Genomic DNA, 72,089 nt, shown 5'->3' with positions numbered 1-72,089 from the left:
CTTCCAAGACTCATGAACCTGAATTCAAATCTCGACATCCGTGCTTCCCAGTTTGTGAACTTGGAGAGCTATCTTCCTCTCTCTAAGCCTCAGAGTTGTGTTTATAAAATGAGGAGTTTAGAGTGGCTTCTACTATGGAAGGCTGGGAAGATTCCATGAGGATAAGGCCTGGAGAGCACTTATCACCAAGCTAGGCACGGGAACCTGGGAAGTTTTTAGTAAATCCCATGTTTTGTTGATAACGATAAACAACAGCAGCAGCAAGAGAGGCTGCTAAGCTCCCTGGGATGCCTAACATGTTCTGGGCACTAAGCCAAGGGCCTTGGCTGCACCGGCTCATTTCACCCACACGGCAAACCTAGGATAACAGGGTGATCACCGTCACCCATTCACAGATGAGGCCACTGGGATACAAAGGAATGATGCAGCTGGCCCAAGGTCACCAGCAAGCCTCCACCACAGGAGCCTGGGCTCATCTTCTGATGATAACGTGGGTCATGGAACTGACAAAAAGGCAAACCACAAAAGGGACTATTTGTCCCACATCCCTTCCTGTGGCCTCCCAGAAGTACCCCACAGCACCAGGCTACTCTCTGGGTGGCTACTGCGGTTCTTCCTTTGTGTCTGGGAAAGAAGAGTGTTCGATGGGATCCAGCTGCCAGCTCATTGCATCCTTACTTGTGTATATCCAGCGTGGCTCCTGGGCCTAGGACAATGGACCGCCTATTATATTCCTTGTTCTGAGCATAGTCACAAACATCTAAGAAAAAGCCGTGATGGAAAACCGAGCAAACCTTTAGAATGTGCACAATTAAAAGGCCCTGTTGGGACACATGGATGCATAGCATGCTTCACCTTACAAAGTTAACACTCTTGGACACCAGCCCCTGTTTCCCAGCATAAGTTCTATTTTAGAAACAAATATACAATGCACAAATATATTCCCACTGTAAAAGAAAAAAAAACCCTCAAACAATAAATAAGTATGATGAATAAAAAGAGAAACTTGCTCATTATGCCCCACCTCCACCCTGAACCCACATCTCTTTTCAGTGGTAACCACCATGGATGGATTGGATTTGTCTCCTCCCAAGCTTTTCCCTTTGTATTTGGATGCATGTCTATGTGCATATAACCACGTTTCCTTTTGGAAAAATATTTTGTTTCTACACAAATGGTGTCACATTTGTTTGCAAAATAGCTTTGTTTGCTTTATTCCCTTAACAATAGGTTTGGGAACTCTCTCAAGTCTGTGCATACACATAGCGACATCGTTCCTATTAACTGCTGAAGAGTTTCCCATGGTGTGGCACTACCAAGAATTATTAAACCTTGTCTTTCTTGTTGGACATTTGGGTCATCACGGTGGGCAGACTCTGAGATGGTCCCCAGTGATCTGGTATTTATGCTCCTGTGAAATTGTCTTGCCTTGACTGTGGGCTGGCCCAGCGATTTACTTCTAATCAAAAGAAGAAAAGATGTCACTTCTGTGATTAGCTTAGAAGAGATTGTAACTTGACTCTTGCTAGCAAACTTTCTTTTACTGGCTTATAGAGAGGCCTGCATGGCAAGGAACTAAGGGCAGCCTCTGGCCACCAGCCCACGAGTAACAGAATCCTGCCAACAACCATGTGAGTTTGGAAACGGACCCTTCCTTATTGGAGTCTCAGATAAGTCTCCAGTCCTGGCCAATACCTTAATTGCAGCCTGGGAGAGACCCCTGAGCAGAGGGCCAGCTTAGCTGTGCCTAGATTCCAGGTCCACAGAAACTGAGATCTAAATGTATGTTGTTTCCAGCCACTAAATCTTGTATCCAGCAACAGATAATTGGTACAGTTGCTAATTGCCTTCTATCACAAACAACACTAGGACAAATGTTCTTCTGCGCATAATTAGTGGAGTACTCTAGGATCAAGTCCTAGACCTGCGGTTGCTCCAAGGGTAAGGATATTTAGCATAGAAAAATAGCATTAAATTAGGTTCTAAAAAGACTTACCAAGTTACACTCATGCAAACAGAATGCAAACCTCCACTTCTCTGAATGACCTTGTCAAAACATTGATCATTTAAATAATAGCAGTCTGAGAAAATCAATACTGCATTGCTGTGATTGCATTTTCCTGATTATTAGTCAAGGTGAGCATCTTTTAAAATAAATTTGTTGGCTACTGTTTTCCCCTTCATCTGAGACTTACATCTTGATATCCTTTGCTTTAATTTTATTTCAATTCAACAACTAAAACGATGGATATCAACATTAAGTCTCGAGACCCACAATCACATCTTGCCTCATTGCAATGCTCATGTTAATCATGCAAAGGGTTATTCACACTTCCTACTTTGTCTCTCATAAGCAATTCATGGGAAGATTCTTTGAGGTCATTTGAATATCCTGCTCCTAATCAAAATATCCCTGTGGGGATCCCTGGGTGGCACAGCCTGCCTTTGGCCCAGGGCGCGATCCTGGAGACCCGGGATCGAATCCCACGTGGGGCTCCTGGTGCATGGAGCCTGCTTCTCCCTCTGCCTGTGTCTCTGCCTCTCTCTCTCTCTGTGACTATCATAAATAAATAAAAATTTTAAAAAAATATCCCTGTGGACTTAGTAGTGTCATTTGATGATTCTTGAATGAAGAAAACCTCATTACAGTGGATGCAAAGTAATGATTTCCCAGCAACCAGCACCCCCTCCACAAATACCAGCCCACATTGAGCCTTCTTTTGTAGATAAGATCTCCTCTCCTCCCCCATTTATTTATTTATTAGTAGTACGGACCCACAGTTTCCTGTTTTTCTCAATCGTTTATAATTCATTACTGTCCTTAATTATTTTGGTGCCCAAATTTTCCCAGATTTGGCTAATGGAACCCCTTTAAGTTGGCTATGATTCCCTTGTAATATGCCCACCTTTTTTTTTTCCTTAAGTCATTTCTTTACTTTTTGGCACTACACAATGTTCCAGGCTCATCTTGTACATACCTGCTCCAGTCCCAGAAGTAGCCATGTCTTTGAAGAACCCTGGTTCCTTTGAGTAGGCAAAGGTATTAGAGGCCAAGTTCTGGGCACAAAAAAATGCTTATTAAAGTAGATCCATTTTAAGTGGAGTTTGGTGAGATGTGATGAATGTATGAACTTTTGCAACTACCACCAAACTCCAGATCTAGTTTTCTTTACCCTTCAAAGCCCCCTATCTGGCTTGCATTTACACAATTTCCTCTGTCTCAAATGTCCCATTTTCTATCCCTCACCCATTCTGCAAAACCCAGATCAAATGTTCTTTCCTTCTTAGAGTTCTGTTCAGCTTCCCCAGCCAAGGTTCCTGTTTCCTTCCTCTTTGTTCTCAGAGAACAGAGATAGAGTGCTCCCTCAGCAGCCAAAGGGCTCCAGTGACGATGAATTCTCTTAGTAGCTCTTGTCCTTGGGAGAGTTAACCAACGTCTCTGTCCATTGTTTTCCCATCTGTAAAATGGGTCACCTTGGAGTTATTCCCATGCAATCCTGTCAGTTTGACCTGACCTTCAAAGTATCTCTCAGATCTTTGCCCTTCTGTACATCTCTACAGCCAGGATTCTAGTATCTCGTCCCAATAGCATCTAGATTAGTATCTGATAATTGCAATAGATTAGTATCTAATCTCCCATTATAATCCATTCTGGGCCCATTATAATGCATTCACTGCAATGTAGCCAAAGTGGTCTTTTAAAACTCCAATAGGCATTGTGACCCTCCATGTGCTACACATTCCAATCACTTCTCAATGCAATGGTGAGGACCACACCCCTCCCCACATGGCTTGCAGGGGCCTTCTGGGGTTGACCTCTCCTTGCTGATATCACATTTATTCTCCTGACTTGCTTTCAGTCAGTGCTCATCCAGTTCTCTGCACACCATCCTGCTCCCTTTTGCTAGAATACTTTGCTCATCTCACCTGCTTAATTCTCTTCATCCTTCAGATGGTTACATCGTCAGAGAAGACTCCTCCGACTTCTCCATGGGGTCAAATACCCCCACTCTGGGTGTACTCTCCTGGTTCTGTGTCACTTTTTGGTACCACTTAGCATAGCTGTCCCATCTCATTGATACTTTGTGATATTTTTGATGAATGTCTGTATCCCTGCTAGAATCAATTCTCGGGCACTATGCCTCTCCTAGGATTGACAGTGAGTATCAGTTGAAAGAACACATACCTCGTTGGGTTGATGTCAGAGTAAAGGAAATAATACGTGGCGTGGCCGAAGCACAGCACCACATATACAAAAGTACTCAGTGCTAGCGGTGCATGAAGCCATTGCTGTGTGAGGGAGAGAAGTTTATACATAGTTTTATTACTCTCTTACCATTTTCTAGTGTGAGCTCTTATTTAGATTGCTGTTCTTCTTTACCATTCCAAAAATGCCTTGAAGGTGGGGACTAAGTCATGGTCCTCTTGTGCCTCCAGCACCTGGTTCAGGGTCTGTGCTTAGAAAGGACTCCACAAGTGTGTGGTGAGTGTGTGAAAGGTTAAATAGACAAACGAAGTTGTTTAACCTCCAGATGCTTCTATTTACCCATGTGGAAAGATGAAAATGTGAACGCCTCACTCATGGGCTAGTCCTGAGGATTTAGCTGGATTGATATTTGCAAAGTACTTGAAACAGTATTTGGCAAATTGTTACATTCTCTGCTTGTTAATTGGATATATGCAAATATGCAGGGCAGTAGCCAAATGTGAAGAATTTGAGTTATCAGACCCATCCAGAAAAGTTGTGTGGAAGGGAGAGGGGAGTTTGAGGAGGGGTCACTTCTCCCTACACACACAAAAGACAGCATATGTCTCTGTTTAAGAAAACCCTAAAGAGCTCATCTCTGACCTCTTTTCTTAAATTCACATCACATTTTCCTAACCACCTCTTACACATTTTTAAAGCCAATTATTAACTGTGGGCTAGAACGGATTTTTCCTTAAATTGTTCTCCACTGTTCTATAAAGCCATTGCCATTCACTCCTGTTCATTTAATCAAACCTAAATTGGACTGTGAAACATTCAAAGCAAATCAAATCTGAAAAATGTTCCATTTGGACTCCCCCCTCCAGTTATTTATGATTATTAGTTTCAACCACATATGTGGGTTTTTGTTTTTTTTTTACCTTCTCACAAAAGAACTCTACAGTTCTAAGTACAGCCCCTTTTGAAACCTTGATTTACATGAAAACAAAACTCTATCAATACTCTGACTTCTAATAAATATCTGATAAACTCCATGTCTCACCAACAAACCCAGTGGCTGGCAGTTGAATGATTTTGTCACATTGGCCATCTAGCACCATGACAGCCAGTGCCTGAGTCACTTATGTCCCTTGAAAGTACAGTGCTCTTTAGTGGGTCAAATATAAGGCAATGAGAGCCCATTAATGACTATCTGCTTAGGGGTGATCCTTCTAGTTCTGAATGAGAAATTCAAAGATGGCAGCTGTCTCTTTAGTATTCAGTTCATAGTTGTGAAGCTATCAGCATTTTCCATTTAAACTTTATTGGTGTGAATCTCCTCTTGGAAATTAAATCATGCTTTCAGTTCCTTACATCCCAGAACATAATCCTTTTCCTTCAGAAGTAAATAGGGCAGTATCTTGGGCTTTTTCTGAACGGCTTGTCAAAGCAAAAAATCCTTTTTTTTAGGGCCAGCATTCATCAGTTGTGCTTGTCTTTTACTCTGACTGAAAAAGAAAATGGCCCAGTCTTCCAACTGGCTATTCTCTGGTTGCCTTAATTCATGGGACGCCAAGAAGGGAAAAATTGGTAGGTTCAACAGTGTTGGACAAGGATAAACAGAATCATATCACATTAACTGTAATTTAGAGCATTTCAACACATCCCTACTTCTGCCAAAGCCAGCAAGATCAGCCCCCGTTGGAAAAAAAAAAAAAAGGAAGAATGGGGTGGGGCTGGAGGTAAAATAGAGAATCTGAATTTCTATTTTCTAAGCTAGAGTTTGAGAATTAGAGACCCATCAGCACTTTCTTGAATGTTTTGCTCATTCATGCTATAAAAATAAATATCACAAAATATTTTCTGGACTCAGCCTCGTCTGTTGCTAAAACCAAAGCCAACATGCTTCCAAACAGACTCACTGAGGCTCATTTCACAAGGACGGACGTTGTCAGGTTGGCAGGCGGCCACTGGAAGAGTCACTGAAATCCAATTCAAAATGATGTACTCTGCATGAAAATGCCCATTTATGAGCATTAAAAAGGATGGAGAATTTCTCAGGAAGATGACAGCAATGACAACTTCTAGGACCGACCAGTGTTGCCTGGAGATGATTACCCCCAAATACACACGCACTCCCAGAGCTTTGCTGGAGAGTCTTCTGAAGGCTGGAACTGTTTGTGTTCAGATGAAATCTCTGTAGATGAAGCTATTTATTACAGGCTGAGTAAACAAATATATGCAATAGGGCCTTGGTGGAATTTGTAGTTAAAATACCCACAGCAGGGTCCACATCATGAATCCCAATGAACTGGCTTAGAATGCCAGAGCCCAGGACTGCAGGGACACCTTTCCTAACATGAGTGCTCCCCAATATGCTCAGGAAAAGAACATCTGGAAGTTATGATCTCTCTAGAGAACCCCAGGAAACACTGATACCATTTTTTCCAGCACATCACCTAGGAACAATCTTTCTAGCTAAAACTATGGCTACGTTGTGGATATGCAATTTAGCAACTCAATCTTAAATATTGTACTTTTTGAAAAATTGTCTTTCTCTCCAAAAAGATTAAAAAGATCTCTACGAGGGCAGGGACTTAATGTCATTCACTGCTGCTTTCCCAGGACCTAAACAAACATCCTCAGAAATACCACATGGTCAAAATATATGTACCTACTGCTTTCAGAGTTCTTTCAGAACTTTCATTTTATTTGCTACTATTGAATCAGTGAGATAGGAAGCACCATAGATTTTAAAAGGAACTTTAGGAGAGGAGAACACTCAGCAACTAAAAAAAGCCTCTTTAGCAATATCATTTCATCCTCTGCATTGGGAGAAGACAACCATTAAAACACTTAGGGGTGATAGTTCTTAGGTATTTCTGAGGTCCACCTCTATTGAACCCCATAGAAGACAAGTTTGAGAATCATCAGCTTAACCTATCCTGACACTGCTGAGAACATGTTTAGAATAGGATTATTTTATCTATCAGGTCAGATTAGGAAACCTGATCCCCAGTTTGACTGATTTATGTCAATTAATGACCGCAGGATAAAAGCATCACATGAAGAGATTCCATATAGTTACGCAATGTCCTGAGCAAGAGATGATCAACTCCCACCCCCATATGGAACTCTGTGTAGCCTTGTGTTTAGAGGGTGGAGGCACCATTCATTCATTTGATAAATTGCCTCTCAGGGCCTTTTTATGTGCCAGCTTCTGTCCTGGGCCCTGGGAAGACAATGGGAATGAGACCAAGTCCCTACCCTGGAAATTATTTCTTTCTTGTGGAAGAGAAAGATAGTTTTTTTAAAGAGTATTATAGAAGGTCAGTTAGCAACAGGAGCTATGAAGAAAAATACAGTAAGATGAGGGGAAGGTGCTGGTGATAGGGAAGGCCTCTCTGAGGAGGGAACATTTGAACAAATTCTGGAATTTAGTAAAAGTATGCACTATGTGATAATAGGGGCCACTGACATCTGACAAGATCCCAAAGGGCTTTTTGGTCTGAGGCAGCATCATACAATGACAATCAGATGAGAACCATCCATTGCACAACCATACTTGAGTGCTGAAAATAATTGGAAACATCTTGTTTCTTCCACTAGGCTGGCAGAAATTTAGTGAGGTACACAGAAAAGGGAAGGGCATAAGGACACATAAGTAAAGAAAATTCTAAAATCTATGCGTGCCTAGATTTTAAAATCTATGCCTGTGCCTAGGTCACAACAAGAAATGATACTTGGTCACAACAAGAAGTGAGACCCAAGTATATATCTGCAGGAAGTCTCTACCCTTAACTCCTAAATATTATTTTGGAGGGTTATTTTTCATACTCAACATAAAAAAAAAAAGAGAGGCAATATGTGTCTCAGCAGAAAGAGCACCAACACTGGGGACAGAGAGATGTTGGGCAAGGTCTTGGTTCTATAACATTCTGGTCATGTTGCCTTGCATCTATTATCTCCTTAAGTCAGTCTGCACACTTGAAAAATGGGAACAGTCATGTTTGGTTTGTAGGGTTGTAGCGATGTTTATAAAGGCCCATCCTGCTGGTAGTGGTGGACAGATAGTGACGTACACAAAATGATACAGAATATCAAAAAGCAAAAATACTTCCCTTAAAAGCCCAAGAATAGCACCTAAGGAAAATTTCCTTTGCCCTCCAAAATTACTATCTTTAAATCCTAATCTAACAGCCCTAATGCCCATCATCCAGTCTACTCATGGTTTAGGGATATATCATACAGCTGAGATATATATATATATTTTTCTCTCTCTCTCTCTCTCTCTGCTTGTGTTTCAGAAATGAAGTTCTGTGAACACAGTCTCTTGAAACTGTAGAGCTTCTGGATTGTCAAAGAAAACCGATTCAAACTAACCGGTGACTAACTCCAACCGGAATTAGTAACATTAAATTCACAGATTACTTTAAGAAGTTTAATCTTTTATAAACCAACTTCCTCATTAGAACCAGAACAACCTCGCGCTACCTGGGGGAGAATGAACTTACTCGGCACATATAAATGGATGTAAAAAGGTATTTTTTTCAGTTAAACATTCATCCTCAATGTGTCCATCTCTGTGGTCATCCAACCAGGAGACACTTACTGAGATTTTGCTCTGTGCCAGGCACTGGCTTACATGGTTGAGTTTCAGTAATAAACCAGACCAAACGGATGCTGACCGCCTGGAATATTCTAGTGCAGAAGACAAACACAATCAAGATATAAATTTCCGGGACACCTGGGTGGCTCAGCGGTTGAGTGGGTGGCTACCTTTGGCTCAGGGCGTGGTCCTGGGATTGAGACCCATAGGAGGCTCCCTGCAGGACTCTCCTTCTGCCTGTGTCTCTACTACCCCTGTCTCTGTGTCTCTCATGAATAAACAAAATCTTTAAGAAAAAGAAAAAGAAGGAAAGAAATTTCCAAGTAGTTTGAGATATTCCCAAATGTTATGAAGAAATTTTACTTAGGGAAGTGGAGAACAAAGGGAAGCCCAGTAGAGGTAGGTTGGGTATTAAATAGGATGGTGACCTATTTTGGTCAAGACACAGGGGAGATGAAAGAATGAATTGTGTCAAGATCTGGAGGAAGTTCGTTCTGGGCAGAGGGACTAGCAAGGGTCAAGGATCCAAGACAAGAATGAACTAGACATTTTCCAAGCACGACAGAGCCATTGATCCTAGAGCCCTGGGAAGGGGAAAGGATGGGAAATGATATTCAAGATGGAGGTTGAGCCATGTCACCAGAGGGCCTCCTCATAGATCAAGGTAAGGTCTCATAATTGATTCTGAGTGTCAGGGGAAGCCTTTGAATTTTGTTTATCTGTTTCGTTGTTATCTAGTAACGGAATGATTTGATCTGATTTCCTTTTTGAAAATACCTCTAAATGTTATAGGAGAAACAGAGTCTATGTGTTCTGCTGCAGGAGGTGGCAGGGTCTGGAGGAGGAGAAGGGAGAAGAGAAAAAATACTCAGAGCGACCCATGAGGAAGTTACTACTCTGGTACCTTTGATAGAAATGTCAGGGACTTAGAGCTGAGATGTAGTAGAGGGTCGTGAGGAGCAATATCATTAGCGATTTAAAATCCCTATTTTAAAGCAGAGGGAACAGAACCTTCTGGTAAAGATACAAGGGTATGAGAAAAAGAGAAGCCAGAGACAACTTCTATTTTTTCCAGCCTGAGCACCTGCATACACTTACTGAGATGGAGAGCCAGGAAAAAGAGCAGATCTGAAGAGGAAATTAAGGGTTTAGAGCATATTAATTTGAAGTTCTCCTTATCTCCTTATTCTCCTTATCTCCATCAAGACAGTGACATTGAGCAGTCCTTTGGAGGGGAGACAAATATCCATGATTTGTTACTGGTGGGTTTAATGTTAAAATTCCAGGAATAAAAATTCAGTAAATATGGCTTTCTGACCCCTTAACCTTTGGAAAATTAACTTCATTTTTTTCCCTCAAGAAGTAGTTTCTTATCAACTTGACTAATTGAATATATCTAGAGCTCTTACACTCCATAACTACTGAATACAGATTCTTTTGTAAGTATATACAGAACATTCACCAAAATAGACCAAGTGCTGGAGTGAAAAGCAAATCTCCACAAATTCCAAAGGACTATGTTTTCCACCTTGGTGAAGTCAAAGTAGAAATCAATCATGGAAAGATATCTAGAAAATCTCCAAATGCTTGGAAATTAAGCAACCTAATTCTGTACAATCTCAGACTTGAAGAAGCAATTAAAATGAAAACTAGAGAATATTTTGAACTGAATAATGAAATATGACATATCAAAAATGTGTGGGATATAGCTCAAGATGTGTTTAGAGGCAAATTTGTAGCCTTAAGTATATCTATTAGAAAAGAACACTGAAAATAAATTGTCTAAGCTTCTAAGCTTCACTCAATAAACAGATTAACAACTCAAAGAAAGTAAAAGAAAGGAAACAGTACAGGTAAGCATAGAACAGAAACAAAGATACACGGTAGGGGAGACTAACAAAGCCAAAGTTATCCTTTGAAAAGGTAAATTGATAAATAAACTTTTGTTCAATTAGTAAAACTGATCAAGAAAAAAAGGAGAGAATACACATTACCAATATCAAGATTTTTTTTTAATTTATTTTTTATTGGTGTTCAATTTACCAACATACAGAATAACCCCCAGTGCCCGTCACCCATTCAATATCAAGATTTTAAAAGGCCACGTTGTTGCAGATTATGTAGACATTACAAGATCATGCCAATAAATTAAACAACCTGGATGAAAATGGATAAATCTCTTATAAAACACAACTTATTAAAAATAACATGAGAAGAAATAAAAAAACCTGCTAAAGAAATTAAAGCTTTAACTAAAAACCTTTCTACAAAGAAAACTCCAGGCTCAAGTGGTTTCGTGGGTGAAGTCTTCCAAACATGTAAGAAGAAATAATAGCAATTTTACATAAACTCTTTCAGAGGTACAAGAAAGGGAACATTTTTAAATTCATTTTATGAGGTCAGCATAACCCTGACACTGAAACATGACAAAGCCCTTACAAAAGAAAGCTACAGGCCAATCTCTTTCATAAACAAATAATAATAATAATAATAATAATAATAATAATATTAATAATTTCTTTTAAAAAGCAAATTATTCTTAACACATTTCTTGGCTTCATGTCTTTTTTTGTTAGACTAACTTGTAAGTACATTTGAGACACTTTTGATGGCTCCAGGAAACACTTTAGGAGAGGAGATTTTTCAAACAAGTTCTGCATTAAAAAGTAGGTGCCAAAGTTTGCCTGATATCCTCAAAGATATATTTGTGTCTCTAGGACAAAATTAATCATGATTTCTCTTTCTAGATTAAACCCATCTTTAGAGGCACTTGGGTGGCTCAGTCAGTTAAACATCTGCCTTCAGCTCAGGTCATGGTCCCAGGGTTCTGGGATTGAGTCCCACATGGGGCTCCCTGCTCAACGAGGAGTTAGCTTCTCCCTCTCCCTCTGCCCTTCCCTCTACTCATGTTTTCTCTCTTTCTTTCAAATAAATAAAATCTTTTAAAAAAAATCACTCCTCCCCCAAAGCCCCACCTTTTGGTCCCTTTAATGAAAATTCTTCAAATTAAGAGAGTAAAATGACCTCAGCTCCACTCACCAAAGCTCATTTGCATGACAAATACCTGCTAACATAAAGGATGGTAACAGTCATCTCACTCCCTTATTGTAGCTTGTGATGAGTCGCAGGAATCACATACTGGGAAGGATGTATGTGAATGACTTTTGTAACCACTTAGCATCAATTATAGTGATTTTTGTTAGAAAACATATAGCAATACACTACCTCAAGTTATTTTTGTATAATGAACCGGTAGATAAAAAGATAATAGCTTAATATTTTCTTGCCTATAAAAATTTCAAATATCTTCAGATGCCATTTTATTAATCTCAGGACCCTGGAAATATGCTCACCTTGATTTGGCCATTTTGGAACACAAACAAGTTAGAGTAAACTATCAATAATGTCCCTAAATAATAAACTGGTGGATTTAGTTTATTGAATTGATCAGCTGTTTCATATGTGCTTACAAACCAATTAGCTGCAGCTACCATAGGGCAATTCCCCCCACCCCTACCCCATGAGCAACAGGAGCATCACCTGGGAGCTCATTAACATGCAAATTTTCTAACTCAGCTCAGATCCATTAAATCAGAAATCAGGGGCACCTGGATGGCTCAGTGGTTGAGCGTCTGCCTTTGGCTCAGGTCCTGATCCTGGGGTCCCAGGATGGAGTCCTGCATTGAGCCACCCACGGGGAGCCTGCTTCTCCTGCTGCCTATGTCTCTGCCTCTCTCTGTGTGTCTCTCATTAATAAATTTTTTAAAAATCAGAAACCAAATCAGAAACAGCAATCTGGGCTTTAAAAAGCTTCTGACACCCCTTCAAGTCTGAGGATCACTAACAGAACCACTGAGGACCCAAGAGTTATCAATTTTGTTAAGTACTCCTCTCCATCCCTCCCTTCTTCCCTCCCTCCCTTCTGCCTTTCCCTTCCATTCATATACAACGCTTTCCCTAAGACACAGTTTTCAAAGAAACAAAAGGAAAAAGTTATGGGAAGATGAAAGAGTACAATAACTTGAAGTCTCTAACTATTGATAGGAAATCAGTAATTGTGGCATTTTAGTGATGGCATAAATAAAACTCTGTATAGATTTAGGCATGATCTCCCTGGCTTTAATTCCATTCCTCTCTCACTCAAGAACACTTAGAATTGCAAGGTGGTGTGAGGGACAGCGCCATCCACCATTATGATTTGCATAAGGGAAGAACAGGAGGTGGTTAAAAGACTAGGTGGGCTCTAGGGTTTGGGTTTGAAGTTCACCCCCTCCTATGAATTAGAGACCTTAGGCAAGCCTCTTAACCTTTCTGTGCCTCCATGTCCTTATCCATAAAACATAGATAATAATTGTTTCCATCACATGGGGTTATGAGGATTAAATAAATGAGAGAATCTGTATATGTAACATTCTTAGGATAGGGCTTGGCACATAGCAAGTCCTCAGTAAATGTTAGCAGTTATTGTTAGCACTGATACTATTAGATCAAACAAAAGAAATCCTTTCATAAATTTCATTTTGGGGGTGCCTGAGTGGCTTAGTCAGTCAAGCATCTGCCTTCAGCTTAGGTCATGATTTCCAGTATCCTGGGATTGAGCCCCATATCAGGCTCCCTGCTCAGTGAGGAGTCTGCTTATCCCTCTGCTCCTCGCCCCTCCCTGCTTGTGCTCTCTCTCTCTCTCTCACTCCCCACATGCTCGCTCTCTCTCAAATAAGTAAACAAAATCTTTAAGAATAAATAATTTCATTTCGATTGATGTATTAGGCAGCTCTTTGGATAGCAGGTGACAGAAACTCAGAACTGGATAAAAAAAAAAAAAGAACTGGATTAGGCAAAAAGAGAGAATATACTGGAATATCATGACTATACTGAATATCGTGGAAACAGTGGCATGAGTTGACTCCAAGGTTGCCTGCAACCAGAGACTCAGATACATCCAGGAAACCTCTCTGTCTCCCTCCTCTCCACTTTCCTATGTGTCACCTTCACTCTCAACACTGGCCTCTTTCACAGGCAGGGACACAGTCACCAAGTGCTTCACAGCTTCACCATTTTGTGACCAGAGAAAATGAGCCAGTAAAAGGATTCCAGGGATGACCATGACCCAACCTGGGTCATCTCCCTCCTCAGAACCAAGGACTCCTTTCCATCCTACCCACCAGATCCAGCAGCAGTACCAACCCATCATGAATTTTGCTGAGGATTTATATCCTTTAAGGTAAGCCATGAGCAGACTTCCTGAGCCATCTGGCTTGACAGAAGTAACCAACCATTTTATTCCTTCTTCCTGTGGTTGCTATCATTCTGACCATTTCACAATCTGGTCTTTGATGAGTGTCCCATCTTTCATGGCTTTTGCTGAGTTTGACCCTAAGCTGAAAATGGGATGTGTGTTTATTTTACCTGACAAAGTACCCATGGCTAAGGCTTGGAGCGCTTGAGTACTGTACTTTCTCCCCCTCCAGATGGGGCTGTAATTATAATTTAACTGTCTGGGTCCAACCTAAGGTGAGGAAAAGATATATTAAGTTTGCACACATGTTATTCCCCTACCCCCACCCACATCCCTTCGGCTCCCCACATTTCATATGTGACCACCTTTTGGAGGAGGTGTGTGTGTGTATGTGTGTGTGTGTGTACACACAGTCGCGTTACAATTCTCATTTTGCAAAGTTTATGCAAAAACCAAACACCTGGGTTCAGAGTTTCCTAAAGGAGTCATCTGAAGTAGGCGCTTTATGCCAAAATGTCACAAAGATTTATGTGCTTTCATTTGTGCATTAAATTGAGGACAGGTGGGAGAATGCTCAAGCCTGAGAAAAACTGATAGCTCACTTCTGCCTTAGAAGAGAGATGGCTGCTATGACTACTGATGGTTTAGATAAAATAGATACAGACCTTGTTAAAAAAAAAAAAAGAAAGAAAAGAAAAGAAAAAAAAGAAAAGAAAAGAAAAAAGGAGGGCTCATGTTTGAAAAGCAGAGCAATATTTCAACAGCCAAATAATTACCTCTGCGATCATGTTTCTCACAAATGGGAACCCTGGACTGGGATCCCAAGTTGAGTCCTGCCCCCAATTCAAACAGAACAGGCAATCCCCTACCCAAACAGCCAGGGAAGTGGTCGGCCTCCATTCGCACTTGCAAAGAAAGGGTCTCTGGAACGGAGGCAAATGGCGGCCTCAACACATTCCATTTTAATGGCTTGCAACAGAGTCGGTTACACATATGTAACCACTCATTTTTTAATTTGATTCTTGTTTCAAACACCTTTTCGGGACCCAATACATCTACAAGATGTCATCACTTGATAGGTCGCTACTCTATGCCTGGCCTTGAAACAAGTGATTCGATGTGCTGAGTATTCGCCTGGATTTGAAATGAGAGTGTGAATTTGCATTTCAGAAAGGGAATACTATTTGGGAAACAGTCGAGCCAGATTTTTCACAAAGAGAAATGAGAGCTGCTCTTGGAAAGCCTGGTGGTCAGCTTCCCCTGGGAGGGGATTCTGCTTGTCCCTGGGATGACCTAGAGGCATTTGGGATAAATCAAAATGATTCTGTTACACTCAGTCCCCTGAGGTTCAAAACTGAGCTTCTGAAGCAAATATTGATCAAGCCATTGACTGATTTCTGAAGCAAGAACTTTCCACTTGGAGATGAGAACTATGTCCACACTGAGGGACAAGGAACATACAGTTAGGCCCTATTTTTGTATGACTTCACTCAATTACATGGCTACAAATGAAATTTGAAACCTCCCAGTGATTTCTGATCTTTTCTCGTATAGGCAATTACTACAATTCTAGTGACCTGTCATTTTAAGACAACCGCTAAATATAATAACCAGATAGTAAAAAACGCTCAATAAGCAACAGGGAAAGCTTTCAGAGAAAATATAACTCCCAGACATTTTTTTAATAAGTTTATTTAGCAGCTCAGCTTGTGATATGTGTGTTTGTGGGGGGGATAGCTATGACTGCCGAAGGGAGATAGATAAAGGAAAACATTTTATAAATTGGAGATAAATGGTGTTAATAGTTCAATAAGATAAATGCTTGTCTTTTAAAGCTGAATTCCAGAAGAAATTGCAACATGGGAACTGACACAACATTTTTTTTTCTATGCCTGAAAAAAAAACACACTATCTTGCAGATTGGAAAGTGGTATATGAGAGCCTCAACAATATTGGGATGATGTTCTATTTAGCTTCTAGAATATTGCATTTCTTTTTGCATCACTTTTTAGCTAAGGTTATGATTAAAATTCCACTGCTTGGTGAGAATAGTCCAAAGTTATTTTATAATTTAAAGACAAGCAAATAAACAATTCTATTCCCTGTCTTCTAAAAAAGTATACTTTAAGAGAGAGTCCTACCTTAAATTTGCATGGTTCTTCATAACAACGAATCCTAAACATTTGAGATATACAACCCAAACATACAAGTAATTGCTTACTGTGTTAGTGAATCTATGGAATATTTTTTAAAATTTATTTTTGAGAGTGTGTGTGAGTTGGAGGTGGGGGGCGGAAGGGCAGAGGGAGAAGAAGAGAGAGAGAATCTCAAGCATGCTCCAAACCCAGCACAGAGTCCAACCTAGGGCTTGATCTCATGACCCTGAGATCATGAACCGATCCAAAATCAAGAGTCAGGGGATCCCTGGGTGGCGCAGCGGTTTGGCACCTGCCTTTGGCCCAGGGCGTGATCCTGGAGACCCGGGATCGAATCCCACGTCGGGCTCCCGGTGCATGGAGCCTGCTTCTCCCTCTGCCTGCTTCTCCCTCTGCCTGTGTCTCTGCCTCTCTCTCTCTCTCTCTCTCTCTCTCTGTGACTATCATAAATAAATAAAAAATTAAAAAAAAACACAATTATAAAAAAAAAAAAAGAGTCAGATGCTTAACCAGCTGAGCCACTCAGGTGCCCCAACCTATGGACTATTTAAAGCCCATTGCTAGACACTGTACAGGGCCATGGAGTCAGCTTCCCACCTCCATCTCTGTCCTTTATGATACTTACTTGCACAACAGGGATCCATGGACCATGTATTAATGCCATCACTAGACACTGCGCAGTGTTATGAAGTCAGGTTACCACCCTTAGCGCTGCACTTTGCCCTTTCATTCATAGACTCTTTCACTTGATTCAAATAACAGTCCTCTGAGGATCTTATCCCTCAAGCTCAGGTAATTCTCACCTCAAAGACAGTCTGTGGAGGGGACTCAGAATCTATAACTGACCACTGCCAACTAGTCCAGAGAGTCTTACTTTCTCAGCTCCCTCCACCCAGACTCTGGATCTCTAGCCTCAACTTCTCAGCTAGAATCATAGTTAAGGTCACACTATGTCCTGTTTGGTGGGCTGATTGGGCAGAGTGTGAAACACTTTTCTCCAGGAGGAAATGGACAGAGTTGTTTAGGTTCCCAGTTTGTATTTCTACAATGCCTAGTGGGTCAAGAGTGTTAGCCCTTTACCTCCATGGATCACAAGGACTCCATGAGATAATGCACCATGGCTCCTTTCGGGTGAATCTCTTCTCCCCATGGTAACTCCAGCAGCACACTGTCCCAAACTTCCGGAGCAAGTAACCCCCCTATTTCCTGTCATTGGCAATGAACCCCACTATGACTCAATAAAAAGAAGAGCTAACAATTAGCACTGGCTTTATGCCACACACCTCATACATACTGACTTGGTTAATCCTTACAACAATTCTATTAGGTAAGTGCTATTATTCTACACCTTTTACCATTGGGGGACCTTGAACATAGAGAGGATTTTTCTAGTTTGCTTATGATCAAAGCCAGTAACTGTTGGAACCGAGATTTAAATCCCAGCTCTGGTCCAAGCTCTGACCACTTGGCTCTGCTTAGAAGGAGGAAAGAAAATGTACACATATGCAAATAAACATACATATGTGAGGGGTGTTGGCCAATGTTTTTATTTATTTTTACTGATGTGAATATGTAATCAAGAAGACTGGGAATACCCCATTCAGGCGATAGGACAAGGGGTTTGAGAAGAAAGCTCTAAGATGTAGGGGTGAAGAGAACCAAAGACTGTGGTGGACTCGGCTATGAAGGAAAGCCGCAGAAGGTCAACCTCTCCTCTTTGTCCAGCACCAACGTAGCAAGATGCTGTGGGGTCACATGAGGAGGAGAGGCTGGGTAGAAGTGAAGGTATAGTTCCAGAGGGTAAGGAATGAGAAGATGAAAGGGAAATGCCACATGATTCCACTCAGCTATAGCCAGAAAGTCCAGAATGGCTCACAATCCATGTCTATGGTTCACTAAGAAACATAAGTTGGAGACTATTCCTGTATATGTACTTATGACCTATTGTTATTCCGTCTCCATGCCTGTGTCATACTATGTATAGTAAAGCTTCCATGGTGGGGCAGCGGTGGGGGAGGAGGCTTATTTCTAAAATCAGCAAGGTGAAACCTGCCAAGACTTGACTTTTCCCTGTGCATCCCTCAAACTATTCATGAAGTAGAATGTACAGACATAGTTCTGTCGGTGAGGGCAACCTAGCCAACTTATCCACCAGTAAGGAAAGAGATTTCTGTCTCTCCAGTGGATCACCCCAGAAAGTAGTTGGCTTGAATTTAAGGGCCATGTTGTTCAAATAATATAGATTTTTTAAATAACAGAATTGCTCTCACCATAGGCTGGTGATTAACACTAAGAGATGTACTATGGCACCAGGACAGAAAAAGGAAACCTCAGATTATTTCCTAACTCATGCCACCTAAGGCGTAGCCCAGTTGAGGGGAATGAGAACCAGAATTGATCTAGGTGGGTGTGGTTCCATTGGACTAAGTTAAGCACGTATAAGAGAGATTCCTCTGATATCTTCATAGGCAAGCCTGGTGCTTAGCCATTACACACTGGTGTGCTGTACTGGCCAGTAGCAGTTCTAATTGGTCAGTGCCCAGAGGGCCTTGCTGTACCAGTGTGAAGTTTTGACTATTACCCTCTCTGAAAGTGTATATGGACCACACATGTGGATCTTCACATGTACCTGTGCGTGTACAAGTACCTCCATGTACTTGCATCTCCATCCCTGCAGCCTAGACCTTGTGTCTGGTACCCCCTAGCTTTAAGGCAGGCTCCCTTGCTTCTCTCCAACTGCGCATTATCTTTCCTTCCTTTTACTTCTGTCCTTTTGCCATTTCTTCCACTCTGCCTTTTATTGTAGGTGATTGGAGATCTGACATCCCATCTAGGAGATGAGCTCATGGGTCCTTAGTGATACCTTTTTTTCAAGATTAGTCGAGGGTTGCCTTTTACAAAGGCAGTGTTCAATAAGTCTTTCACAGGCAATACAATAACCATGAATGAATAAGTGATCCCATTTATGTGTGTGGACCAGAGAGAGCCATGAGAGAAAAAGAATAAATTAAGTGTGAAAACATCAGTTACGTTAGCACAAAACACACGACCTTCTGAAGTTTTAATGTGACAAAACCATTCTTGTCTGTGTCCCCAATCTCTCTTTCTAATCCCCTAATCCCAACTGCCACTATTAGGAGGAAAGGTGGAATAAAAAACGACTGAATGACAAAGGAATTAGGAAACTTGGAATTTGGAATCTATCTTGGTAGAGAGATGGGAGGTGTTGAATCAAGACAGCATCTACCTGTGACTTTTTCTCTTAACAGAAAAGACTATACAAAATGCCCCCCTCTCTCTGTCCTTCTCTCTGCTCACTTGCTCAGCATCTATTTTCTCACTAATTTACTAATTTCCTAATTACTCTAATATCTTACCAGTAAGTAACTTCTTCCCATGGCCCCACTGTGGTGTCTTGGATAGAGTATAATTCTGATATGGCTTTCCACCGTGGAAGTCAAAGGGCCAAAGCCAGACTCCTCTTTCTTGCACCCAGCATAGACAGAGCAAGGTTCTCTCCTGAGACCTCAAACCTTGGTCTCAGAACTCAGGGGCAAAAGGCCAGACCCCAGAATAGCAAACCTGTGTGATCTGGCTAACCTGGCTTTGCTTCCCTGGCTGCTCCTATCTTCCTGGCACTTCCACCGGCCTTTGGCACGTGCCCACCTTTCTAGACTCTCATCCCACTCTCTGTGAGCTCCCCAGTAGCCTCAATTCAATTCCCCCAAGGCTTCAAGTCACCCAAATCTGTTTATGTTGCTAGCAACCATTACTTCTCACCAAGAGGGTGCTTCAAGAAGATATGTTCTTTACATGCTCTGATTCCACATGCACTGCAACCACTGCAGGCAAGAGCATTGGGCTAATAATTGGTCCGGTGAGTCACAAGAGAAACAACTTCTACAGGGGAGGAGATGTGCTTTCTGTGGAAACGTGCCCATGTGCCAGTCTGAATCTAGCTGCCCCTCAACATCACCTGCCTGTTTTGTGGGGTGTCTCCTTACAAACAGTTTAAGAGCTGACTCAAATGAAAATATCCTACACACACACACATAACAGCTACTTCTGCTGTTTCATCAAAGGTGAGGTTTTTACACCATGTTGCCATGGACCAATCCATTCACTAAAGATAATTAGTTTCTTTCCTTAATCAACCAGACTTTCTCACTCAATCCCCTTGGGAAAGTCTCGTTACTATTACTTAACTACCTTTAGGAGGATATTGAAAACGACTCCATTCAATTGGATCTAACTAGTTAAAGTAGCCAAATCAAAGCTTTAGAGTTCCAACCCAAATATTTCTTCTTTTGGTTCTTATGCACATAATTACATATGATTTACAATGACGCACAAAATTTCCGGAAATAAAAGTAGGAATCTTTGCTCAAAATTTCACCCAATCCAGAAAAAATATACCCAAGCAACAGAAGACATGTTACGAGCATGGGACTCATGAGGTTGGAAATTTTTTGCAGGGTACATCTTCACTATCCCCTGAAATCCCATAAAGGGTAGGAATGCGAGATCTCAGTGGTGCCTGGAGGTGGCAGGGATAGGGGGCAGGAAACTAAAGTTCTCAGAGGCTCTGAAACCATTTGTGTTGCTCTGACAACTTCCTTCCCAGTGATCCAGTGATTAGAACTATTTCCCCACCAGTACAGAGCTGTCTGCAGACATGCAAGCTCAGAGAGAGGGGTGTATATGAAGGTGGCATGGGGAGTACCCAACCATGAGGATATTTCTTAGAGAAATACTCAGGGCAAGAAATGTGGTGAAAAACATACTGTAGCTACACTACAAAACTGGGATGGCCACATAAATATCCAAAGGCTGGGGGATTTGCAGCTCAGGACTCGGCCAGTAGGGAAGATGGGAAGGTAGGAGTATTATGTTGGCTCATGAGCAAAGGTTAAGCAACCAAATCTTAAACTGCTTATCTGAGCTGAACTTGTGAACTGCTGAGGTTTGCCCATCTGGGTAATAATAGCTGTGCTCAATTATCAGCACTAAAGAGCAGCCATCATGGAAAGGGACCTGGGCCAAAACACTGACCAGGGTTTTGCAACCCCAATGGTGAAATCAGCTTCGGGCAGTTGGCCCTGGATGTGTTCTTCCCCATCATCACCCTCTCAGAAGAAAAAAAAAGAGAGAGACAGAGAGAGAGAGAGAAGATACCCTCTCCAACCATGGACAGATTGGCTTGAGTCAAGTGGGACCCCTGTTCTAGAAGGAAATGCTCAGAGACCATCTCCCAAAGTGGACAAAGAATGACCTATATCTTTGATGTAGGACCCGCAAGGCTCCTTATCTTGAGTCCTTGCACATCTCCTCAGCCCACTTCAAGCCTCTCTTCCTTTTACACCTCTGGTATACCTGTTGCTTAGCCTTCAGCCACTTTCCAGACTTTATTCTCATTAGCCCCTTGGCTTCTTTGTTTGCCTAACCAACTCTTCTCTGAGCTCTACATTTATCAGTCACCCTCCACAGGGAATAGTTCTCCGGAGACCTTCTAGAGTAGGTCCCACCTTGTTATCTTCTAGAGCAGAGTCATCAAATGCTGGCCTGAGTGTCAATCTGATGGGCCACCTGGTTTCATAACATATTCTTGTAACATAGCCACCCCCCATTCATTTACACATAGTCTGTGGCTGGTTTCACACTACAATGACAGAGCTGGATAGTTGTGACAGAGGCCACATGGCCTGCAAGCCAAAAATACATACTACCTGGTTCTTTACAGAAAAAGTTTGCTGACCCCTATTCCATAGATTTAACATATTCTATAATTATTTTCTCTCTACTTATTATTATTTTTTTACTCAAAACTGTAAGTTCAGGTATGTAGGATCTTGTTTCTTTATCCCCAACATCCAGCACATTGCCTGGCACAAAGACTACATACAGCATTAAAACTAAAGCAGGGATTACAATTTCTATTTTCAAGATGGAAATGTTGAGTGTGAACAGGAGAAAATGTATCTGGATTGGAGGGACTTCCCTGGTGGCAGGTTTTTATTCCTTTTGCTTTAGTCTTTCTTAATGGCCCTTATCTATACTAGTTGCTTTAGTATCTGTTTCCTCAACTGGAATGTGAGCTCCAAGAGGCCTTCTTTCTTCTGCCAGCTGCACCCTGAACAATGCCTGGCACTTACGAAGAATTCCATAAACTAGTGACTAGTGGATGGACATCCCTAGCTTTTAGATGGCAGTGTTTCGGACTTCCCTGGAGCTGGATGAACATTATGGTACACCCTGGAAATGACCACAACAATAATCAGCATAGGCATTATTTCTCAAGATATAGTCATGTTCCAATTATTCATGCTAATAAAGAGAAATTCTGAACGCAAATGGTCCAGGCATCCATTCTGTTTAGATTAAAAATACCTCCTCTTCTGTAGTTGTGACCAGTGAACTTGCCCAGGGGGGTTTCATTTTGACTAAATCAGTCAATTCTCTCCTTTATTCTTAAAAAAAATTGTTTAAATTTATTTATTCATGAGAGACACAGAGAGAGAGAGAGGCAGAGACACAGGCAGAGAGAGAAGCAGGCTTCATGCAGGGAGCCCGACGTGGGACCCAATTGATCACGCCCTGGGCTGAAGGCAGCACTAAACCCCTGAGCCACCCGGGCTGCCCCAATTCCCTCCTTTAAAGGTGAAGAGAGGAAGTAGGTGTGGTAGGAGGAAAATTTACAAACATCATGAATCTCAGCCCAGGCTGTAGACTATCACTTACCAGTTATAAAACCTGGGAATGAATTTCGGAATCCCTTCCAAGCCTCAGTGTGTCCATCCATTAAATAGCAACACAAGGAAGTCCATAAGGAGCTGTTCATATCATCATTAGCATCATCAGTAATAACTGAAGAGCAGAGTTAGTGTTCAAAGAACTGGTATGATGTAGAAGTAGTTTAGAATAGTAGTCAAGGTCTTCTTCCTGACTGGTCTTCGGCGGTTAGTCTCCTCAGCGCTGCCCATAGCAAGATGTCTTCAGGAAATGCCAAAATTGGGCATCCTGCTCCCAACTTCAAAGCCACGGCTGTTATGCCAGATGGCCAGTTCAAAGGCCTCAGCCTATCTGACTACAAAGGAAAATATGTTGTATTCTTCTTTTATCCTCTTGACTTCACCTTTGTGTGCCCCACGGAGATCATTGCTTTCAGTGACAGGGCAGAAGAATTTAAGAAACTCAACTGTCAAGTGATTGGTGCTTCTGTGGACTTTCATTTCTGTCACCTGGCTTGGATCAACACACCCAAGAAACAAGGAGGACTGAGACCCATGAACATTCCCTTGGTATCAGACCCCAAGCATACCATTGCTCAGGACTATGGAGTCTTAAAGGCTGATGAAGGCATCTCGTTCAGGGGCCTCTTTATCACTGATGATAAAGGTATCCTTTGGCAGATCACTGTATGACCTTCCTTTTGGTCGCTCTGTGGATGAGACTCTGCGAATGGTTCAGGCCTTCTAGTTCACTGACAATCATGGGGAAGTGTGCCCAGCTGGCTGGAAGCCTGGCAGTGATACCATCAAGCCTGATGTCCAGAAGAACAAAGAATATTTCTCTAAGCAGAAGTGAGTGCCTCGCCATTTTAGGGCCAGGCTGTAGTGGGGCATCCATGAAAACAGAATCTTTTTTGTACTATTGTCATGCTTAAAACAAGACTTTAGACTCTGCAGATGTGGTATGTGGTATGGGACAAGACAGCCCTTTCCCACAGGGTTTGGGGAGGCCAGCCTTTCTTCCTCTGGAGAGAATGGTCTGAGGTGTGCTATGGGGCAGGCCAACTGATATGTACAGTAGCAAGGCATCACTTTTGATCTTTTGTTGTTTCTATCAAACTTGAACTGAGAAAAAAAATAGAATAGTAGTCAAGTGTGTGGACACTGGAGCTAACCTATCTAAGTAGAAATCCTAGTTCTGCCATCTATTAGCTGTCTGAACTTAGGTGAGTTGTTTCTGTTATCATTATTAGTGGTTTTACTCCTCAAAGATCCCCCAAGCCCCTGAGAGCTTCCACCGAAAATTCCAAAAATAACTTCATAACCGCTATTGGGAATAAAACATGGGTCAGACATCCAGTGACTATCTCAGGACCTTCTCTCTCAACCATCCACAACCTGGTGCTACTTCTCTATCACGTTCTGCAAAATGGCACCTTTCAATGAATGGCAGGACTATGACCAAAACCATGAGGAAAGAGGTTACTTGCAAAATAAGCTTGGAAGATCAGCACTTGGTCTGTAGGAGGCATAGAGAAGGTGGTCAAAGGGCAGAATTTCTTATTAAAGTGCCAGTGCCCCCCACCAGTCAATGGCACAGAGCCCCTCCAGCCCCTGAGATTACACTGGAAGTTAGAACCCGGCTGAGCTATACCTGGGAAGGGCAAGCGAACATGGCTCTAGCATGGCTCTCCTTTGAATGGCCTTTTCCTTTTACATGTAAAGTGAAGGCCAGTGACCAGACTCTTGAGAAACAGAAACCAGCCCTGACACTCTCTTATCCAAGTTTTAACTGAGCCATACCTTCCATGTTGAGCAATCGCCTCTCTTCAATCAACCTCACTACTATAACCTTAGACATAGTTGACCTTACGAGGTTTTTCTCCAATCTTTTGGGATCCACTTCAATCCCTTTGGCTTGAGTGACACTCTGGGCAAGTTTTCATGAATGAGACAGAGGAAAAATGTGCCTGAATCACATGATTAATCAGAGTATATATTTTTTTCACTTATGCCACCATAAGCCCTTTTTATTAACGTATTTAGTCAGTTTGGGGATTTTTATTAGATATTCATGTTTCTAAGTCTTCATCCTAAGGATAAGGCAGGCAAGAATTTGCTTCCAAAGCAACTTACTGTCGCTACCTTTTAATAACTGAAGGTTTTAGTACAGTGATTTATCCTTAAGCCTCTTGATAATCCCAGCAACCTCTAGGTGTCAGAAAATGGAAGGCAACCCTCCTGCATTTTGCCCTGTATCCAAGACATAGCGTTAATGGAGTCTAGCTAGACTAAAGACCATTTCAAAACAGGAGAATAAGACGTGGGCAAACCAAGGATCCCACATAAATCCTTCTGTGGGACCAGGAAATGAGCATCTAGTTGAAAAATGTGCCTGTTTTTCTCTCTCCACACCCCTTCCTACCAACTTAATGTTACTTTAAGATTTAGCCCTAAATAACTGAAGCATGGGCTAGAGCCACAAAATATAGGCAGTGAAAAATCTTTACTGGAGTGCACCAATAAAGCTAATCCCTCTAATGCTGACGATGGCCCCATTTTTGTCGCCAACCTCTCACAGCCTGACAGAGATGGGGAGGGAGTGGGAATTCCCAGAGCAAATAAAGACCCCTCTTGGGTGTAAAAAATCAGCATCACCCGGCACTTCTGAAGCCCCAACCCCAGGCAAGCTGGGAGAGACAGTGTACATTTTTTAGACGGGGTACTGCCCTCACAGGCAGTCAGAACAGAGCCATCCGTTGCCAGAAACCATTCATCAGACTTTGTAGAAAAGGCTGTCAGCTCGGCCTACAGGCCTCAAGCCAGCCTGTCAGGATCTAGGCTAACAGCCAGAGTGTCAGGGGCTGCGGCTGGTAGCCAACCAGAACTTTGATGTCTAAGGGTTGGCCAGCTGGTATGTGAGGGTGGCCGATGGGCTCTGAAACCATACACTCTGCTCAGAGGTCATGAATTCTGAGAGTGAGCTGGCCGTTAAGAGGATCTCCAATAAAGATGGAGGTAGACATTTTCTATTTTTTAAAAAATTGTTCAAACTATTTCAGTATTTGTTTTGATTTAAATTTCCATTACACATGCTTTTCATTATGCAACTCAATTAGTATATAAAAGATTTTTCTGTTTAAGATGTTTAAATGAACATAATTGTTCAATTTGGAAAGATTACAATGCTTTTATTTAATTAACACTGCAATAAATACATCGCTCCATAATGAACCCCATACTTTTAGGCCATTAACCATTCAATAAATTTGCAATATGGAAGGTTCTTTATGGAGAAGAAGATAAATAAAGCAATATAAATGAATGTACGACAGCTATGATGCTAAGCAGCAAATTATAGCTTTTTGCTTCCCATCCACTAGAGTTGTACCTTGATTACAAACATATGTGAGTGTAATAAACAGCATACATTTCAATTACTATTTTGAACATGAGGTGCACTGGATGTTAAAGAAAAAATCCACACCATTGGTATGGGCTGTACTCCATGGCATCTTCCCAAAGAGAAGTTCTTTCAGAATTTGTCCAAATGTCATTTGCCTTATCAAACCAAGCCTGGGCCTGTTCAGGACAAAAATAATCTATGTCCAGCAGGCAGCCTCTCAGAACTGGCTGGTTCTACAATGATCAAAAAATGAAAGCCACTTCCTTTACATGCTATTCCCTGACACATGACCATTAGTTATACCTTTCCAACTGTGACAGATCTTGATAGGTTTTGAAGTGGCCAAGGGCATGTCTTCCATGGCCTAGAGCTTCCAGGCCCTGCCTTCCTTTGCCTTCTCCCCTGTCTCATATCAACTACAGTGAAATGACAAACTTTTCCATGTGTACCACCCTCTGCCCTCTCTAAACCCTATTATTTCTTCTAACACTGAGCCCTGCAAGGTCTGCTAGTAAGCCCAGAGTTCAGGTGAACCCATTGAAACTTAGAGACGTATTGGCTAAGAGTCACAGAGCCAAAATCAGGAATCTAATTTTGTCTCTTATCCAAAGCACATTACTAGTATCGATAGTCATAATAGCTATTAATAACATCAATAGCTAAAGTAATGTGTTAACATTGAAAATAAGGTCCAATACTGAGTGATTATTATGTATGTATCAGGGATTATTATATTGCATTTTAGAGATGAAAGAGCCAAAGCTTGGATGGTGGGGAGCCTGCTTCAAGGTGATAGGGAGAAAATGGCTAAATCAAGCCTAAGCTCTCCAGCTGCTGTAAGGGCTGTCTTTTCAAGGAGTACCCAGGAAGATTCCTGAAAGCCTTCCTTTAGTTTACTTAGCATCCTTGCCTCTGCTCTCCTTCATTCCATCCCTATGGTTTGAGCTGCTAGCAGGGAAATCTTAGAAGGATCAGAAGTAGGAGCTCTTCTTTCACCCCCTCCTCCATAGATACCTGGAAAGGAGGTGCCCACAAGCCAGGCAATACCTCCCTTGGTAGCCAACTTGGAATATTTGGTTCACAACACCAAGGGCTTTCAGGAACAGGAGCCAAAGTACATGTGGGTGCGAAGCCAGGCCTGCTTTTAAGTCCCACTTCTGCTATTTCCTGGCTGTGTAACTTCAAACACATTACTGATCCTCTCTGTGCCTCAATTTCCTTAATTCACTCTACCTTCATACTGTTATTAAGAGATACAAACCAGATAACCGAATTTATCTGAATTGGCTTAGTACATAGTAAATGCTTAGTACCTAGCAAATAATAAAGGCTTAGTACAAGACTGGGTTCCATATCACAGATTTTCAAAAAATGTAAGCAATTCAGTTGATCACTCCACAAATACTTACTGAGCACCGATTATTTCTAGATACTGCTCCAGGCATTTAGGGTAGACAGGTGAAGTTTCCCCACCAGCATGTACTTTGTAGTGTATGAGGTTGGGGTTGGGGGAGTAAGGGGGAGACCAAATAAACAGGTAGATTATATATATGTATATATTCACAAAAAAAAATATTTCAAATTGTGACAAAAACAAGGAGAGGTGAAAAAATTGACTAATGAGGGGAAAGTGTGGGCCATTCAAGGAGGTGACATATAACCAAGTCCTGAATAAAGATTCAGGCAATGGGGCATATACCATGGTGCCTGAGACACGGCAGGAGGTCAACAAACACGTAGTGGATATTCAAATCTGGACTTTCACCTCACCTCCCAGTGGTCCAGTCTGTGGCCAGATTTGTTCAGTCCAGCATACAAACATTTATAGGACCTGCTGTGTGAGAGCCACTAGAAGAGGCAGAAAAATTACTTCCAGGCTTAAGCTAGTTTGCAGTCCTTCTGCATTATGATGCTGATTTAAAAAAAAGGTTGGAACAGCGACCTTTTCCTAGACTCCAGTACATTCCAGGACCCAGATCTCTCTTCTGAGATGAGCATGGGGTATGAGGGAGGGGATAGAGGGAGCCACAGGACAGATGTGGCAAGAGGACCACTGGCCAGGGGTGGAATCCAGATTTGCTCATTCAGTGGAAGGCAATATTGCATATAGCAGCGTCAGCTTCTTACCGAGTCTCTATTTCTCGGTAGGGAAAACAGGAGGGCAGCCCGGGTGGCTCAGCGGTTTAGCGCCACCTTCAGCCCAGGGCCTGATCCTGGAGACCTGGGATCGAGTCCCACATCCGGCTCCCTGCATGGAGCCTGCTTCTCCCTCTGCCTGTGTCTCTGCCTCTCTCTCTCTGTTTCTCATGAATAAATAAATTAAATATTTTTTTTAAAAAAAAGGAAAACAGGAATACTAGCCTCTCCCTCATAACAAATTAGTGGAATGATTTAAAATGATATGTGTAATAGAAACAGACCAAATCAAACATGCCATGCATAGCAGTTGTCAATTTGAGGTGGTCAGTATGTGATGTGATGATCACTATACTATGTTTTCAATTCAACATTTCTGTCATTTGAAAATTTCCCTAAATAAAATATTAGAAACAATATTAAGAAAAACAATACATGCAAGCCATCTAGAATAAAAGGAGGCATTAGATTGTAGTTATTTTGATTCTTTTCATTTGGAAATGAATTCTCAATTCCCACATGGCACCAAGCTCTGCTTTGGAATTGAGATGAAGACAGACCTTCTTTGTCTTTGAGGAATTCATACTCTCCTAATACTCTTAACCATCACCATCCTATGTCTCTTTATATTATTCCTGGACCCAATTCCCTATTTTTGCTTAACGTTATCATTATCACCTTGTATGTGTTTATGTCATAAGCCACAAATAATTTAAAGAACCAACCAGGATGGTTGGATGGATAGATGAAGGGATGGACAGGTCATTCAAGGGAAGTTTGAGACTTCGCTCAGAAACCTAAGTCGTTGGTCAATTAAAAACAAAGTAGGATAATTCAGCATTTCAGGGACGCCCGGGTGGCTCAGCGGTTTAGTGCTGCCTTCGGCCCAGGGCATGATCCTGGAGTCCCGGAATCGAGTCCCACATCAGGCTCCCTGCATGGAGCCTGCTTCTCCCTCTGCCTGTGTCTCTGCCTCTTTCTCTCTCTCTGTCTCTCATGAATAAATAAATAAATAATCTTTTAAAAAAAACCTCAGCATTTCAGTGGCTGAACTGAGTTTCTCTTCATAGGCAGCTCTATCAGCCTTTCAGGCTGCCTGGTACCTCTTCCTATGGTAACAGAACCTCCTTGGCCACAGAGGTGGGTCATGACTCAGGCTCAGCCAATCATATTACACCACCATTCCAACCATGTGACCCAAGTCAGGCTAGAGATACTGCCCAGGATTTCCTCCCTGCTCATAGACTGGCTAGGATGTTAACACAGGAAAATTAACACCATATCTTCCCATCCCTCCTTCCTCCAAATTGCCTGAAGGAGGAAGTCAACAGAGAGAATGGGGAAAAAAAAAAAGAATCACATAGTTCCAGGTGATCTCAGTCCTTGGCTCCAGTAACCTCTGAGGCCAGCTAGCTCTGTTCCTGTACATTCACACGAGTCTCATCACATACAGCTGAGAAAATCTGGGCTGATAGACTCCTGTTCCATTCTGCTGATAGGTATATCTCTCTCTCATTTTCTCTCAGTGTAATTCTTTCTAAAAAATAGCTCTGGAGGCTTCCAAAGTGCCTGGGTCTATGTTAGAATCCACTGAGTTTAAGGAAACCATTTTTTATTCTAGTTTGATGCTGCTGGAAGGCAGCAAACAGCAGGTTATAAATTAAATTGTTAGAATAGGCAAAGATTTCTTAAGCTGGTCACAAAAAGCACTAGCCATAATATAAAAACACTGATAAACTGGATTTCATTTAAATGAAGAACATTTATCAACAGACACCATCAAGACAGTGAAGAAACTGGGAAATATACACAAAACTTGGAAATCTAACAGAGGACTTATATCCAGAATATAGAAATAACTCTTACAAATCAATAAGAATAAGTCTGGGAACATAGTAGAATTTTTTAAAAAATGGACAACAGTTGAACAGAGACTTGCCAGCAAAGGACATCCAAATGGCCAATAAGCATACTAAACAGAGTTCAATGTCATAACATTTTAATGCAAAATAAAACCCCTAAGAGATTATTACCAACCTGCAAGAATGGCTAAAGATAAAAGCCTGAAAACGTCAAGTGTTAGTGATGATATAGAACAAATAAAACTCATACAGCGCTGAAGCATAAACTGATAACCTATTTTAGAAAAAAAGTATTTAGCTATTCCTATTAAATCTAAATCAAACCTAGGACTAGACAATTCCATTCCCAGGTATATGTGCAAGAGAAATAAAAACTTATGTCCACCAAAGGACATGTACAAAAATATACACAGCTGCTTTATTGCCCCAAACTGGAAATAGCTTAAATATCTATCAACAGGAGAATGGATAAATAGCCCTATATTCATATGATAGAGTGCAACATAGCAATAAAAAAAGAACAAATTACTGATATATATCTGACAATATGGGTAAATCTCAAAGACACTGCATTGGCAAAAACTAATCACAGAAGAGTACATACTGTGTGACTCCATTTGTGTTCAAGATCAAGTAAAACTGATCAATGGTGACAGACTAAAAGAGGTACTATGTCACTAGAAAAATAGCACTGACTGGGAATGAGCCTGCAGGAACCATCCGGGGTCCTGGAAATGTATTTTGTTCTGTATATCATCACTCAGGTGTAAAAATTTTATACACACACATAAGTAAAAATTCATGGAGTTACACAGCTAGGCACATGACTGGAGCCCTATCTACTGCTAAAGTAAGGGAAAATTAGGAATTATGATATTGCAAAGCCTATTTTCAATGTCTTCCCAAGAACAACCCCTTTTATAAGGAAGACTCATGCATTAGAGGTACAGTGCTGTGTGTGTGGGAGGGGTCTTGAAGCATTCTCTTTCCCACAAATCATTATGCACCTCATTCTTACGTAATGCTTTTGAAAGACAATGCATATCTCTTAGAACATTTGAAGTGCCAGCCCTAAGTACAGACAGGACAGGAATTTTAGTATCTATTATAGAGTTGTCAAAACTGGTAGAAAGACTTGCAAGAGTCTGGAACAGTCCTGAATTGGAAAAACTGAAAGATTGGAACCAAAATATCATGACAAACAATTCAGATCCTTCTTTCTCCCTCCCACCCCAGTCTCTTCTTTCTCTGGCATGCTTCCTCCCTTCCCTATTTTTTCTCACTCTCCCCATTCTCTTGTCTCACTTTCTGTTTGCTCTCGTTTTCCTTCCCCTTTATTGTACTCCTTCCCCTCCCTTTCTTACTGTAGCTCACCATGAATCCACCACTCTCTACTGCAAACTGAAACTTCATTCAGAGCTTCCTGGGTCTTGTGCCAGCTCCCAGTCCTGTGTTTCCTCACTTGTAGCATCTTGGCATAGAACACACACATAACCTCTTCCCAAAGCCATCCTGTAGCAGAAATCTATCGTTCCATTCCTGGCATCTATTACCCCCTTTCTGGGAAGAACACACCACTTCTCCTTGAGGAAGCCATATTTTCTCTGGACTCCATCTGCCCTTTTCTTCTCACTCTCCATTGACTTGCACGTATCTGGCCCACAAGAGCATTCTGGCCCCCAGGTTGCAGTGACTGATTCATAGATGGGCACATGACCCAAGCCACACCAATGACACCAATCCTAGGACTTTTTATACTGGATTGTGAAGCTAGTCGGTGAGTCTAGATCTCTTTGGGATAATCTTTGCCATCACTGGAGGACATATTGCTTGAGAAAGAAACCAACACAGTGGTAAACAGAGCCAAGAGATTATGATGGATTTCTAACTACTTTGAGCACCTATATCCAGTCATGCCAGAAGTTAGACTGCTCTTAGTCTTCCGAATTCTACAAGCCAATTAATGACCTTCTAAGATTAAGCCAGCTTGAAGTGGCATAGTAGATTAATCTAGCATACTCTCAAATTTTATTCTTCTTCCTATATGTGTGAGTTTGCCTTGAGAATTTGCAAATTCTCTACAGAAGCACAGTCTTATTTCCCACACCTTGCCCACAGTCATACTCCTAGAAACGAGGAGAGTCAAGATGCAAAGTCAGGTCCTCTGGTTGTAGGTCCATTGCTCTCAACCACTGAGTCATAGGAGCAGCAGTTGGTGCCTGCCTTAATGTCCTGGAAAGCCAAACGCCACAGCAAAGTGAATCCCTGGGAAGCTTCGCCAATATTTTCTTAACAACCCTAACTGCACATGAAAACAAGTAAACATTAAAAACTGAGGGTATTTTTTTTTCTTTTTTCTTTTTTAACACACCAGGAAGTCTAGACACCTGCTTTTGTATATTTTCTGGAGGGGGAAAAAATAGACTCATTGTATGAAATTTATTTCAACCATTTGGAGAGGTTTCAGTAAAGATAGGTTGCGTTTGTGATTCAGCAGTGAGACATAAATGTTTAACACAGGGTCTTCCTCCTCACCCGCTCTTCCCCTGTGGATGCTTTGAATAATGCAAAGTCTGTTTTAAGCTCTGCTGATTTACTCAAGAAAAGGATCAGCATATTTTGAAATATTGGTCATACGGTCTGGCGGACGGGAGCATTAAAACACAGGGTAAAACTCAACAAGCTACTTCCTGTCAGCTGCTTCGCAAGACTTCATGGGCTCATAACACTTAATAAAAAAACATGAGCTGTAAATAATACGTGATTTCAACTGCATTTTTCATCAAATGAACCAGACATTTGTGAGTCAGTTTTGTCCTCAGTGAGGAGCACATAAACTCTTTGTACATGAGATGGTCATTTCCTGCCCCTTTCTTGAGGACTCACTATGTGCTAGGTGCTGACCATTTGATTCACAGTAAGTAACTGAAACTCAAACAGCCTCCAAAAAAAGGCGATTTCTTATGGCTCCAACTAATAGATATTTTACACTTATATCTTTGAAGCAGGTCCTCTTACTATTCTGGTTCATTAGATCAGCTCCATGAGAACAGAAACTCATCAGCTTATTTGGTTCTAAGCCCTCAGTGCCTAAAACAGGGCCTGGCACATAGTAGGTGCTCCTTAATCACTGGATGGATAGATGGATGGATGAATGGATGGATGGATGGATGGATGGATGGATGGATGGATGAGTATACAGACAGGAAGTTAAAACTTAAGGAAGCCATCCAGCAAGGAAGTGTCAAAACCAAGCTTTGAACCCAAGTCTGCTGCAAAGTCTCCCTTTCACTGAGTGTAGGGTTGGGTAAAGGGAGAATGCACCAATTGCCATCTTCATTTCTAATCACCAGTGGCCTTTCTCTACAAGTCACACCCTGCATCTGGGGAATCTGGGACAACCACGGCAACGCAGCCAACAACCTTCTCAGGCCTTCCCAGCACCTAGTCGTTTGGGACAAGGGGGCACAGCAAAGGGCAATCCTGCCAACAAGCCTTCTGAACGCCCCTGATACTGAAGAACAGGAGCAAAGGGCCTAGCCAGGCTTATGCAGAAGGACAGAGGTCACACCGGACAAGGTGACTGATGTGAGAGGAAGTCCAAGGCTTCCCGTGAAGGTGTGCAGAGCTGTACGTGGGCACCGGGCGGCAAGGCCTGGTTTAGTGAGGTCCCCAAGGGGGACCCAGGAAGGTAGGGAGGTGCAGGGTGCAGCACAGGCTGGGGCAAATCAATCCAGAGGAGGAGGAAGACAGGGAAGCAAGTCAGGCTGGAATCATTTTGTTTTATGAATAGTTTATGAGGCGTATCAGGAGTCACACTAGCGGGCGAGGGTTGGAATGTTTTCTAACTTTCAAGTGAAAGCCGCCCACCAGGCCGCGAGTGTGGGAGAGGCCAAATATGAAAAACACGGAGGCCCCTCTCGGCACTGCCCGGCTCTCTTGTAAAACACGGATCCCGGGGCTGCACACACTAGCAAATGTGTGTGTGTGTCTCTCTCTGAATGCTTAAACTGCCTTGAGATTTTCACAACCACAGTGCTCAGCTAAGTGTTTTCAGGTGACTTCTCTCCACGCCGGGACAAGTGTCACAGGCTGGACCCTGGACCTGGAAAGGAGGGTCCCAGAGCCTGTGGGGTGCCCACCTCCACACCCAGTGCTTTCTGTACCGAGCATTACACCCTGGTCACCATGGGGCAAGGAGGAGGTTCACGCAGAGGGGAGGGAATCTTGCTGGGGAGGAAGAACACACAAGGAGCCTCAGAAAGGGATCTTTATTTGTCCAATTCAGGTCAGCGCCATTAACAGCTCCCTCCCCACCCACAGGGGAAGCCACAGGCGCCCCATAAACTGACCTCTCCATCCAAGGCCTCAGGGAATGCCTCCTCCCTGCCTTCCCCGACCCCTGGGCTCTATCCTGAGATAGAGCCCATACACCACAGCTGAGCCCCCAGGTCTGGCTTGTTCCTGTGCCCTCACCTATCCCTGGAGCTTATTGTGGGGCACCATCCCTCAGTTCTCCAGGCCAGCCCGGGATTCCCCTTTGCCCCACTTCCCCCAGTCAGAGCCTGTACCCAACTGGTTTCTGGACCCAAGTCAGGGTCTGATGGTGGGCCCCTTTCTTTCCTGGACTATGAATTCAGACATTAGGCAGCAAGATCTTGGAAGGGGCTGTATATCTCATCTCTGGGGCACCCTTTTGGCCTCTACCCTGTGACACACTGCCCTTTCCTCTTCCATTCATGAGCTCTGAAAATCTGGCTCACTGAGGCATCCTACTTTCAAACCTGTTCTTCGTCTCTTGTCCCTTGGCGGAAATGCAAGTCGATGCTTCTTCCTGATGAGGCTCTCTCTCTCTGAGTTGAAAGGTCTTGCCCTTCCCAGAAAGGTCAGGCAGTTACCCTGAGGGTCAGATATATTTCTTGGTGTCCCTCCAATCATACCTGCTCTTCCCCTGAACACACTGTTTTGGGGTTTTGTTTGTTTGTTTGTTTTTCCTGTAAGATGAAGTTAGTATATCTACCTGGGAAGATTCTGGTCTTCTCATAGTTCATTCTGGGATGTTGTTTGCACAAAATCCCTCTAGGAAATGGATATTGGGATATTAGTGAGGATATTAAACATGGTATTTGGCCAGGGAATTCATAGATGTCTAATCCTGTTCACTTTCTTGCTTCATTTATTTACTATTAAACATTAATGACTGCCTGCCACGTATTATGCCCCATTCTGTATAATAATACAGCAGCAAAAAAAAAAAAAAAAAAAAAAAACATATGAGGTAAAAGTTCCTGTGGAGCTCACAGCTTAGTGAGGAAAAACATGGAACGTGTACACAAATAAATGATTATAATCGTGTAGGAAAGTAACAAGTCCATGAAGACATTACTGGCATTGAGTGTGAAGGCAAAGGTGGAAAGATGAAGAGTGGCAGGGGTGGGGGACAGGATGGGGGAGTGGGGGGAGGGTAGGGATTACATATAACCACAGAGAGCAAAGCAAAGGAAGCCAGCCCTACTTTCTGGAATCTTTGGTCTCCAAACCCAATACAAAGTGCTGGAGAGTTAGCCTGAGCTCTGGGGACAAACTCTTTCCCCAAAGAGGGCCTCTCTGAATGGACAAACAGTATTTTACTGGAAAGACTAAAAATCCAGGTACTAATGTTAGCTTTTCAATGGAAGGAAACAAAGAGCTCAGCTGCCAGGAACAAAGGACTAAAGAACTGAATGAGAGAGGAGGTATGAGTGTGATTGTCCACATCACTGGCCTCACCCACATGGAAGCTGCTGGAAGGTGAGAGGCAGCCCTTCCCAACTTTCCCAGCTGTGGGCCTGGACAGTGGGACCCCCTGCAGCAGCTGCCGGGTTCCTTCCTAAGATAGAAAAGCCAATATCTGTCCCTAGAAGTCAACAGATGGGCAGATCTGAGCAGGAGGATGCTAGCATATAGTGAGCTTCAGAATTTGGGGATGTCCTCAAGTCTCTTAAGCTATTGCAGTTGGCATCCTAATTTAGGTAACCTTGGAGGTGGTCATACACTGTAAGGGATGGGATTGGAGTGAAGCAGTAGATGCCAGGAAAATGTGAAAATTGCTTTAGTCAAGGTTGTAAGCCTGATCTCAGGTGAAGGAGGGTGAAAGGTTGGTAGGCTCATATTTCTGTGTGTGTGTGTTAGGGGTACAATCTGTGCCCCTAATGAAAACTTCATTGCAAAAGCCAAACTATGTTCTAGAAAAGGCTCAGTGAAGATAAATCTTTTAGAGAAGGAGCAGAGAGACTTAGCACAAACTCACTGGAAAAGAACAAAGCTATTTTAGGAAGGAGGAGACACTACGGAAGCAGAAAAATAAAAAGAGAGATGCTAAGAACAAGAGGGAGCAGGTTTTCAAATTAGGGTGATCCAGATCTGAGAGGAAGTAATCAAAGGACTTACTCATCAAAACAGTCGCTGTAATATTCATAATGGCAGCCTGTGACATTTGTTTAGCATTAACTAGGTATTAGGTGCTAGGTACCACACTAAAGGTTCCATACACATCAATTCATATAACGCTCATGACAATCCTTGAAGAGAGGCATTATGATTTCCAAGATGCTTCTAGAAAAGAAAACTGACATTGAGATCATTTGAGTAATTATTCTCAGATCACACAGCTACTAAGCAGCACAGACATTTGCAAACCCAGACCTCCTGGCTTTGGAGTTGCAGAAGAGCAATGGCCCACCCAGCAGCATCTGGTGACCACATACAGAGAATCACTGAAGGGTCTGATGGACTGGAGATTCCTAGGCCCCGCCAGACATGTGGAATCACAACCTGCCACGTGTGGAGCCTGGAGACGGGTGCTGCAAGAGCCCCATATATGATCATCAAACACACTCTGGCTTTGAGAAGGAGAAGATTCTGGTTGGTAGATTGGGTTGGTTGGAACAGAGGCAAGTTTGTGGGTTCCTAAGGATCCAAGAGATGGAGGTTAGCAGGATTGTGTAAAAAAAAAAAAAAAAAAAGTCAGCACTCTGAGAAGAGATGAGGGATGAGAGTACCTCTGGAGAGGTTTGAAAGGACCCATTTACCCGACAAGGCTAATGGATGTTCATCCGGCTGTGACGAGGGTAAACGAAGACTCTTCCCCAGAGACCTGCTTCACAACTAGAAGGTAGGAGGGTGGTTGGGAAGGATCAGTGTACAGATAAAGGCAGAACATGCAGACGTCTCATAACTAAGGCCACAAACTCAGCAGAGTTCAATTTTAGGGAGCAGGAGACAGAGGAGTGGAGACGGGGCGGGCGACTCTGAAGATCAGCCCTGCTCCCCTCATCTCCCCTGCCACAGCTCAGGGCTAAATCCATCATGGTGTGGAAGACACAGCACAGCTCTATTTCTCAGGAGGAGAGGCCCAAATGTTTTCTGTGGTCCTGAGGACTTATTTTTGAGGAAGGCAAACTATTGAAAGGGCCTTCCTAGTTTCCAGCATGTTCTTATTCCCAGGCTCTCGTGTTAGAGGGGTCTTGGCCCTGAATCTGCCTCTGTGAGCGCTGTACAATGTTCTTTGTACCACCGGCATCATCAAAGGACTGAACCTCCACCATGGGACTGTAGTGTGAAGGCAGGAGGTGCAGTCAGGGTGACAAGGGAGTGGGCTTTCATCTTCCTACAGAGCGGCTGCTTTTGCTCTGCTCCAGCTTGCCTTTCTGGGGTCTTTGGCTAGAACAGTGGGTCATTGTGGGGGAGGGTCCACCACCTTCCAGCTGTTAGGCTCCAGTGCATGGACACTTTGGGACAAGTGAACAGGCCCTCAGGCCTAAGCCCTTTGAAGGCAGCCCCAACAAGAGGTTGGAGGGCTGACAGTTCCCTCTCTGGATGGGGGTGGTGGAGAAGCAGGACCCACAGACCCTCACCCCTACCATTGGAACACTGGGGCTCTTTTCCCAGTCTCATCAAGTTGGGGGGCGGACATCCTGGTTTAAGGAGGAGACATTTTGTGGGATTGGCCAAGGGCAAACATTTACACCTGGCTAGGATAAAACTGGCCAAATTGTGCAGCTATTCTGGCCAGAGCACTTCAGTTACTCCCTGACACATGGACACCTAGCGCTCATGCACCCTGTCCTCAAGGGGTATACCTCATGACCCAGTCTGGCTATTCTCAGGATGAGGTGACAGGCAAACACAGACTCGTAAATGAGACTGGATGCTCTTTGGTGGGAGGAAGCGCGTGTGGGGCCACTGGACAAGGACCAGACCTTGGTAAGAGCATTTGGCAGAACAACCTAAAGAGTGAGTAGATTTGCCCCAAGGCGGCCCCAACTCCCCAGTGGCCACGCTCCGGTGGCCATGCCCCAATTGAAGAGAATCCCACGAACTCTCCAAGTCACTCTGTGAAAATCCCTCAGCCCATAATCGAGTTCAAATATTTGTCCACTTGGATTCAATTAACTCCTGATGCAGCACAGAGTGCCCAGCAGGCTCTTTTTCAGATGCAGCCTCCTCACTGTAGAGGGGGCTTTCTGTTTATGTCTCCCCAAAAGGCTGAAACGGTCCTTAAAGATTACTCTGTGTGTATGAGATGAAGGGGAGAGAAAGAGGCAGAGAGAGAAACAGAGGCAAAAAGACACAAAGGATGGACACCCACCCACTACAATGACCTTTCCAGAAATGACCCACACTCCACCAAACTCAGCACAGCAAATCAAACCAAATCCAGGCGTTTCCAAGGAGAGCAATGCATGTGGTCACCACAGAAACAAGCCTGTACACAGCAGAGTTAATCCTCTTCTCCCGGCACACCTGCAACTTTTCCCCAGCGTGTGTTGTTTGGTTTTGCACACCCACCCCCAACGAGCATCTGAATTAATATAAACATTTCTAAGCTGGTCCTTATGGCAACAGCAGCAATATGGTGGGAGGGACAGATTCAGACAAAGACTGGCATAATGCCTTCTTTGTGTCATCCCTCCTAGGGAAGCAGGGACAGCGAGACCATCCAAGAGGCTTCTGGGGTGGTCCACAGGTTCATCAGTGGCCTGGACATGTGTAATACCAGGGCAAAGGACCAGGATGTGTTCAAGGACTCTGTAACATATTCAAGAGGAGCTTCAGCATGCTAGAAATGTAAGGATGGCCAGAAGGAGTACTACTTTTGCCAAAAGTGATGCATTTACATAAAAGCAGGAAGGGTGACAGGAGAGAGGATATAGGGGGTTGTGGGCGCTGGGAAGAGCTGGTGTGGGAGTAGGGAGGCTGGAATGGAAACCCAGGGGAAAAGCAAAAGTTTTCATCAGCAGGAACGGGGAGGAAAAGTGAGTATCAGAAAACACAAGCCTGCTGATAACCAGTGTGTGAGTTCTTGCCGTGGCTGTTGGGGCAGAAATCTCCCCTGCAGAGGAAGGCAGTGGCAGAGATAAGGCTGCCGAACTGAAATGTCTGTGAATGTTGACCATGGCTCAGTTCCCTGTACAGCTGAACTCCCCCCCTCACCGTGCTGTCCATCACTTGCTGGTCACCTAAGGTGCTGGTGATGCACAGTGAAACTGATAGACATGTAATCTGTCATCTCTACTCCTTCTCTCTCTCTCCCTCCTTCCCTCTCCCTCTTGATGGCGAGGAAGCTGTTTTGGAGTACATATGCATTTCAGAGGATGGAAAACAAAACAGGAAATTACAGTCCAGGATCCCAGGTTAGGCTTTCCATCTCACTATCATTCTGCACCGAATAAACCTTTACTTAAAAGTACTCTTCCATTCACGGACCACGTACAATAAAAAACCACCATAGCTTGCCAGCAATCCAGGGGCCTCATAAAAAAATCGGGTAGCCAACTAGTCAAGAGGCATGATAGGAGAGAATTCCTCTCACAGAGAGACTCCTCTCCCAAATTTGTATGGATATTCTTGGGAGAATCAAAAGGTCAGGGAGCATCAGAAAAGGGTCAGATCGTCAAATGGTGTGATAAGCCTTCTAATTTTAGTGAAAAGTCCAGAGGAGCTGGGAACGTGCGGTGGAAGTGCATTTCTTCCAGGCAAGGGTGTTTGAGAGGGTACTAGTGAGCCAAGGCTTCCCATAGCAAGAGCAATACATCTTAGTCCTAAGGGATGAGCTCAGTTTCCCCAAGCATGAGGATCTGCATGCAGTTTTGACACAGGAGAGAACTGTTCTGGATGGAAGGGAAATGACACAGCCAAAGGCTCAAAGGTTTGGAGGATATGGTATGTTGATGGGACAGAAAGTAGTTCAGAAGAGGGGATAATGCTTATGAGGTGGTGGCAATTGTAAGAGAAAAACACACAGGCCAGGTTATGAGGGACCCCATCAGTTATCATAAGCTGTTTGGGTCTGGTCCTAGGAGAAGGAAAATGCCTTTCTACCTTCTCTGGTGGGATAGAGACCAGGGATGTTCCAACTGGGCTGCATAAGTGGCCTCATAGAGGAGGTAGCAAAACTAAAGGGAAGGTGGAATTATCTAAAATCATGGTTTCCTCTGGTCTTTTCACACCAGAAACTTCAGGCCAAAGAGAACTGGGCCAATTACCTGCAGGGCTGTGAGGTCACTAGAATTCCCCTAGCCCCATTTCATTTGGTAGCCTCTCGAGAGAAGGAAAGCTCTATGGCGGAGAGGAAGAATGGGCCCCTGGGCATTCTGTGTGGAAGCTGCCTTGTGTACTAACATGGACTACGTGGCTGGCATGGCTGAAGATGGGTTTAACCAATAGAGTGATCAAAGGGAGACAGGCTCTGTTTGATTTTATTTTGGGAAGTGCCAATGGGGAACAATGCTGAGGTTTGTTTGTGTACTAATGGGCTCAATCTCCCATTCCCTTCACTGGTCAGATCCAGGCTGTTAAGGAATCAGTGGGAAGTCATGGTGAGGGGTGAGGGCCATCTTCAATATGTGCTGCACCATTGCCAAGCCATGGGCCAATCTGGAGTTCAGGATATGTGGATTGTAATGGCGGCACTACCCCTTGCAAACTCAGTGAGCCTGGCCCATCGACTTTATATCTCAGCTCAGCATCTCCACCTGTGAAGTGCAGTTTATCATCATTCTACTTCAAAGAGATATATATGGCAAGGGTCAGATTTGATAGCGCACATGACATGCTTAGCATGGGGCCCAGCTCAGTCAACACTCAGTAAGTGACAGATAAGTACTGCTGCTCCTGTTATTAGCAATAGCCAGTTTAGCATGAAATTAGTATTCATGCAAGTCTTCCTAAGTATAGGGAGACCCACCTTTACTAACAAATAGATGCTCGTCTGCACAAGCAAAGGCTGATGTGAATCACCCTGTGTTTTGCCTACATGACACCAAGAGAGCTGGGAAAGCCGTGCAAAACCACACGCCAGTCACGTCAGCAATCACTACCCGTAGGAAGCAGTGAAGTTGCCAGAGACTGAGTTAAGTTTTCACTTTCTGACTGGCAGGGGTGGTATTAGAGTACAACGTGAAACAGAGTTGTGTGAAGTCATCAAACATGGAAAATGTCTTTTCATAAATCCGGGGAAACTATGCATCATGATGAATGGCAGAGGGAAAATGAGCCACACAGGGAGTTGGTGGGGTGGGGGTGGGGTGTCTTCCCAAATGTATCAACATCAAGCACTCTTCACACACCTCAGCACCCAGTGAGATCTTTATGGTGCTGGGAATCCACATATGATGTGTGTCATGGGGCAAGAGCAAAGATCAGACTTTTATAGGTTTTGGCTTCCCACATGTTTATAGTATTGTACAAATGGCAGCTGCTGAGAAACTAAAATCATGAAGCCATCCACCTTAGAACCAGGGACCTGGGACCGGCACAGAGACAACCATGAGGGAAAGATGGGTAAGACACAGCCCAGTGTTTCAATGCAGATGGCCCCTTACAGCATACCTGCCTCCTAGCTTTACTTAACTGGGATCTTGTCATGCATGCTATTTGGTGTCATGCCTTTTCCACTTAAAAATATATTTTGGAAAGCCTTACATATCAATAAGGTCAACTACCTCCTTAATATAGAGGTGCATAGGGCTCTATTGTATGGCACAAATGACCTTTCCCTCAATGTGAATTACTACCCAGTGTTTTAGTCAGGATGTGTATAAATTATGCTGCAGTAACAAACTACTCCAAAGCGCTAGTGGTTTATAACAATCAATAATCAAAGATTGTGACACTTTACCAACATGAACTTCAGAAAAATTATACTAAAAAAAAAAAAAGAAAAATTATACTAATTTATAATCCCAAAGGTGATCCAGGAAAGCTACCCATTTCCCCCTACTTCTATGCTTTAGAAAGGAAGAGCGCAAGAGCTGGTTGTTAAAAAGCATGTACTTGGCAAAGGCATCTAGTCGATGCCTTACCCTCAGCTGCATGTCCTACCTTCTCCCGCCCAAAGAATCCCAGACATCCTCTAAAGAAAGCCTCCATGCAGACATCGATCTGTCCGTTAATTATATTGTGTCACGTTGCTTCCAAACTTGGAATCAAGAAGGATTCCCAGGAGGCCATCTTCCTAGCAGGATGCAGACTCTCCACCACCATCCCCCGCACCAAGCAAATATGTGCCTCTGCTAGTCAGCAAGACATTTACTTTCATAGCTTTGTCATTAGCTCTTTGCAAAGCTCAGAGGGGGGAAGATGACAAAGATGAAGAGGAAAGGATGACAAAACATTCTTTAGAAGCCACCTCCTTTGCATTCTGAGGTTTTAATCATTGTTGATGGCTTTTATCTCCAAGGAAATGGTCTCAGTTCCAAGAAGAGATGCTCCTGGTTTCACTTGACCCGGAGAATACAGAATTCAGGAACTGGGCTACTGAAGAGCCATAAGAGAGTCATTTTGCCAGCAGATAGTTATCTGTCCACACAAGCACTGGGAACGCCCCAACCACAGTGACATTTTCCAGGAACCGGACAGACACAGGCATGTGTTTTCCAGGGTTGTGACAACTGGTGAACCTCCACTGTGTTTCTTCCAACCATTGCCCAAGCTCAAACTGGGACTGGCAGAAAGCCTGCTACCTATGACTTGCCTCCACCCTCCCTCCGAATGTCTTTCACCTTCCCCTTAGAGTTATAGCACGTAGGTATGCGTTCCAATTTATCAGCGTCCAAGAAGCATAGACTCTGAAAAACTTGAGGTTCCACCTCAGCTGTTCTGCTTCCTAATGGTGAATTCAGTGAGTTGTTCTTCCTGAGTCTCACCTGTAAAACATGAATGATGGCATCTCTCCTGTTGATTAAATGAGCAGATTAAATGAGACTCTGATGTAAAACTCACACAGTATCAGATACACAGGAAGTCATTCGACCATCATCAGTACAATATCCTACAATCCTTTGTCCGCTATCCAAGCCTCCTCACAGCACCCCAAAACTAACATAATTGACTCCTGTTGGCTTTGTATACCTCTGCTCTCATCTCTTGAATTCCACAGTGAAGACCCAGTGGAACGATATGTCATTCATTCACTCATTCATTCATTTGGTTATTCAGTCTTATTTTGTGGGAGCCCTTCTAGCCTACTGGTTAATTTGGGCAACTGGTAGACCAGTTTGGTGTGCTGGACCTGCCAGTAATCTAACATATAACCTGGGGACAGCTACTGAAACCAGCCTGTTTCCTCATCTAAAAATAGGAATGATAATATCTACCCAATCGGGAAGTGGTTCTAAAATTTGAATTTGTATAAAATCTACCTGGAAGCTTGGTTAAATGAAGATTCCTGGGCAGGATCTAAGGTACAGCTAGATAACCTTATCTGTGATTAAGCCTCCATGGGATGTACTATCATATGTTGAGAAGCTTGCTATGAAGATAGAAGTAGATGCTTCCTGTCCAGGCTTAGTGCAGTGCTTTGCACACAGTAGGTGCCCCTACTATTAGTTATAGCATTCACAGACAACTCAGGGCTCTCTCTATGACCCCAAAAGCCAGTGGTAAAGTGCTTCCTAGCACACCACAGCACACCAGTCCTCTTACCACCCCTCTCACTCTTTGCCTTCTCTCACAGTGCTTATGCTTGGTTTGATCCCTTCCCCTCCAGATCCAACTGACTGGCTCAGAACCATCCAGACGAAATCTCATGCCATGTTTAGATTTTTTTTCCCCCTGGGAAAGTGGTTAAATGCCAGGTCACCAATCCCTCTGGCAAGGACGTGCATCCTCATAATGAATTCCACCTGTTGGACACACCCTATGCCTCTCGGTAGATAATGGAGGGAGATTTCCCCTCAAGTAACAATGATACCTAATGGAATTGTTTTCATCATTCCTCTAAAGGTCCACTCCTTATCCCCCTCCACCACTGCCCTGTTCTCTTGGGTCACAGAACAAGCTGTTTCTAAGGGAGGGGGGCCATTCAGGTGATATCACCAGCCAGGTATCTCCCCATGCCCTGGGAGGGAGGCGGGGCTAACCCTGGCTGGCCCCTACAGGAGGTCCCCTAATCAGATCATTGGCTGGCCCCATTATGGGAAATTCTTTTCTCTTGTACAGAACATTCTCTCCTCCCCAGATTCCCTCTGATAGAAACTCAAAAGGAGAAATGCCAGGCCGTAGAATTTAAACAGAAGGGCCTTAGACAATTTATCTCACACTTCAGCAACTTTGCAGTTTATATTTGTAAACCTCACTTATTTACTTGTCCTGTTTTTGTTAAAGTAAACTCATTTGGAGCCACCACATAAAAGGGTTCTGTTTACATGGCCTCTGCTTTCAGTTTAGATTCCTGGTTTAGTCTATTAAAATGAGTTCCATTTTATTCTCCCAAAAAATAAGAAAACTCTAAATAAAGTTCTGAGCTTCCCAGACATGGATACCAGGCCCAAGATTTTATCCAAGAGGCTCAGAGCATGGCAAGAGAAGGGTGGGGAGACAGAAAAGGAATTTGTGGGAGGCCCAGGCCTGGAGTCTACAGATCAGGCTTGCTTGGGTACTAGAGTTTGAGACTTGAGGTTTGCCAAAGCTTTCTGGCCTGGAAACCATGAGAGGGTTCTCTCTGGATGGAACTGAGAGCTGGTAACTCATGTTGGCTCAGTGGGGCTTCACAGGAGGGCTCCCAGAGTCTCACTTCTATCCTGTTACCTTACCCAAGGACCTGAGAGTCAGCACCTCACCACGTGCTTGTGGGAAGCCTCCACTCACTCACCACACAGGAAATGGTCTTATTACCTAGAGACAGCAAAAGAAGGCTTATGGGCATTCTATCACCTGTTCCTACATCCCTTGGGTGTACATGGTTGGGGGGGTGTCTTTCTGGAGCACTGGGGTCAGAAATCACTGCCATAGAAATTACCCACTGACAAGAGTGAGCAATTGGAAAGACATTCATCCATTTTTCTCCTCCTCTTCTAGCTCATTTATGTTTCTGGATGGTAGGAAAAGTCACCTCTCAGCAAAGGATTGAAACAGGAGGGACTAGAGAACCACAAGACCTTTCTTACAGATGCGAGACTCCTCCACAGAATCTGTGGGGTACCCTCTCCTTGATACCCTTCTTTCTACCTTCCAGGCAGTGGCTGAGACAAGGGAGCCTCTGTGCAAGGGGCTGGGGAAAGGTCTCGCCCTGCCAGCAGCCCCTTGACGGGAAGCCAAAGAACTCACAGGCAGCAATCCGTAGAGACACTATGATGGTGCGATGGAACTAGTCTGTGGAATAGGAGATGACAGCATGAATCGGATACATCTGAATGTTCTGCAAGGGGAAGGATGGGGAAATACTGTCCACTTTAAAAGCACGTGCAGCAGTGTGGCTTATGTTAAAAGCACAAAGCCTCAATTTCAATGGCAAGATGCTGAGTGAAAAAACACAATCAAAAGGATCAATTAGGGGATCCCTGGGTGGCTCAGCGGTTTAGCGCCTGCCTTTGTCCCAGAGCACGATCCTGGAGTCCTGGGATCGAGTCCCACATCGGGCTCCCTGCATGGAGCCCGCTTGTGTCTCTGCCTCTCCCTCTCTCTCTCTCTCTCTCTTTCTATGTCTATCATGAATGAATAAATAAAATCTTTAAAAAAAAGGATCAATTACTGTATGATTCTATTTATACAACATTCTCCAAATGACGGAATCAGAGTGAAGGAGAAAACTTACTGGTTGGGAGAGATTAGGGAACAGTGGAGGGTGAGGAGGTATGACTTTAAAGCGGTAGGTGATGAACAGTTAGAATAATTTACTGATGGAATAATTCTGTATCTTGATCATGGTGGTGGCTACACAGATCTACAGGTGATGAAATGGCATAGAACAATATACACACATTTTACCAATGTAATCTCTTGGTTTTGATATTATGGTATAGTTACATAAGCTGTAACCACTGGAAGAAACTGGGGAAGTCACAGGACAATACCATATATTCCCACAGATATATTTGTAAATAATTGAAAACAAAACAAAACAAATCCTCCAAAAACTAAAAGGATATCTATCATACTGATTGCTGTGGTCACTTTGCCAAAACGAATGTATTTTAGATTAGGGGCTTCTCAAATGAGTGTTTAGCCTTTCCTGTAATGTTAGAATATTTTTCCAACAGTATGCATTTGTGTATTCTTTTCGTCATTTAAAAAAGCATCATTAACTTTGTCAAGTCAGCCAAAATTAACAAGTATTGGTTGAGCATTTGCCATGTGCCAGATATTACAGTGGCACAGTGAAAAGCCAGATACAGTCTCTGTCCCGATGGAAGGATGGTCCAGCCATACAAAACAGTCATTAAACAGATGGTCACACAGATAATGCTGGCCAGGATTATGAGGCATCTAGAGCAGCAAAGATGTGGCATGTGGAACCTAGGATTCATTTCCATAGTCTTCACAACCCCTCTACATCCGGCAGCTACTCACTCACTTGTTCACTCACGTATTCACTCATCAAACATTCATTATGCCTTTCTGGATTACACTGGGGAGACACAGATGAAAAACTAGGGATTCTTGCCTTGTTACAGAAAGCACATCCAGGAGACTGACCACCTTCAAGTCTGAGCAATGAATTTGCTGTGGAGTGAGGCCTCTCAAAGATGAGAAAGAAATAGACTGAACCCCTGGGGACCTATCAGGGTGAACAAAATGAGGCAGTTTTGTGCTAGACCTGGGCCAAAAGGACTCCTGAGAGCCAATTATTAACTTTTCTGGGATTCTGTGAACCAATTGTGCAATACATTCAATTATTAAAAATTAAAGTATAAACATATTTAACCTACATTAAAAACAAGTATAATAAAAAAAACAAGTATAATAAATACTCAAGATCTATCACTTCCTAGTTATTTTACTACATATTGTTATTATTTGTACTCGAGCTTATTAACAGTTTATGGGTATCTAAACAGTAAAAATACATCTATTGGCATGCTACTGAGCATCTCTTCTCAACCCTATGTCCAGTGATGTCATGTCAGTAGCCTGAAACCAGCCATGGTTGGGGTACTGATATCACAGAAATTAGCAAATGCTACAAAGCGGGACTCCCTCCCCATATGCTCTCTTATTCCCCAGAGAGTTGGTTGTTAGCCATTTACCAGCACACCACTGGGCCAGAGGCAAGTTCTCCAAAGGATACCTTGGTCATTACTGTTGAAAATATTCATGTAATTTTAGATCTTCCCCTTTAGTTCCTGACCACAGGGCCAGGAACTCAGCAGATGCTCAAGAGCTCGTGAAGGGGCAGAAAAAAGGCAAGAAAGGACACCAAATATTTCTGTGATGCTTTCTGGTGGCTTCAAACCACACCTAGTGTTTCTTTTGCAAGTGATATCCTTTTACTTTTCTTTATTTTTCCCAGGGGGTAAGGGGAGACATAACTCCCCTAAGGCCCTAAAACAGGCCTCTCATAATTTGATGCAGACCTTAAAAACCATGTTGTTGACACAGCCATATAAGAAGCCCATGGCTTGTGCAGGAATTCCCACCTGAGCCAGCTGGTGACACCCGGGATTCGCACCGCAGGACAGTCCACAGTTTACCACTTTGTCTTAGTTTCCAATACAAATTCTCCCCCACTCGCAGCACCTGCACCTTCCTGGATATAAATCTTCTGTTCTCTACCCACCATTTGTGATGTAAGATGGATGCTCCCTTCCATTGCTTATGGATCTCACCCTGCCAACTTTCCAAGATCCCTGCCTCTCCACCATTAGATCCCTTTAGATCAATATAATGGTTTTCAAATTTTATTGCATTAAAATTTCCCATGGTGGCCCCCATAAAACTGATAAGGACTGAGTTGCTTTAGTTGAAATAGAGTTTGGGTGAGCGGGACAGACTCCACCAATCTATAGTGCCCCCTGGAATTGTGTGATTCAGTGGCTCTTAACTTGGGGTGCCTAGGTCTCCCCCTGAGTCTCACCATTCTGCTTCAACCTACCTCTCAGAACCTTTCAAGGGGCTCTCCAGAGCTCCATGTAGGGATGTCTTTCTTTTCTTTCTTTTTTGACTGCTCAGCATCCCCTTCCCCATCTTCTGGATTCTGTATTTTTATTGTTCTTTTGGAAACCACCTTGTTTTTTCTTTCAGTTTCACATGCTTTAATGTGGACAGACTGGCAACCAAGGCCCTAGGAATGGGGTCATCAGAGACAATGAGAGGTTCAACTCTAAAACTTCTGTGGGATTGTTGAAAGACGGCATTGTTTTGACAGGGCTTGTGAGAAGGGTTGGTATAGCCTGACGTTGCTGGGAGCCATCTTGCCTGAGAATGGAATCAACACGGAGCAAAACAGAACTAAGGGAAAGTTTGTGTCCTAGGGACATCTTTTGGGCATTTGGATCCAGCTATCCCTGAAAGCCCGAAGCTAGAAACTCCTGTACTTTTTAGTTATATAAGCCAGCAAATCCTCCTTTTTGGCCTGGACAAGTTTGAGTCGAGTTTCTACACAGTTTGAAAACTGATGGCTTCTAATTACCCTATTTTGCATTAGCTTAGACAACCAACAATTTCTGATAGAGTTTTGGAAAAATACTGAAAATAGCTCAAAGGAGCTCCTGTTTAACATGAGGGCCTGGGGATCCTGGGTGGCTCAGCGGTTTAGCACCTGCCTTCGGCCCAGGGCATGATCCTAGAATCCTGGGATCGGGTCCCTCATCGGGCTCCCTGCATGGGAGGGATGTCTCTCATGTGTGTGTCTCTCATGAGTGGATGAATAAAAGCTTTAAAGAAATGAGGGCCTGAGCATGCACAGACTTATTTCCATGGCCTCCTTCCCAACTGAACCCTTCTAAAATGGCAGTCAAGGAGGTGAGGAGCCATCAACCTGCAGGACCATGAGAACAAGATATTGAAGACAAACAAGAGATTCAATAGAATTCAATGGCAGAAGATTCCAGATTGAAAAGGTCACCAAGTGCCCAAAACACTGAATGAAAAAAATTTTCACACTCAGATAAAGAGAAGGGCCTAAAAGCTGTCAGAGAGAGAGAAAAAGCAGACAGCTCGTATTAACAGAGAGGCAAACAGAATGGCAAATACTAATAGAATAGAATAGAATGCTAATGGATTTATTTTTACTAAAACTGAGAAGTAAAAGCAGTGACTTATAGTGGTTTCAGAAACTCTCTGTGCCCCAGTTTCATAATCAATAAATTGGTGATAAAACAGTGAAGAAGAAAGGAAATTATGTCTATGAAGGAAAAAGCAGTGTAGGAAGGGTTCAGTAAAGCAATGGATGTGGAACTCCTCCAATTCCTATCAAAATCCACCTTGGTCAGGACATGGCTCCCAAAGCAGCCTGTTGCCTTTCGGAGGGGCTCAGGACTCCAGCTATAAACCAGAACAGCTCAGCTATAAACCAGAACAGTCTCCTTCTTGATGGAATGAGAAGCTAGACCCTCCCACAGAAGGTACCAGACCTTGGGTTGGACCCAGGTAAAAAGTCCAGTTGTGCAATCCTGCCTCATTCCTCAGATGTCTCAGCTGCCCGCATCCCTTGGGGGAGGTTACAGGGAGGATCTGCTAGGGCTCTAATGGCCCTCCAGAGCCCGTCCTCACAAATCATGATTTGAGATGGACAGCCAGAAGTTCTCACCCATGGCTTGGCCGTCAGCAACTTTTCACCCTCACCACCCAGAACTCCTGCTGCACAATGACCCCACATCAATTGCACAACACATTACCACCCTCAATGCTGTCAATACATTTTTGCCTCCACATGGCCAGCCTGCTGCCAACCTCTGCCAGTTTGCCTTCCACTTGTAACTCTGCTTTTCGTTCCCAAAACATGACCTTATCGTCCTCAGGAAACTTCTAAGGCTCTCCATTTCAAAGGCAATAAGGTCCCCAGCCTGCCATGTTTTCCCCACTGTATGTCCTTTAACATTCCCAATCCAACCACGCTGGACTCACCTCCCCTCATGAAACATCTGTTCACCCTCACCTCCAAATATTTGCTCCAGTTGTTGCCTCTGCCTGGAGGGCTTTTTCCTCCTACCCTGTCACCCTGCAGTGCCTTGTGTGTACACCCACCAGGCTTCCTCTGAGTCCAGACTTTATGTGAGTTAATTAAGAATGTCTGTCTCCAAGAGGACCAACAGAAAAGAGTGACCACAATGTATTTCAGTCTGGGTCCCTAAGAACACTCAGCACAGAGGTGAGCCTTTAACATCAGTCCCAGAGACTAGTGATAAGTCAGTAATGTCCAAGATGTGGTGATAAAGTTCTGAGCATCTTGATGCCCTTTGCCTTGTGGTTAGGGCTTATTAGCCAGGGTCACTGGGGAGAAGATGCTCTATTTGTCAATTATGTATTAATTGCCATTAGTCACACTGTCTCACTTGTAGTTAAAACTTTGTCTTATTGGGACACCTGGGTGGCTCAGCGGTTAGAGCCTGACTTCAGCCCAAGGAGTGGTCCCAGGATCGAGTCCCACATCGAGCTCCCTGAATGGAGCCTGCTTCTCCCTCTGCCTGTGTCTCTGCCTCTCTCTCTCTGTGTCCCTCATGAATAAATAAACAAAATCTTAAAAAAAACAACAAAAAATTTGTCTTTTTTTTTTTCTGATAGAAAAATGAAAAACATCATGCCACACTCCATCCATTGGGAACACCAACCAGCAAGAGACAGGGAGATTTGGTGAATTGGAAGATCCTTAAAGGAAGTGTGGGATGGGGGCCGGGGTGTTTATTCCTTTTGACTAGCACCAGCTCTATTAATGGAATTCATTTTGAGAAACTTCCCTCTCCCAATCCCATCACCACCAACTTGCTCACGGCTGTAGGACAAATGGCTGGCACATAGCAGCATTAAGAGTGGCAACACTCCCTTCTCATTCACATGTCACAAAAGTGGGGCTCACATTATTTGAATCCATTTTGTCCTAATTTGCATTCCTCTCTCCCAGTCCTTCTTTCCAGAATCTCCAAAGTGAAATGGAGAAGACCTGAACCAAGATAGAAATGAACCAATACCTGCTTTGTAAGTTTTCTTTTAAAGATAACTATCATTGTTCATCCCTCCCCAGAACAAAATGATTAATAATAATATACGAAAAACAATCACAGTTGAATCCCATTAGATCTGGAAAACACAGTAGAGACTCACATATGACCCCAGTTGAAGAAACACAGTAGGAACAGAAACCAGCGAAACCCCCTGACTTCATCCAGGTAGGTAACGTGTGTTTAATCTCCCTCTGCGATTTGCTCTTCTACAGGGAAATCTATCCAAACAGCAGTGTCCAAACACCCCCCTCAGCTATCAGCTTTTGAGATCTTGACTGTGGTCAGGGGAAGATCCTCCGAAAGCAGGTGTTATCTTTCTCCGAAAGCCAAGTGTTTGGTACCAGGTGGAAGATGGCTCCAGCACAAAGGCCCTGCTCCTGTGGGCTTGCTTTTTGGCTCCTAGAGTACAGCAGATATCCGCTGTTTGCCATAGGCCTGCCAGGGGCTGCCTCCAATCACAGGCCTGGCTTGAGTCACAGATGCCCACCTTGTGAAACTCACCTGATGAGTTTGTACATCCACGCTCCTCAGTTTACCTCGGGAGACCACAGATCCTGAAGCCACCCAGAGATCTAGGTTCCAGCTCCTTCAAGGCAGAGTGCAATTCATTTCCACAGACATTTCCAGGCTCCTCTGCCTCTACCCTGCAGGGACACAAGTGGCTCTGCTCAGGGTGGCTGCAGGGGAGACCCTGCTGCTGCAGAGGGCCACAGGCATGCAGGAACTATGCACGCATGGCCCGGGGTGCTCCTGGATGGCAGCAAAGGAGTGTGGCCAACTAAAGAATTCTCCACACTAAAGTTCTCCTACTGAGAAGACCCTGCTGACACCGCCACCAATCCAAGTTCAGAGAGAAAGAGAAGAGAGCAAGATGCGCCCCCCCCCCCCCAAATGTTGTCAAAATGAGCAGTGTGTGAGGATCCCAGCCTCACCCTAACTCATGCCGTGGACAGGTTGGCTTCAAGACTTGCTTTAATACTAGAAAGTTTGCACCTTGCCTTGCTCACTGAGCAGGGTTTCAGCAGCTGCCTTTCACCATTAGAAGCTCCGGGGGAGCCAGAGGGACCATTCCCAATCACTCACATGGGTGTCAGCCAGGCAAGGACATCAAAGGTGTGGATAAACCCTTCGCCTTTCTGTGCTCACCCTTGAACATGTTTCTAACATCTTATGTGCACTGGACCTTGTCCTGGGGGAGAGGTGTCAGACGAGCCTGGAAAGTCACCTTGTCCCCTCGCCAAGCCATAACCTCTAACCCTATCAAGGCAAGATGAGAGACCATCCCTCTAGGACACAGGTCTCAAACTTTGGCAGAATTGGAATCACCTGTGGGGTGGGGGCAGAAGCAGTTCTGACATGCTGGTGTCCCACCCCCTTGGGTTTTTGCTTCAGGAGGGCTAAAGGGTGAGAGTGCGTGCTGAAATGTACATTTCTGGCAAATTCCCCAGCCATGTGGAAGCTGCTGGTCCAAGCTGACGCTAGGAACCACTCCACAGGCAGCATGTGGAGACGTGTCAGCAGCCAGTGATGGGTCCAGTGTATCACTAAATGATGGGAGTGGGGGGCAGCAGTGAATGTAAAGAACATCACAGGTTCAAAGGCAGAGTCTATCAGAGCTGGGGGGCCCCTTACTCCATCTAAGGGAAGTTCACACTTCATTCGGTCCTCTTGTACCCTGCCTTATTTGTGTTAGTCATACCTGGCTGCTAATTTGTATCTCAAGTTTCAAACTTGGCGTGAAATAGCCCCAGTATGTCCTGGTTTAAAAGCTATAAATTAGATCAAACATGCTGTATGCCAGGCACTTTTATGCATTATTTTCTTTAATTATCCATAGCAACACTGTGTAGTAATAACAGTAATATCTAATATTTAATATGTAAATATCACTATTTTGTGCCAGAAACTATTCTAAATGTTTTCGATCAGGGTCAGCAAACTACTACCTATGGGCCAAATGTGGTCTATCATCTATTTTAATAAAGTTTTATTGTAACACAGCCATGCACTTTAATCTATGTATTGTCTGTGAGTGTTTTTCTGACAAAATAGTAGAACTGAAGAATTGTAACAGATACCGTATCCCACAAAATCTAACAGATTTACTCTCTGGCCCTTTGCAGAAAAAGTTTGCTTAAACTTGCCTTAGATATATTAACTTACTTAATTCTTCTGACAACATTACATGCAAATGCTGGATTTTTATTGTGGTAAATACGCATAACATATAAGATTTACCATTTTAACTTTTTTTTTTTTTTAGAGAGAGAGAGAGAGAGAGAGTAAATGCATGAGCAGTGGTGGAAGAGACGCAGAGGGAGAGGGAGAAAATCCCGGGCAGGTTCCATGCCCAGCACAGAGCCCAATGCATGGCTTGATCTCAAGACCCTGAGATCATAACCTGAGCTGAAACCAAGAGTCAGACGCTTAGCCAACTGAGTCACCCACGTGGCCCCCATTTTAACTCTTTTTAAGTGTATACTTCAGTGGCATGAAGCACATCCACATTGATGTACAACTATCACCACCCATTTTTAGAACATTTTTCATCTTCCCACACTGAAATTCCATATTCATTAAACATAGTTATCCCTGTACCTCCACACCCCATGCCCATGACAACCACTATTCTATTTTCTGTCTCTGTGATTCTGACTATTCCAGATACTTCATATAAACGTAATCATACAGTACTTGTCTTTTTGTGTCTGGCCTTTTTTTATTTAGTATAATGTCTTCAGCATTTATCTATGTTGTAGTATGTGCCATAATTTCATTCTTTTTTATAGCTGAATAATATTCTATCATGTATATACCACATTTAATTTATCCATTCATCTGTTGATGGACACTGGGTCATTTCCACCTCTGGCTATTGGTATTCGTAATATTCACAATGCTGCTATGAACCCGGATGTACAAATAATAGTTTGAATCTTTGCTTTTGATTCTTTTGGGTTTGTATCCAGAAGTGGAATTGCTGGATATGATAATTCTGTTTAATTTTTTGAGGAACCATCAGACTATTTTCCACAGCAGCACTACCATTTCACATTCCCATTAGTGATGCACAAGCATTCCAATTTCTCCACATCCTTGACGGTACTCATTATTTCCTGGTTTATGTCTTTCCTTTGCTTTGATTAAATAATAGCCATCCTAATGGATATCTCATTGTGGTTTTGATTTACATTCCCCTAATGGACAGTGATGAACATCTTTCATGTGCATATCTTTTTTGGAGAAAAATTTACTCAAGTCTATTACTCACTTTTTAATTGAGTTTTTTGTTGTTGTTGAGTGATAGGAGTTCTTTATATATTCTGGATATCAATTCCTTACCAGATACAGGATTTTCAAATACTTTCCCATTCCACTGGTTGCCTTTTCACTGTGTGGATCATACTTTTTGATGCACAGAAACTTTTTATTTTGGGAGATCCCTGGGTGGCTCAACGGTTTAGCACCTGCCTTTGGCCCAGGGCATGATCCTGGAGTCCCAGGATGGAGTCCCATATCGGGCTCCCTGCATGGAGCCTTCTTCTCCCTCTGCCTGTGTCTCTGCCTCTCTCTCTCTCTCTCTCTCTCTTTCTCTCTCTCTCTCATGAATAAATAATATATATAAAAAGAAGCTTTTTATATTTATGAAATTCAATTTATCTATTTTTTTTCTTCTTTTGCCCATGTTTTGGTATCATATCTGAGATACCATTGCCAAATCCAGTATCATGAATCTTTTCTTCCATGTTTCCTTCAAAGAGTTTTATAGTTCTAGCTTTCAGGTTTGGGTTTTTGATCCATGATGAACTGATTTTTGTATAAGGTATAAGGTATAAGGTATGGGGTAAAGGTCCAACTCCATTCTTTTGCATGTGGATATCCAGTGTACACAACATCTTTTGTTGAAAAACAGCCCTTTCTCGCATTGGATGATCCTAGTACCCTGCGAAAATCCATATCCAAGGGCTTAGTTTGAGGCTGTCTATTCTATTCCATTACTCTCTCCGTCTTTATGCCAGTACCATACTCTTTTGATTACTGTAGCTTTGTAGGAAGGTTTGAAATCAGGAAGTATGAGACCTCTAACTCTGTTCTTCTTTTTTAAAGACTATATTGACTGTTTAGAATCCCTTGAAATTCAATATGAATTTTAGGATAGACTTTTCTATTTTTGCAAAAAAAGTCACTGGGATTTTGATGAGGACTGCATTGACTTTGTAGATTACTTTGGATAATACTGACATCTCATACATAGTAAGTCTCCTAATTCATGATACAGTATGTCTTTCCAGTTATTTGCATTTTAATTTCTTTCAGCCATGTTTTATAGTTTTCAGCATATGTTTTTGGCCTCCTTAAGTTTATTAAGTATCTTTTGGATGTTATCCTAAATAGACTATTTCCTTAATTCTCTTTTCAGATTGTTCACTGGTAATGTACAGAAGTGCAACTGATTATTGTGTGTTAACTTTGCTAAAGTTGAGTGGTATTTTAATCCCCATTTGACAAATGGGAAAACTGTGCCACAAAAAAGGTTGAGTAGTTTGCCTAAGTCACACAGCTATTAATGAGTGGTTCCAACTCAGCCATTCTGTTTCCAGAACCCTTTCTCTTTACCATTACTCTCAACTGCCTCTTCTGAAAAAGTAGTATCTTAGCCAAGGTCTCACTTACAGTAAGTGGCAGATCTAGAATTTGGACTCAGATCCAACTCCAAAGTTTTGCTTGTAGGATAATAGCATTCTGACAGCCTTAGGACACCCCAACCACAAATCCATCAATTAAATAACTTGGTTATTCAATGTGGGGGAAATTCAATTTTCAAATTTTTAAAAAAATAAATAAATTGGGTGTATGGAAGAGCTGAATGAATTCAGCCAAAGAGTGTCCTGGATGGTACACCAGAAAAAAAGGTAAGCCTTGTTCTGATTTTCCTCCAGATGGCCCCAGATGCTTCATTTGATTTAGATGATATGTTTTATGGTAGCTCTTGCTGGGAGATACTAGGATACTACATTTCCTCAATTGGTAAGAATTTTAAGTTGAATTTTAAAAGGCAAGAAAGGAAATAATGACCTGACACATTTCTCCTGAGTCCTCCCAGCAGTTTTTGTTTTTTTGTTTTTTGTTTTTTGTTTTTTAACACCTCTCTCCTCTAAAGAGTATGGTGGGGCTGGCTGCTTAATGAGGAATTTCCCACTCTGAGCTACAAGGTGAAGATTCCAAATCCTGCAAAGAAGCCCAAGAGTGACTTCCAGCATTAAGTGCCAAATGAAATGATACCAAGTGGCCTTGTTTGAATCTGTGGAACTCCCAAGCTGCCCAAGAGGTGGTCATTGTACCTTACAAAGGAATGCCATGGACTCATCCCAAAGACCTTGGGCAGCAATGCCAAAAGGCAGTGAACTTGAACTAAATAAGCCTCCTCATTGGCTGCTGTTGTTGATGTTGTAAAAGACTCTGCCCAATGGCTTCAGGCCTGAGTAAATGTTGGCTTGGCTGACCTGGTCCACTAAAATGAATTGGGCATGACTAAGGTGCACGGATGCCAGCCCTTCCATTAACAGGGAAGGCATGCAGGGGCAGCAGAGAGGGTCAGCATACCAAGGAGCAAAGATTCCTTTGGGAAGGGTGAGTTACAGGCAGGAAGGGAAGAAAGGGAAGACCAACCTTGATGTCCTGAGGGAACGGGCTGCTTAACCATTCCATGGTGATTGCAATGTGGCCTGAGGCAAGAGCATTCAATGCCCCTAGGCAAATGTGAGCACAAGACACAACTATAATATCTGTGAGCCTCAGACTTATCCTATGTAAAATGGGATGCCTAGACCACTTTGCTCCTAATATGACAAGGAATTGTCATAAGGATCAAATAACAGGAAATAGGAGAAAATGGAAAAAAAAAGAAAAAACAACCTTTACATAGTTAAATGTCCTACAGGAATCTAAGGCATAATCATACAGCATAGATTGGGGTGCTGAAGACAATGGCAGAAATCAAAGGGAGCTTTGGCTTTAAGTACAATGCTTTAATTTTGTTTTGGGGTGGCAAATTCATACATATTTTCTGTATATTTTAAAAGCAGGCAAACATGTAATAGAGATACAAATCTGTATATTCATAAAGAGCTCCAACTCAGATGCCAACACACACCCTATTCTTCTCCCTATTTGTTCATTCAAACTAATTTTGCGGGGCCAATTCGTTCCCACCTCGGAAAAATCCTAAAGATGGTCCATCAATTCTATGGTCAGAAACCGCAAATCACTCGTGATTTCAGGAACTGTGTCATTTTGATAAATAACGTACAGTTCCTTATAATAGTCACAGTTCCACTTAATGCTCCAGCGGCCTCTACTGGACCTCTAATGGGGGAAGAAGCATGCCAATTCTTCTTTATTTCCTTGTTTTCTCACATTTTCCTGCCCCCAGTGGCTGGATTTCTGACTCCTCCAGGCCTGGGCGGTGGTAAGGAGAGAGAAAAGGCAGAAAAGGCAGAAAAGGGGCTTCTGTATAGATACCAGTGTAATCTGACATTGGTTTTCTCTGGCCATGGCAGATGTTTAAAGCCAGACCTTTGCTGGGTGACCTGATTTGTCTGGTGTTCCCTCGGTTGCTGGAGATGTCTTCCCCAGTTCCTTCATGCAAGCCAGGGTCTCCCCATTGGCTGCCCCATACTTTTCCCTGGGCTCCACATCCCAAAATCTCCTGGTGATCTGTGCAAACCCATAGGGTAGCAGACTTAAACCTCACTCATATGCCCTGGAGTTAGGAGGGAGCACATTGTAGGGTAGAGTGGGAGTAGATAAGAATCACAACATGCTCAAGCTCTCTCTAAAGGATCTCTTCCCCTAATCTCCTCAGCTTCTTCAACTTTCCAGTTTATCTCTTCAAGTTATACCCTCCACTGAGAGGTGAAAGTTGCAAAACCCATCCTCACCTGCCCAATCGGCCTGTCCCACACAATCTGGTAGACTTTTTTCTAAGTATTATAAGATATTAAGATGTACCTCTTAGCCCAGTGCTGGCAGTGGTCCTGGGACAACAGGCATTAAAATCTTTGGGGCTCTTTGCTAAGGGAGACAGATGGTTCTCATAACATCATATTGAAGAAAAAAGACTAGAAGCAGCTATACTCTGTGTCATTCCAAGGGCTAGAACTATAGATAACATTTTGTGCTGTATTTCTCTGTATTTTTAAATGTTAATTTAAAAAAGAAAATAAGATTTAAAAAATGGAAGTAAAATTTAAAAATGAAAAATTCTAGAAAATGGAGGGAACATGGAAAACCAGAAAAGAAAGAAAGGGAGAAGAGAGGCAAGAAGAGTCAGGAAAGATGGGTGAAAAGGAGAAAAGCACCAGCCATGCTATGGCAGAAAAATAGATGCCAGAACCGACATACATTGCTATCTTGTTTAAGTGTGTTGTTGTTTTTTTTTTAATGAGACTGAGAGAGTGCGAAAGACAGTACCTATGCAGGAGGGGTTGGAGAAGGGCAGAGAAGAGGGAGACAGAGAATTTCAAGCAGACTTCTCACTGAATGCAGAGCCCGATGTGGGACTCGATCTCACCACCCTGAGATCATGACGTGAGCAGAAACCAGGAGTCAGAGGCTTAATGGGCTCAGCCACCCAGGTGCCCCAAAAGTATGTTTTTAAAGTGATGTCAGCCTTGGGGCACCTGGGGGGCTCAGTGTGCTAAGCCTCTGACTGCTGGATTCAGCTCAGGTCATGATCTTGGGTCATGGGATCAAACCCCTAGTCGGGCTCCGCATTCACATGATGTCTGCTTGAGATTCTCTCTCTCCCTCTCCTTCTGCCCCTTCCTCCCACACTCTCTATCTCTAAATAAATAAATAGAAATTTTATGAAAGAAAGAAAGAAAGAAAGAAAGAAAGAAAGAAAGAAAGAAAGAAAGAAAGAAGAAAGAGAAAGAAAGAAAGAAAGAAAGAAAGAAAGAAAGAAAGAAAGAAAGAAAGAAAGAAAGAAAGAAAGTCAGCTGCTTTGTGGGAAATGCACACATTAATTTAGAGCCAGGATTGCACACACACACACACACACACACACACACACACACACCCTTTGTAAAGCATAAGAAGGCAGGCTAGAATGAACTTTCCACTGTATTTAGATGAACAGACTGATCTGTCTTTGCATGACACCCAGGGACAGGCCAGCTCTTTTGACGGGAAGGAACTCAGAATAGCCATCAACCCAATGGGACTAGTGTGACACTGGCATTTTGCACAGGCCACAGTGGAGGAGATGTAGGGAAGTGAAGACAGAGCAGCTATATAAACAAGACTGCAGAGACCACCTACAAGCTCCTCAAATAGCATTAATTTAAGGCATCCATTTGAACAATGTGCTAATCTCAGAAAATCTTCTCGTGAAAGCAGGTGTTGGCATCAGCTTTTACTATAGCTGGAAAAAGTAAGGAAACTACAATTATTTTCTCTTTAATTATAACACTTTGACTTGCCACTATTTGAGACAGGATAGCAGGCATCAAGTCTAAGTGCGGGGTGGGGAAGGGGGGTGCCATGTGAATGGTTTTAAGCAGAGGAGCTATGTGGGATATTCTGTGTGCTGGGTGCCCTCCAAATCTGCTCTCTACTCTTTTCCATCTTGCTCTGTACCCTAGGAGGGTAACTTATACAGAGTTCCTCCCCTGGGCCTTTCTGCTGTCTACATTTGAGTCGGGTTCAGTCAATAAAGGTGCCAGAGGGATATGGAAAAGGAAGAGGATTGAGAGCTTGGGATATTTATTCACTGTTCATTCATTCATTCTCCTGAGGGCCACCTTTCCTATCCTACAGTTACACAGGACTTGCCGAGGTCTGGTACCTGTCCTTCTGTTTGTCCCTTCAGATCAGACTGGCTGAAGAAGACAAGGGGTTCAAAGAAAAGGAAGAATAGATTTGAGGATATTAGTCCAGAAGGGAGATGGTGAGGTTTGGTCTAGGGTGTAGTGTAGAGCAGTAGATTGTGAAAACATTAAGGAGATAAACTCTATCCAGCCTGTGGTCATGGATTAAACATGAGGATCAAGAAGAAAACTACTAAGTTGTAGGTCTGAGAAATCTGATGGATAATGGGGCCATTTGCAGTGATGAAGAACACTTGGATTTAATCATTTCTCTTGTGGAAACTCACTTTGTGAGTTCCTCCATTGAAGGGGGAGGCTGATCTGTTTGGAAAGATACTGATTTTTTTTTTTTTTTTTTTTTTTTTGCTATTCACTATGAGCCATTCACTATGAGACTGCAGAGGAAAAGGACCCAGAGCCTCGAGGACAGCATTTTAGGGGCTGTGACTCAGTATGGCTGAAAGGGTCATTTCCACATCATGCATTCGACTAGCAAGTTCTCATTTGCCTCTGCCCAAAAGTCACAGACTGTTTCTCTTACAACACCTAATGAAGACAGATTAGGCAAAGCAACTTAGAAACTTAACTTCTACTATCTCTGTAAGTACCAGAAAAATTGAATGTTAGATTTATAATTACTATGAGTTTTGTTTGAGAGAGAAAGAAAAAGCTCATACGCAAAGAACATTTTCATAAATCATGTCTATGATTAAAAAAATATGGTTCGAACAGACACAACTGTGTTTTACCCTGCATCTGTTTCACATACACAAATGTGTCAGGTTTACATAAACCACACTGATACAGATGAAAAATAAGGGAAGAACAAGATAAAAATAGCTCTTACGGTATCAGTAACACATCTTTTATTATTATAATATATGATACCGTGGCGATCAATCACACTGTTACATTGCATTGACTAGTGACCTGAAGGCCCATGAAGGAAGAGCTAGCCAACATCCAGGAATCGATTCTGAACTTCAGCTCAAAAAAAATCTCCAAGATCATCTGTTTGCATTCCTGGTGACAATTTTGAAGATAGTGAAATGAAACCACCTCATCTCCCGCCCCCCCCCCCACCCCTGTTGTCAGGTCCTGGTTTCAGATTCTTTCCTTTCACGAGAGACACTCCCAGGGCATGAGTGGGAAGGGAAACTGACACGTTGCCCCTTTTCTGATGCTCCCATAGACAGATCATCTGTAACCACAGCCACCCAACCAGCCGCTAGTAGCTTCCCAGGCCTGAGAGATAACACTGCTGATTTACACTTCCATCAACCCCCTCTCCTACTGTCCCTGACTAGCTGAGCAGACACACAGCTGGAAAACTCAACTCATTTTTTTCCTTCAACTAAAACATTTAACGTCTATACTACAATTATAAAAATTGCTGAGGTCTCCAGGGAGGATTTTTTTTTTTTAATTCATGTAAACTTAACCCTAGTAAGTGAAACTCTGCTTTCTCATTCATTGACTAAAGCATATTTTTTCTCACACTTTTACTACTTAAGTTTCTCTCTGGATGCTTTAGCTTTACCTTTTGTACCCTCAGTGGCTCTAATCTTAAAGCCTATTGACCTAGAAACAGATACTTTATCGTTCTGCCAGAGGCAATTCTATTTAAGGATAAGGATAAGGATTCTATTAAGGATAAGGGGCAATTCTATTGAACGTCTGATGCATTTACCCCAGATATACTATTTAACCAATTTTAATCTTTAAATCTTGAGGTTGCTTAAAATTCTACTTTCACCTTGATATCCCGTTTGAAAGAATGTGGTATTTTCTACATATGTATCAGAAGATTATTTTTTTCATTCCTCAAGAGTGACCTCGTGTAAACGTGTAGACAGTCTCTCTGTTTCAGATATTATATTTATTTTGAGCTTTGCGTTTGCGAATTACTCATTGAATTTTCATGACAGGTATTCCCCAGGCAAGAAAAGATGAACATTTGAACTTTCCCATTACCTCTGACCTAATCATGTCTACCAAGGTAAGTTGAATAAGAAATAGAAACAATCCCATGGAGAAATCCAGGGAAAGAAAACAAGAACTCTCCTTCTGGAAAATGTTCTCCCCAACTCCTGCCTCTCCACAGCTTCACAGTGGCCCTCATCCTCTCTAAGAACTGACTCAAGATGGTTGCTGCAGAGAAAAGTCCCTCCTGACTAAGCTGGTGCTGGCTTCCTATCAATGCTTAAGTAGTACTCCTCCCTTCACCAGGAGGCCCAATGGCAAGCTCCTGGAGACAAGGGACTCTGCTGTCTCCTTTAGGGATCCTGCCTCAGGACTGAATAAACATTTGGTGGTTAACTGGTAGAGATTTTATCTTGGTTTTCCCCCTCTTAATACTTGTTCATCCATGGGAAATGTGGATAATAAATGCAAATAAAAAATGAAAACACAATCCCATCACCCACTGACAGTTAACACCACTGTACAGGTGTATCTTGTTTCTGTCTTTTTTCAGTGCATAAACTGCTTTTGTTGTTGTATTATTTCAACACAGCTGTGACTATACTCCATGTACTATCTTATATCGTCAATTTTTCTATCAGGAACATTTTCACACAATAAGATCCAACAAAGTAATTTTTTCCTCTGCACTGATATATCGGTAGCTATGTAATTACACAGTGCCTAATTGGAGTTCACAGCTACACCATTTGCTTCTGCACACCAAGGAAAGATCTCAGTTCACAATGGAGCAAGACAGGTCAATGGGCTATAAATTTAAATTCATTTCATCAAGTCTTCTCCTACTTGTATACCTACCATCGTCCCAGTGCTGCTCTGGGTAAACAGAGAAGTCTTCAGTCTCAGAACGTTCGGAGTTTCTTCCAGTTCCCCAAACATATAATCCTCTTGGCTCTCAGCTTCTAGGCTTTTGCACATTCTGTTCCCTCCATTGGAAATGCTCTTCACCTTCTTGACCCTCCCACCTTCACTGCAGCCCCACTGGAACCTGATAATTTCCTGTTCAACTTTCAGGCCTCAAATAAATTACCCCTTCCAAGACAGGGATGAGTCCTTCCCCATGGTCTTCCTGCCATCAACACCTTCCACACTAATAGTAACAGCCCACATTCTAGTCTTCCATGCCAGGGAAAGGACCATCTTGTCCAAAAAAGACAAGGATCATTTTTTTCTTGCACACCATTCAAGTTTTAGCATGATGCTTCTACATAGCAAACATTCAACAAAGCTGCTATATGAATCAATAAATGAAAGCACCATAAATAAAACAATAAAGTTAAAAAGTGTTCAGAGTCTTCTTGCTTATTGAAGACAGCATAGTCAATAGTCAATGCACATAAGATGTCAAGAGATTCTTCCTAGACTCCTCTCTAGCCATAGCTCCTTCCTTGTAAAGCCAGATGAGAATTGATCACTTGGCAACTAGACCCACAATGACCCACTCCCTAAGAAATTTAACCTCAGATGGACTTTCCCCTCCTGACACCAAGGCCTCGGAGGTATGAAAAATATGGACTCACCCAAAAGAAAAGGGTTATCCTCTCTTAGAACTCATGACTGTATCTCGGGATAATGATCTTCAACTCTGCTGTGAAGAAACATTTACAGGCGGCCCCTTCAAAATCACAAACTCTACTTTGCCAGACATTCCTGGTCAGGGAGGGAACAGGAGAATCTCTTTCCTACAGGGCTTTTACATTCTTTCAGTTCTGAAATATAATGCTTACAACATTTTAATTTCATCCCCAAATTCCTAAATCCCTGGGATGCAGGCCCGCTGGGCTGATTCTTCATGGCCAGTGCTGGCCCATCAGTGAGAACTTAGGCACCTCCAGGTTAGGCTGCTGCCTCCATTAGAACCATGGATGTTGTACTTGGATGGGAAGCTCTGGGAAGAGCTCAGTAAGGAAATAACCACACCTCTAATTCCTCAGACCCGCAATGATCCACTTGGCAGAAGGACACCTACATGAGGAATTAAAAAAGGAAAACTTTCCAATAGTCTGTGAAATTTATGAAAACCTAACTCAATCCAAAAGGGTCTCATAAATACAGTGACATACTTTTATAAACATACACACACACAATCCCTCAAGCAAAGGGTAGAAAATAACAAAATGATGAATTTTTCTGGTCTGGTTATTTTTATAAAAGTCTTACAAAGATGTAAAAATTAAATCTCATTCCATTAAACTCATCAGGAGTTACCTTTACTAAAAAAAAAAAGGAAAATTATATGAAATTGAGACTGTTCCAGAAAACCTTAAGATACTTGGATGGTTTACTACTCCTGAGTACTGCAACCAACATGAGAAGCAGGAAAGGCATAAAAATGGAGCCAGGGCTTGGGCCCTATTCACTTAAAGGAAATACAAATATCATTAGATTAGCTCCCTATAATTCATTAATTCCTAATCAATTATTTATTCTGCAAAATGCCTTGACTTTCTGTGTTGGCAAAGTTAACGCCCCACCACTGGAGATACCCAGTTTGCATAATGATTTTCTCTTAACCTATAATATAACTTTAAACCCAGGAAAGGAAATGCCATGGACTAAATATCTGTGTCCCCCCCAAAATTCCCATGTTTAAAGCCTCCCCTCCCCCCAGTAGCCACATTTGGAGATGAAACTTCTAGGGAAGTAATTAAGGTTAAATGTAATAGGATTAGTGTCCTTCTAAGAGGGGCTATCAGAGCTTGTTCATGCTCACTCTCTCTGTTATGCTCTCTCTGCAGGCATGCACAGAAGAAAGGACATGTGAGCCCTCAGGAACAAGGCAGCAGTCAACAAATCAGGAAGACAGCTCTTACTAGAAACTGAATTTGCCAACACCTTGATCGTGGACTTCCAGTCTCCAGGACTTTGAGAAAATAAACTTAAGTGTAAGCTCCCCAAGCTGGTATTTTCTTATAACAAACTAATAAAGGAGGGAATACATAAATGAAATCATGAATGACAGCACACTTAAGTCCCTCCTCCTCCTCCTTCTCCTCTTCTTCGTCCCCTGAAGCCCATTGGGGTTCATAATCAAACCATAGTTCTATTCCCAGGAGCTCATGGTATGGCAGTACTGCCTAGTAGTTAGTAGTTGGGAACCTACCCCTTCGAATGAGCAAACATAGGTTTGGATCCCAGCTCTACCATTCATTACCTGTGTGATGTTTAGAAAGCCATTTCACTTCCCCAAGCCTTGGCTTTCTTACCAGCAAGACAACGGTGTTGTTAATAATAGTACCTGCCCATGAAGATTGCTGACAGTGTTAAGTGAGATAATGTCTATGAAATGTCATAGTTATAATTCAGCTTCCAAAAGCAGCTTTGTTGAGGAGCATCTTGAATCTGATAACCTGTGGACACTGGGGAGAATAGGTTTGATTTAGCCACCTGACGTTCTCACCCATATTTGGGTGTGGTGACATTTCCAGGCAAAATATCTGGAATATCTGGTGGTACTTCAGTGGGCTGGAATAGAATGGATCTGAATGTGATTTCTCTGGAGATGACAAATTAGGAATAAAAAGAAACATTGTGAGGAGCAGTAAACCAACAAAGCTGCTGTCAATAGGCCATGAACTCAGTGAGGACAGGGGCTAGATTTGTTTTGCTGCCCATCACTGTTTACGCAGTGGCTAGCACAGTGCCTATCACAAGCAGGACTTAGTCAAGATTCATTGAGCAAAGGGAAAAAAGGACAAGCAAGTGGTTACTGACTGGATGCCAGTCGACGAGTCCTGGTCAGGGCCACATCATGGGTAGTCTTGGCAATGCCAGCAGTGAAAAAGGCAAGGTAAAATGTCACCTTAGTTCAGCGTCACGGGTTGACATTGATGGTGACAAATGGCATTATTTATTAGATCCTCATTCTGTATCCTGACTGGGTGTGTGAAAAATAAAGCAACAAGGACTTCAATAGATAAACTCACTGCAAGTTTCAAAACTGACCATGACCTAGCATAAATGTCACTCTGTGTGTTTTCACTTGTAATCATTTCCACTGGCTAATGCCTAAATAAAGGAGAACAAATATCTGGAACCCAAATGTTTTCTGAGAACAGGGCAGATATTTCTAATCAATCGTGACATTTTTTTTCCCCTTGGCTTGGTCTCAGGCTATTTCTTAACATGGCATTCCAGAGAGCCCCTAAAAATCAACTAGAGCTAGCTAGCCTTTGAGGTGGAACCATTCTGTCTCTGTTCTACATAGGTCTCCTTTGACATCATTCATTAGTTCCCTCCCTAGCACCCACTCCTTCTGCCTATAAAAACACCTCATTTTTCACTTGATGATCCACTTCTCTTCTACTCCTAATTTATTGACAGCCAGGGACACCAACTCCACCCTTGGATCCAGGGTCACACACACAGCCAGATGGTTCGCTCCATTCCCCGGGCCACAGCAGTTGGTTCAGGGTTATATAAGAGAGAATTGGGTATTCTGCTGCTTGCTACCACGAGAATAAGACTAAAGCAACACCCATCTTGATGCATTCCTCCAACTCTTCAATTTTATGGATATCTAGTAAAGATTCCAACCAGGCCCACCACTTTGTCAACCTTGACTTGTCCTGCCCAGGGAAACATACAGAGCTGCCATCATTTCTCTGGAACTGGGGCAAACTCCAGCTAATGCACCAAAAGTCTTGACAAAAGAGGTGGATGGAGCCTTACAGGGCCTAGAGACCACCTGGACATCTGGGGCTTGGACTTTCTCTCCATCCTCCTTGCCATGGGAATGTCCCCAGTCCTGGGATGCTCCCATCTTCTTAAAGCATCATTTCCAAAATTGCCAGCTCTGATTACAAAATTCTTCAGTAACTTCCATTTCAGGGAGAGAGGGGAAAACTAAACCTGAACTCTTCATTCTGAACTACACCCCACAACAAGCACTGTTTGCCCACTTATCTGTCCACTCATCCATCTCTTCCTACATTCAGTATTTCTCAGTGGTTCCCACATGGCAGGCACAGGTCCAGGTATTTGAGAGAGAGGAGTGAACAAGAGATAAAACCCTTGACTCACGGAGCTTACATTCTAGAGACAGAAGACAAGCAACCAACAATAAATCTGACCATTAGGAAGTGACCAGTACCATAGGACAAAATAAAGCAGGTTAAGAGTGACCAAGGACTTGGTTTCACCTTTCAAAATGGTGGTCAAGGTGGGTCTACCTGGCAATGGAACATTGGGCTCTGACTCGATGGAGGTCAGCGATGACTCATGCAGAAAGCTAGGGGAGCTGTGAACAATTTATTAAAGTTGCTCCCCAAGCTCTCAAACCTCTGAGGTACCTACTACTCCGTTTCCAACCACCAGTATTTGTTGGTAGTTCAGGGCTGTATCTATACACAAAGCAGTTCAAATTAATCTCTTTCTTTTTTTTTTTCTTTTTTTATTTGTTTTAAGTGTTTGGGTGGTGAAGGGTGGAGAGCTGTCCGATTTTGGCAGCACGAAGTTGAGTAACGTTGGTGGGAGGTGGACCACCTCACAGTTTGCTTGCACACCGCCCCTCCTCCCTAGGGTGGGGGCGGGCATCGACTACACAAATGTCTGGGAATCTGAGTCAAGACTCTGACAAATGTATGAGCCACAGCAACACCTGACAGGGGTTTTTCTTCTCCTTCACAGCAGCTGGAGATGCTGCCTCTGCCAGGGCCGGAGACTGGCTGACCCCAGTGTCCTGGGCCTGGGGAGCGGCCCCGGGAGGTGGCCTCCTGGGCCCCAGGGCTGCCCCAGAGTGGGGGTTCTGTGAGTCGGCCGCCCGTCCCATCTGTGTTTGGGCTTTCTCCTTCCTGACCTGTCCTCCCACTGGCCCTCCCACTTGACTGAGATTTATGTGCTGGCGTCATGCTCACCCTGGATCCTTTGAGGAAAACATAAAACAAATCCCAAGGATTTGGGAGGGAGGGGCCAGTCATCGGTTACAGTGAGGAGTGTCAGAGGCAGCCGCACACAACCTCCACCAGTTCAAGACACTCCTTGAGTGGAGCCCAAGTCCCCTCACTGCCAAAGCTGACCGGGCCTGAGCCTAATGGGGTGCGGGGGGCCTCTCCAGTGCTTCCCAGTGAGAGGTGCACAGGGGTGCTGTACATCCCTCCCTCCCAGGCGAGGCTCTCTGTGCAGTGAGAGTCCCTCTGGGCAGGACTACAGGCTCAGGAGGTCAGAGGGGGAAGCTACCAAGGGTTGGGGCTGGACCTCCGGCCTCAGGGAGGGGGGTTAAAATCAGCCCCTCTTCTTATCTGTGAGAGCTTGGCAAGTTCTCGCTTCTTCATGAACTCACCTGAGAGCTGCGGTAATGACAGTACTGAGCTTCTCTAAGGTATAGAGACAACAAATGATGTAAAGCTTATCAAGTCCTTAATGCCTTCTTGGCATATAAATGGCATGAAAAAATCAGCTGCTGGCATTATAGTTGATGTTATTGATAATAACAACACACACACACACACACACACACACACACACACCACTGCCTGGAACTTGTAGGCTCTCCCTGTCTCTGAAAGTTCTTCTCAAGAGCAATCCCGCTGGAAATATGATGAACAAAGCCCTCCACTTTATTACTTTATCCTTACTTCAATGACTTCAAGGGGTGAAGCAATTTGTACAACTGTGCTGACTGCCATCTCTTTATGGAGAATATAAACCACGTATATTGGCACCAGCCCAAAGCCAGGGAGAAATCAGGCTGTAAAAACAAAATCTTTAATGGTAATATTCCTCTGGTCTTCCAAATTATGACCTGGTCCTCGCTTCAGCACCAAGGACACATAGATTCTTTAACCAAGATCAGTGGGAGGCGTCTGTTTCATCAGGAGATAAATCACAGAGGACCATGCTCAGCACCACAGGGATTCAACATGCTCAGACACACATAGACACACACACACACACACACGAACACCACAGATGCACACACAGACAACACATCCAAATGTTCGCACACAGGCACATACACAGATGCACATGCATATACAACACACACAAATATAGAGACACACACACATTCACATAAACAAACACACCTAACAAATCTAAACACTTAACATATAAATGTTAACAACTCACCTCAATCCAAATCATCATTTTGATTAGGGAATGAAGATTCCCATTTTACACATGCAGAAACTGTAAGAGTAAAATCAAGCAACTGCATGATGTGCCCCAGCTGAGAATTTGAACTCACCTTTGCCTGTTTCTCAAGTCCATGTTCTTTCTTATGCATGACACAGTCTCTCTACCAAATATTTAGTACACATTGTTTTGGGTACCTGTCAGGGTTCACTAAAAGTTGCCAGTTCAGGTCTGGTTTGTGGTCTAGCTTCAGATGGAGGGTAAAGGCAGGAGAATGTTGGATGGAGCAGTGATTCTCAATTGGGAGTGATTTTGCCTTCCAGGGAATACCGTGGCATTTTTGTTTGTCACAACTAAGGCAGTGGATGCTACCAGAATCTAGCAAGTAGAAGCCAGGGACAGTTTTGAACATCCTACAATGCACAGGGTAGAAGATTACTCAATCTCAAATGTCATTAATGGTGAGAATGAGAGAGAGTGGCAGAGAGATGCCATCCTATCTGCAAGTAGGTCCCGAGCTCTCCTATGCAAACTCCTAGCTGGGCTCAGCTTACAGTCATTCTCCTGTCCGCCATAATCAGTGCTCACTTTGTTCCCAGACTTTTGGCATTCTCCAAAAATTTTGAGACCCATATTATTTCCTTCTTTTTTTTTTTTTTTTTTTTTTGTTCAAGTAACTACTCACTTTCTCTTTCTCTTCCTTAAGGTAAAATTAGAATCTCTGCTTGGATGAGTGGATCTATGGGGCTATCATTGTTGAAATCCACCCCAAAGCCTTCTGACTTTCTGCCAAAAAGAGTATTTTAATACTGATCAAGAATAATAGCACTTAGGGAATATAAACCACCTTTTGCTACTCAAAACGTACCCTTCCCTTTTTATTGGTTTGAATCATTTGCTGCAATTAATTTACAAGCATGTGAACACTCAAGATAGGCCAAGGGATCCTCTCCCAATCAGGATAATGTTTAAATAGCCCTATAAATTCTGTAGATCATCTAAGGCTAATACCAGATAAAAGTTAGGCAATTATATTATCAGGGTTCTTCAGAGAAACAGAATGAATAGGATATAGATAGATGGACGCAGAGATAGAAATGGATATTTATTATAGGAATTGGCTCACATGATTATGGAAGCTGAGAAATCCTAGTACCTGGTGTCTGCCAGCTGGACAGCCAGGGAAGCTGGTGATATAATTTAGTACAAATCCAAAGGCTTGAGAATCAGCGCTGATGATATAAGTCTCAATCTGGTCTGAAAGCCAGAGAACCAGGAGAGCAGATGTCCAAGGGCAGGAGAAAGTAGATATTCCAGCTCAAGCAAAGAAAAAATTTGCCTTTCCTCTACCGGTTTGTTGTATTCAAGCCCTCACTGGATTAGATGATGCCCACTCACATTGATAAGGGTGATCTTATCTTTCTTACTCAGTCTACCAATTTAAAGCCTTATCTCTCATAGACACACCCAGAAATAATGTTTTGCCAGCTATCAGGGCACCCCTTAACTCAGTCAAGTTGGTACATAAAATTAACCATCACAGCAATAAATCATTGACAAAGTTCCTAAGAATTGTGGTCATATTGTCCCTTGATTACATATAGGGATGGATAGCTTGATCAAAACATATTGTAAGCCTCTAAGTCATAGTTTAATTGACTCATGAAACTGAAAAGACCAGAGAAGGGATGACTTCAGGCGTGTTTGGATCCAGGTGCTCAAAAAGCATCACAGGCGGAGCTGGTAGGGGGTCAGGAAGCAGTACAAAGATCTCTTGTCTCTCAATTTATCTGCCCTACTTCCTCTGTGTTAGCTCCACTCTCACAAAGACTTTACCTTACCCTCATGGCCTCTCCAGCTTCCGCCTACATCCTTATTGATTATTGTCCAGTGGGAAATAAGAGGTGCCTCTTTTCTGACATTCCCAAAAAGAGTCTCAGAGTGTTTCTTTTTTTTATTATTATTATTGGAGTTCAATTTGCCAACATATAGCATAACACCCAGTGCTCATCCCATCAAGTGCCCCCCTCAGTACCCGTCACCCAGTCACCCCCACCCCCTGCCCACCTCTCTTTCCACAACCCCTTGTTCATTCCCCAGAGTCTCGGAGTGTTTCTGATGGAATCGTATGCCCATTCTAATCACTGAAGCCACAGAAACACAACACACCACTTGGCTAGAGCCCCTCAGTGTTATCAAAGGGGATGATGGGGAAAAGAAGGTGGATAATACCATCCAAAACCACAGTGGCTGTTGAAGAGCAAAATCAGTATTGTCTAGTCAGTAAAGGCTTGATCCTAAAGAATCAAGCATCTGAGAGCAGTCCTTACTTTGAGTGATAAGCCTGGCTCTGACTTGCTGGAATGGCTCTGAGCAGAGCACCTGTCCTCTCCAAAGACCTCGAAAGTCCTATCCATTTCAGAA

At 43.0% G+C, this 72,089-nt stretch overlaps 1 pseudogene across 1 annotated transcript; it reads left to right on the top strand.

Moving 5' to 3' along the window:
• Positions 1-23,118: 23,118 nt before the first annotated feature.
• On the top strand, positions 23,119-23,846 carry LOC100688690 (annotated as a pseudogene). Its single transcript, XR_005374442.1, has one exon. The product of XR_005374442.1 is annotated as a peroxiredoxin-1-like (transcript).
• Positions 23,847-72,089: the final 48,243 nt, after the last annotated feature.

This window comes from Canis lupus, chromosome 20 (genome assembly GCF_011100685.1).
Source record: "Canis lupus familiaris isolate Mischka breed German Shepherd chromosome 20, alternate assembly UU_Cfam_GSD_1.0, whole genome shotgun sequence".
NCBI lineage: Eukaryota > Metazoa > Chordata > Mammalia > Carnivora > Canidae > Canis > Canis lupus.
Note: the sequence above shows the minus strand (reverse complement) of the source record. Positions and strands in the feature narration are given on the sequence as shown.